The sequence below is a fragment of the Scyliorhinus canicula genome, chromosome 1, assembly GCF_902713615.1.
Source record: "Scyliorhinus canicula chromosome 1, sScyCan1.1, whole genome shotgun sequence".
NCBI classification, from domain to species: domain Eukaryota; kingdom Metazoa; phylum Chordata; class Chondrichthyes; order Carcharhiniformes; family Scyliorhinidae; genus Scyliorhinus; species Scyliorhinus canicula.
Window position 1 is genome coordinate 275,760,246 of NC_052146.1, and position 72,089 is coordinate 275,832,334.

The following is a 72,089-nucleotide window of genomic DNA, read 5'->3' on the forward strand; positions in this document are numbered from 1 at the left end:
CTGTCTCTTCCTGTTCGTAAACAAATTTGTCCCGTTCTTAAAACAAAGACAAGATAATGATATGAAACTCCATTCCCCTAACGGTCAGCAAGGTGACGCCATTTTAACGATTATTACTTATGTTTTACTTTCGATTAAATTCCTGACCAAGTTGTATTCATGTTATCTTGATCCTATAATGTATAAAAATCGCCTTATTCTTCTGTACTATCGCAGACTTGGGACGGACTCAGCAGTTTGTATTTGACTGCTTTCCGACTTCAATTCTCAGCCATTACTGCTAGCAGTCAGTTCTAATTCGTAAATAAAGTTCAGTTTTGCTTACCTAATGAATGCTGTTTGAATTTCTCTATCACAGTCAAGAAGCGGGGAAAATATTGAATATTTGTGAATATAGCCACCCAGGGAAACGAGGTGCTAATAGCCACAGATACCGCGGGGAAAGAGTGTTAATGGCAGTCCCCAGAGAGAACAAAAGGTGTGAAAGGCCAAACAGCAGAGAAACTAACATCAGAGGGTAAACTGTGACGGATGGAGATGCGGGGGGAGGGGACGGGGAAGCAAAGGGGAGAAGGGGCAAGGAACGTTGGATAAGATTGGAGGGGGGGGGGGTTAAATATATATTAAGAAACCCAACAAAGAAATAAATGGTAAGAGACAGTTAAAATTAAATGGGGTGAAAACAAATGGGTCCAGATGGGGTAGAGCTATTCATCTGATGTTGTTGAATTTGATGTTGAGACCGGAAGGCTGTAATGTGCCTAACCGGAAGATAAGATGTTGTTCCCACAGTTTGCGTTGAGATTCACTGGAACATTGTAGCAGGCCAAGGGCAGACATGTGGGCATGGGAGCAGGGTCTTTTGTTAAAATGGCAAGCAACGGGAAGATCAGGGTCCTGAATGCGCACAGACTGAAGGTGCTCGGCAAAGCGATCACCTAGTCTGCGTTTGGTCTCTCCGATACAGAGGAGACCACATTGGGAGCAGCAAATGCATAGACCAAATTGAAAGAGGTGCAAGTAAACGCTGCTTAACCTGGAATGAGTGTTTTGGGCCTGGGATGTTAAGCATGGAAGAAGTAAAGGGACAGGTGTCACACCTTCTGCGATTGCATGGGAAGGTGCCATGGGTGATGGGAGAGGTATTGGGTATGGTGGAGGAGTGGACTAGATTATCTCAGAGGGAACAGTCTCTGCAGAATGCTGAAAGAGGGAGTGAAGGGAAGATGTGTTTGGTGGTGGCATCACGCTGGAGTTGGCGAAAATGGCGGAGGATTTTACTTTGCATATGGAGGCTGGTGGGATGAAATGTGAGGACGAGGGGGATTCTATCCTTGTTCTGAGAGGAAGGGGAGGGTGTGAGGGTAGTGGTGTAGGAGATGGACCGCACACTGTTGAGAACCCTGTCAACAACTGTAGGTGGGAAATCACGGTTGAGGAAGAAGGAACACATTTTCAAAGCACCATTTTGGAAAGTGGCATCATCGGAACAAATGCGACGGAGGCGAAGAAGTTGAGAGAAAGGGATGGAGTCCTTACAGGGTGTAGGGTGCGAAGAGCTGCAGTCCAGATAGCTGTGGGGGTCAGTGGGCTGGAAGTGGAGATTAGCAAATAGTCTATTGCTGGAAATGGAGACAGAAAGATCAATGAAGGGGAGGGAAGTGTTTGAGATGGGCCAGGTGAAAGAGATGGAGGGGTGGAAACTAGAAGCGAAGTTGATGAATTTTTCCAGGTCCGGGCGAGAGCATGACGCGGCACCAAAATAGTCATCAATGTATCGGTAAAGGAGTTGTGGAAGGGGGGCCCGGATAGGCCTGGAACAAGGAATGTTCCACATACCCCATAAAAAGGCAAGTGTAGCTAGGACCCATGCGGGTACCCATTGCTACACCTTTGATTTGGAGAAAGTGAGATGAGTTAAAGGAGAAGTTGTTGAGAAATAGAACGAGTTCAGCCAGGCGGAGGAGAGTGGTGGTGGATGGGACTTGTCCGGGTCTCTTTTTGAGAAAGAAGCAAAGAGCTCTCAGGCCATCCTGGTGTGGGATGGAGGTGTAGAGGGATTGCACATCCATGGAGATGAGAATGCGGTTAGGGCCCGCAAATTGGAAGCTGTCAATATGACGCAGTGCATCAGAAAAATCCTGGATGTAGGTGGGGAGGGAATGGACCAGAGGAGTGAAGATGGAGTCAAGCTAAGAGGAAATAAGTTTGGTGGCGCAGGAGCATGCTGACACAATGGGCCTGCCGGGGCAGAGGGGCTGGTTTCTCTTTCTCTTTTCTCCTTCGTTTCAGATTCCAGCGTCCGCAGTAATTTGCTTTTATATATATTTCTGGTACCTACCTCTTCATTCACCTGAGGAAGGAGCAGTGCTCTGAAAGCTAGTGATTTGAAACAAACCAGTTGGGCTTTAACCTGGTGCTGCAAGACTTCTGACTGAGATTTTCCAGTGCTTCCTGTTTTTATTTCTGGGCACCAGTTGTTTTGATGGGGAGGAATGTTCACTATCCCACCCCAACTGGACCGGATAAAGGCTGCAATTTGTGGCATCCTGGATCAGGTAGGTATTTGAGATGTGCCTGGAGTGGTGTGGGCAGCTGCTGCTCACGTTTAAATGTAATTCTCACCGCTGATTCCGCACACCTCAGCAGGGGAAACAGTGGGGGTGATCTGTGGAGCGCACTCTCTGCGCAATTATCACTAGCAGGTCCTGCACAAGCTCTGGGTTCTCCTCTCCAGATTGAAAAGCTTGGGTTTATCAGGTCCTCCTTGAGAATAGCCAAGCAAACTGGAGAGAGGAACTAAAATCATTAGGATTAGAGTTGATTAGGATTAGAATTGAAGGAGAAGAGCAAGACTAAAAAAATCAACTTTCTCTTTGCGCAGTGCCCATTACAAGCTACAGGGCTGTAAAGGAGAAGCCACAGCTTTGACAAAGAAGGAGGAACAGTGACTAAGAATACGGAGGTTAAAAAGACAGTAATTGAAATTCCTTTCGCACAGAATAATGCGTAATTCAGTTTATGGTAGTTATGAGCTGCTTCAGGACGGTTCCGATTGATGAAGACGCACAAAATATGCATGATTTGTACAAGATAACAAGGTTAATGAAACAAGTCATTGAATTGAAAAAAGGAGTAAAAGTCTTGAGTACGAACAAGTTAGTTCACTGGCACAGATAGGGTGAGAAAAATGTACGAAACAATTCATCCGGGGATATGCAACAATTGGCTCACATTGAGTGAATTTTACAAGGTGCATCTCCTTCAATGGGATCTCAGTCAACGAGAGAAGATACTGAGGGATTGAGTATGGTGCTCAATATGATTTGCTGAAAACCAACATTGACTGAATCAAGAATAATCAAGAAATCTGGTAGGTTTCCTGTTGCCTTATCCCATGCAGACACGGGGAGACACGGGGAGAACATGCAAACTCCACACAGATAGCCACCCATGACTGGGGTCAAACCCGGGTCCCTGGCACTGTGAGGCAGTAGTGATAACCATTGTGTCACTGTGTCATCCTAAAGATGGTGGTGATCCACCTTCTTGAACCGCTGCAGGTCCACGTGGTGTAAATGAATGAATGAATGAATAAATGAATATCGCTTATTGTCACGAGTAGGCTTCAAATGAAGTTACTGTGAAAAGCCCCTAGTCGCCACATTCCGGCGCCTGTTCGGGGAGGCTGTTACGGGAATCGAACCGTGCTGCTGGCTTGCCTTGGTCTGCTTTCAAAGCCAGCGATTAGCCCTGTGAGCTAAACAGCCCATGCAGGCTGTGGCAATGGTGGTCCGTGCAAGGACACCGTCCCGATCCATTTCCCCGTCTCCCACGCACTCCCCCCCCCCCCCCCGCACCCTGCCCGTGCCGCACCCCCTCCTTCAATTTACTGTGAACCCGGCGTCGGCCACAATTTTGGCATCAAGACCGATTCTCCGTTCAATCGCCTTTCCTGATTTTTGGCCGACGGAGAATCCTGCCCATGTGTTTACAACCAGGACATGTCTCCTGAAAATACTCTGAATGCTGCAGTTTAAAAACTCAGCAGGTCAGGCAGTATCTGTGGAGAGACACAGATTTAGGGCGAGATCTACCGGCCGTGTTTCACTCGAGCGAGAAGGTAACACAGCTGGCAGATACCAGGAGAATCCTCTCACAGGTTTCCCAGCAGCCTTTACACCTCACGGGATATATCCAAGTCACAGGAGGCATCAGAATTCTGCCCAAAAGGGTCGTAGCCAAAAAGCACGCACCTCGGTAGGTTTAAAACCTACGTAGGCAGGCTAACCTGGGATCTATTGGCCTACCGGGATCTACCAGCCTACCGGGATCTACCGGCCTACCGGGATCTACCAGCCTACCGGGATGTACCAGCCTACCGGGATCTACCAGCCTACCGGGATATTCCGGCCTACCGGGATCTACCAGCCTACCGGGATCTACCGGCCTACCGGGATGTACCGGCCTACCGGGATGTACCAGCCTACCGGGATATACCGGCCTACCGGGATGTACCGGCCTACCAGGATGTACCAGCCTATCGGGATCTACCAGCCTACCGGGATATACCGGCCTACCGGGATATACCGGCCTACCGGGATGTACCAGCCTCCCCAACGGGTCTGCAGCCGGGCGCAGTTCAGTACTGGTCCACACAAACATGGACCAGATGGAATAACACGCGGAGCGCGGTGTCCCAGGTCATCAGAGGCCCTTCCTGGTAGCCAGGGATAGTAGAATGCGGCTCCCCTGGCCCTCTCACTAGAATCCAGGCAGCTTTACATTGCCCAGCTGGCACCTTGGCATTTCCACCCAGGCACTGCCAAGCCTGCAGAAATGCTGCCAGGATGGCAGTGCAAGGGTGCCTGGTGCCAGGGTGGCACTGCCCATGAAAGGAGGGTGGAGGGAGGATATGAAGGGTTAGGGGGATACATAGGAGATACGATCGTGCCTCTGGGACGTAGGGGGGATGATGGGTGGGGTCCTGGAGGGGGGGTATGTAAGAGGGCGGGGGGCCAGAGGAGGGAGGTTCCCAGGGACCCCATGGAGGGGTGTCCCGGGTGTTCTCCGCCACCCGGGAATCGGCGGGAGCGTGAATCACGCCCCACCAATCGGGGTGCCCCCCGCGCCGATCGGCGTGCCCCCCGCGGCGATTCTCTGGCCCGCGATCAGCCGAAGTCACGCCGCTGACAGGCCTCTCACGCTGACAGGAATTGGAGCACCTCTGGTGCCGGCGGGATTGGCGGCGCGAGCGGGCCCCCGGGGTCCTGGGGGGGGGGGGGGGGTGGCGGGGCGATCGGACCCCGGGGGGTGCCCCCACAGTGGCCTGGCCCGCGATCGGGGCCTCAACGATCGGCGGGCGGGCCTGTGCCGTGGTGGCACTCTTTTTCTTCCGCCGCCGCCACAGCCTCCACCATGATAATAATCATGGTTATCAACGGCCGCTGACGTACCGGCGCATGCGCAGACAGGTGAAGGACTTTCAGCCAGCCCTGAGCCGAGCGGCGTGGCACGAAAGGCTGTTGCCGCCGGTTTTGGTGCCAGTCGGCGTGGCAGAAACCACTCCGGCACGGGCTTAGCCCCTAAAGGTGCGGAGAATTCCGCACGTTTGGGGAGGCCCGACACCGGAGTGGTTGGCGTCAATTACGCTACGCCGGGACCCCCGCCCCGCCGGGTAGGGGAGAATCCCGGCCCAGGTCACCCTTTCAAAATGGCTTCTTGCGGTTAGTCAACAAGTGGTCAAAGGAAAACCATTCCATATCTCTCTCTGTAACATTGACTATTCAATAAGATCACCGTTAATCCCCTGCAATTACTTCCCTTACATTCTCACACTGTTTCAGAGCACTCGTAGCCATTCTGTCATCTAGCACCCTCTAAACTTCAGCTCATCCAAAACTTATCTACTCATTTCCTAACTTACCCAATGTTCACTGTCCTATACTGACTCCTCATCCTGGAAAACCTCCAATTTAAAAATCGTGGGTGGGATTCTTTATCAACCGACGATGGAATTAGGTAACGCGATTGGGCGGAGAATCAGTTCCGATGTTGAAATCGTGCTGGGCAGTGGTTTCACATAAATCGCAATCCTCCGTCGCCTCAACAGTGAAGTCAATACATTCCAGAACGCATGTACAGTAAACTCTGTTGGCATTCATTAGCAGTCCTAACCCGGTATTTTCTGGGGCCTAAGCGATTCTCCTCCTCCACTGGGGTGAATTCCCAACACCGCGGTTCACTTGTCCTTTTAAAATTAGCGAAGCTGGCACCTTGGCTGCTGAGGGAGGGAGAGGAGGTAGGACACGCAGAGGCCTGACCATGGGCTGCTGGTCCTGACACTGGCCAGGCTGGCTGGGGTAGGGAGGTGGTGTTGGTGACGGGGGAATGGACCATATGGCCAGGGTGACCCCCACGGGATTGGGGCGATGCCCAGACACGGACTGCCATTGCCACGGCCTGCAAGGTAGCCACCTTGCTGTGCACCCCACTGACCACCCACCTTTGGCCCCTGGTTCTGCAGAGTGCGACTGGCCATATGGGTGCCCCCACCCCACCACCCCTGCATTCGCCCTCGACCCCCCGCACCCCAGCCCCCACTCTCCACCCCACCATCCTTCATGCTACCCTCCACCATACTACCACCCCTCAACCAGCCACCATCTGCCGGAGGGGCATCAAGCGGCCCACCCAGGGCAATGCCCATTGTAGCACCTACAGAGGTGCAGGACGGGGACCGCGGAGTGCACCGCTGGCAAGAGATCCCTGGCAGCAGGGATGGGCACCAGGATCAGAGGCTCCCAAAGTTCTGGCCACCGATGGGGCCAGGGTGCCGTGATGAGGGTGAGGGGGACATGCGAGACCAGAACCCACAATGCCTACCGGGGGCACTGTGTAGGCTATTGGACCTAGTTGGGCACGTGGATACGCACCAAGCTAACATTTCCGTCTTTCATCCCCTGCAGACAATAGATATTGGAATACAGCAGCAATGGTGGCTGCCTCCTAATAATAACAATCTTTATCATTATTATCCTAGTCGCTATAGCCTGGGGGATGCACGGCAGCTGTACGAGCTGGAGCAGCTCAAGGAGGAGGAAGCTGCAGCAACGGAGTGTGCCCCTAGGAACAGGAGGCAGCTGCTGAAGATGGAGATCTGGCCGAGGTGGAGGAGGAGGAGCTGGTGCAAGGGAGGTGTCTCATGAGGCCTCGTGTATACAGGCAACACCTGTCATTCTAGCACCTGCCAGACCAGGAATGGCGTCAAAGACTCCGGCTGAGCAGGGGGGCAGTGCGACATATCTGCCACATCATTGGGGCAGCACGGTAGCATTGTGGATAGCGCAATTGTTTCACAGCTCCAGGGTCCCAGGTTCGATTCCGACTTGGGTCACTGTCTGTGCGGAGTCTGCACATCCTCCCCGTGTGTGCGTGGGTTTCCTCCGGGTGCTCCGGTTTCCTCCCACAGTCCAAAGATGTGCACGTTAGGTGGATTGGCCATGATAAATTGCCCTTAGTGACCAAAATTGCCCTTAGTGTTGGGTGGGGTTACTGGGTTATGGGGTTTGGGTGGAGGTGTTGACCGTGGGTAGGGTGCTCTTTCCAAGAGCCGGTGCAGACTCGATGGGCCGAATGGCCTCCTTCTGCACTGTAAATTCTATGATAATCATGGCACACCTGGCACCATGGGGGAATGGGGGAGGACACCGCTCCCTGTGGTCGTCAAGGTGACTGTCACCCTGAACCTTTTCGCCACGCAGTCCTTCCAGGCGCTGAGTGGGGACCTATCCGGGATCTCACAGACCTCGGTGCACAGGTGCATCCGCGTCGTTACGGAGGCCCTATATGCCCAGGCGGATCAATACATGCATTTCAATGTAGACCGAGCCCATCACGATTCCCGGCTTCTTTTTTTTAAAATATTTTTATTGAGATATTTGAAAGTTTTTATAATAATGATAACAATAACATAAACATGGTATAATAAACATTTTCCCCCCCATCCCAATCTTCACACACCCCAACCATAAAACAACAATCCGGCCCTCTCCCCAACCCCCTTGGAATACTGCATCTGCTGACATTTTTCATTTTCCCCGAGAAAGTCACCGAACGGCTGCCACCTCCGGGGTGAACTCTAACATTGACCCTCTTAAGGCAAACTTTTTATTCTGGAGACTGAGAAACCCAGCCATGTCACTAACCCAGGTCTCTACACTAGGGGGCTGCGAGTCCCTCCACATTAACAAGATCCATCTCCGAGGCCAAGACGTCAGCCTCTTTTGCCCCCTGATCTCCCGGCTCTTCCGACACTCCAAAGATCGCTACGTCCGGACTCGGCATCACCCATGGTTTTAGCACCGTGGACATTGCCTTAGTGAAACCCTGCCAAAACCCTCTAAGCTTCGGGCATGCTCAAAACATGTGGACATGATTTGCTGGGCTTCCCGCGCACCTCGTACACCCATCTTCTACCCTGAAAAACCTGCTCATCCTAGTCGCTGTCATGTGTTCCCGGTGGACTACCTTAAATTGCATCAGGCTGAGCCTGACACATGATGAGGTGGTATTAACCCTGCTTAGGGCATCCGCCCACAGACCCACATCTATCTCTCCTCCTAGCTCGTCCTCCCACTTGCCCTTAAGCTCCTCCACCGGAGTTTCCTCCGCCTCAGAAAACCCCTGGTAAATATTCGATACCTCCCCCTCTCCCACCCAGGTACTGGAGACTACTCTATCCTGTATTCCCCTTGGCGGCAGCAGTGGAAAGACCTGTTTTCTCAGGAAGTCTCGCACCTGCAAATACCTAAACCCATTCCCTGCTGGCAGTTCAAATTTATCCTCCAAGGCTTTCAAGCTGGGGAAGCTCCCGTCTATGAATAGATCCCCCATCCTTCTAATTCCTGCCCTTTGCCATCTCCGGAACCCGCCATCTAGCCTACCCGGTACAAACCGATGATTATTATAAATAGGGGTCCAAACTGATGCTCCCTCCTATATCTCTTATATCTCCTCCACTGCCCCCAGATTCTCAGAGCCGCCACCACCACCGGACTTGTGGAGTATCGGGCCGGTGAGAACGGCAGAGGTGCCGTTACTAATGCTCCCAAACTTGTGTCTTTGCATGACGCCACCTTCATCCGCTCCCATGCCGACCCCTCCCCCACTACCCACTTCCTAATCATGGCTATATTAGCCGCCCAGTAATAATTGCAGAAGTTCGGCAGCGCCAACCCACCCTCCCCCCGACTGCGCTCCAGTAACACTTCCTTCACTCGCGGGGTTTTACCCGCCCACACAAAGCCCAAAATAACCTTATTTACCCTCTTGAAAAAGGCTTTTGGGATGAAGATGGGGAGGCACTGAAACACAAACAGAAATCTGGGGAGGACCGTCATTTTCACGATCTGTACCCTCCCCACCAGTGATAGCGGGAGCATGTCCCATCTCTTAAAGTCCCCTTCCATTTGTTCTACCAACCGGGATAGGTTTAACTTGTGCAGTGCCTCCCATTCCCGGGCCACCTAGATTCCCAGATACTGAAAGCTCTTTCCTACCATTCTAACTGGCAGCTCTCTCAGTCTCTTCTTCTGTCCTCTTGCCTGGATCGCAAATATCTCGCTTTTCCCCATGTTCAATTTATACCCCCGAAAAAATGCCAAATTCCCCCAGGATTCGCATTACTTTCCCCATCCCCTCCAACGGGTGTGAAATATACAAGAGCAGGTCATCTGTGTAAAGCGAGACCCGGTGCTCAACCACCCCCCCCCCCCCCCCCCCCCGAACCAGCCCTTTTCAGTTCCGAAAGGCTCTTAACGCCATGGCCAATGGCTCTATGGCCAGAGCAAACAGTAATGAGGAGAGGGGGCATCCTTGCCTCGTCCCTCGGTGTAGTTTAAAATGCCCCAACCTCAGCTGGTTCGTACGCACACTCGCTACTGGTTCCTGATAGAACAACCGCACCCAGTCAATAAAGCCCTCACCAAACCCAAACCTTCCCAGTGCCTCCCACAGCTAATTCCACTCCATCTGATCAAAAGCCGCATCCATCGCTATCACCACCTCCACCTCCTCTCCTTCTGAGGGCATCATAATAACATTTAAAAGCCTTTGAACATTGGCCGTGAGTTGCCTGCCCTTTACCAATCCGTCTGGTCTTCCCCTATTACCCCCGGGACACAGTCCTCTATCCTTGTGGCCAGTATCTTAGCCAGCAGTTTGGCGTCCACATTCAGTAGAGAAATTAGCCTGTATTACCCGCATTGCTCCAGATCCTTCTCCCGTTTCAGGATCAATGAAATTGAGGCCTGCAACATTGTTGGGGGGAGGACTCCCTTCTCTCCTGCTTCATTAAATGTCCTCACCAGCAGTGGGCTCAATATCAATATCTCTGAAAACGTCTTGTAGAATTCCACCGGGTAGCCATTAGGCCCCGGGACTTTGCCCAGCTGCATGCCCTACAGCCCCTTGATTATTTCCTCAATCTCAATTGGGGCTCCCAGCCCTTCCACCAGATCCTCATCTACCCTCTGAAACCTCAATTGATCCAAAAACTGCCTCATCCCCTCCACCCCAGCCGGGGGTTCCAACTCGTATAATTTACTAGAGAAGTCCTTAAATACCTCGTTCACCCCCGCTGGGTCCAGGACCGTGATCTCACCTCTACTCTTTACTTTCCCTATCTCCCTGGCCACCTCCCTGTTCCTGAGCTGGTGCGCCAACATTCTGCTTGCCTTTTCCCCAGGCTCATAAATTGCCCCCGTTGCCTTCCTCAACTGTTCCACCGCATTCCCTGTGATCAACAGCCCAAGCTCCGCCTGTAACCTCCACCGCTCCTTCAGTAGCCCCGCGTCCGGGGCCTCCGAGTATCTCCTGTCCACCTGGAGTATCTCCTCCACTAATCTATCCCTCTCAGCCCGTTACCCCTTTTCTCTGTGGGCCCATATTGAGATTAATTCCCCTCTGACCACTGCCTTCAGAGCTTCCCAAACCGTCGCTGCAGAGACCTCCCCCGTATTATTTGTTTCCAGGTAGTTCTGGATGGACTTGTTCACACACCCACAGATCGCTTTGTCTGCTAGCAACCCCACATCCAGTCTCCACAGCGGGCGTTGCTCTCTCTCTCTCCACACTAACCCGTAGATCCACCCAATGTGGGGCATGATCCGACACTGCGATTGCCGAGTACTCAGTATCCACCACCCCCGGTATTAGAGCCCTGCTCAGAAGAAAAAAGTCGATCCGAGAGTATACCTTGTGGGACATGTGACAGCCCCAAAAACCACCCCCCTCTACCCAGCTCCCTGCAAGACAAAGTTACCATTAGCCATCAAAACAGGCCCTTATTACACATAACACTACTTATACTTATACAGCCCAGCACAACAAATCGCCACCACAGTACTCTCCAAGGCTTTAGTGTCTCCAGCCTCTTTTCTTTAATAAAAGTCCATATTTAGTCTGGAATTCGAAGACCCGTTCCTCATGTGTGACCCACAGACCGGCTGGGTCCAACATCCCAAACTTCACCCCCTTCTTAAAGAAGGGCGTTTTTGCCCAATTAAACCCAGCTCGCCTCTTGGCCAGATCCACGGCCAGGTCCTGATAAATGCGCAGCTCACAATTCTCCCACTTGCTGCTCCGTTCCTTCTTGGCCCACCGCAGAACGTGTTCCTTGTCCAGGAATCGGTGAAAGTGTACCACCATCACCCTCGGTGGCTCGTTTGCTCGGGGCTTCTTCGCGAGGGCTCTGTGCGCTCTATCCACTTCCAGGGGCCGAGGGAACGCCTCAGCCTCCATCAGTTTCTCCAACATGTCCGTCACGTAAGTCCTCGCATCCGATCCCTCACTGCCTTCAGGGAGGCCGACAATTCTAAGATTCTGCCTCCTGGACCTGTTCTCCAGGTCCTCCAGCTTCTCCTGCATTCTTTTCTGGCAGTCGTTCATCATCTCCACCTTGGTCTCCAGCACGGTTATGTACTCCTCGTGCTTGGACACCTTTTTCACCTCCTCCTGGATCGCTCTCCCGTGGGTCTCTTGATTCTGCACAACTCGATCAATCGAAGCCTTAATCGGGTCCAGCGTGTCCTTCTTCAGCTTGGCGAAGCAATCTTCAAAAAACTGCACCAGCTGCTCTGTCGACCACTGTGCCGTCTCCCTGCGGCCCTTGCTCTCCGCCGTGCTTTCCCGCGTTACCAGCTCTGCTCGCGTCTTCCTTATAGGACTTTGTCTTCTCACACGTCCACTTCTGGTCCAATTCTCCATACACTGGAGGGGGATTTCTCCTCACTGACTCACTCTTCACCGATTTGTCCCATAAAATCCAGAAAAGAACGGGGGGAGAAAGGTCCAAACGTCCGTCACAGGCGTGAGCTATCAAATGTGCGACCTACTCCTCCATGGCCGCCACCGGAAGTCTCGATTCCCGGCTGCTTCAAAGCAACCCCTTGGCTGGTTGTTTGGTTCCTAGGTGACAGGAGTTATCCACTGCGTTCATGGCTAATGACGCCTATTCGGAAGCCACAGCCCATCGCAGAGACCCGCTACAGCAACGTCCATGCAACAAACAGGGGCGTGATCGAGCAGTGCTCCGGCCTCCTGAAGATACGGCTCAGGTGCCTGGACCGTGCTGGAGGGGCCCTCCGGTATACCACTGGAAGGGTCGCTCACATCATGGCAGCCTGCTGCATCCTCCACAACATCACGCAGCAAAGGGGCGACGTGCTGGAGGAGGAGGATGAATGCGTGGCCTCGGCTGACGGAGAGCATACGAGACAGGGCACGGATGGGCAGGACATGGGGCCCAGGCTGGCACGGGAGGCCACACAACATGCACGGGATGCTCTGATCACCTCCAGGTACCTCGAATCGGGGGGGAGACTGGCCATTGGCACAGACACCGCATCCCACCCCCACACCCCTCCGCCCCACACCACCATCCCACCTACAAATCCCTCCATTATAAATAGCTGCCATACGGGGGTTGAGGGCCTGGGTTGGCAGGAACAGTGGGTCTGGTCCACAGGATGGAGGAAGATGACAACCTGCTGAAGGAGGATGAGAGCTGGTACCCCTCATTATTCCACAACATCTGAGCCCTGCCCACGGTAGCAATTCCCACCGACCACCTGGGTGCTCCCTGCATGCGAGCTGACCATTCCATCACACGGTGCCATCAAATCCCTGGGGTGGCACAGGTGGGGACAGTGCGGGGGGGGGGGGGGGGGGGGGGGGGGAGGGGGTTGTTCACTGGAGTGGTGAGTGTAGTGATCCTCGCCTGAGTGTGTACAGAAGGGGCTGATGGGAATTGGAAGTACCACCAGGGGGCAGCGCGGGGACATATAAGAGGGACGCCGAAGGCCCGCCCTCGCCCACTTGGACCGGAGGGTTAAGGAGGCAGGACGTGGAAGTTGAGCTCAGGGCTGCAAGTCTTTTGGGCCTAGTTGCAGAGCATTGAAAAGCAGTATATTCTCAAGTGCAATTCTGTAAGTCAAAAACCTACGAAGCAATTTATTGTGGAGCACAATAAACCATCCTTCAACTTATAAACGACTTTGAGCATTCTTTCAAGAAACATAACATGGTACAGGAGTGGCTTCTTTGAACAGAAGGAACCAGCGCTACCAGCAAAAGCAACAGCAACAGGCAGGCCGCCCGACTGTGGAAGACTTTGCAGCCTCTCGACTCCAGACGACTTCTGAAACAGTGAGCGCCCGCTAAACCGTTCACACCACCCCCCTCCCCCACCTCGGCCACTCTCTGGACAGCCATCCTTCACGCCCATCTGCCAGAGCACCAAGGCATGTTGTAACATTGTGAACGGGTGTTTAATGTGAACAAATATATACAGAGTCGTCCCCTAGCCCCCATCACTAAACTTTGCCCTGCACCGGTGCCAACTTAACTGGTGTCTAACTTTCTGGCCTTACGGGCTGTGACGCTACATTTAGGTGGGTCCCCAGATGGTACATCAGGAGTATATGCGGCCTGCCCTACGACCTGGGCCCCTGTTGGCGGTCGTCTTCTGTGGCGACTGGGCTTGGATGTGCCCGGCTGCAAGATGCCAGCCTGTTCTGCCCTCTCCCCACCAGATGCACCAGGAACAGGAGGGGGGAGTCCGAGGTGCTGCAGCGTTCCAGCATCTCCCCTGTGGGATTCACCGGCACGGGCCCCAGCACCATCTCCTCCTTCCTCAGGGTGTCCAGTGGCCCTCAGGCTACTCCCTGGGGGTGCCAGCAGAGCCATCCCCAGAGGCTATCCCGCAACCTGACGCTCAGTCCTGGAGGCCCGTCCTCATTTCGACATGGGTCTGCATACTCGTGGCCGTGGAGCACAGGGAGTGGACACCTCTGCCTGCGACTGTGCCACATCACACTGCCATTTTGCTGCTACCTTCTGGATCTGGGCCAGTGTCAGCCAGTCACTGCGCCATCTCCGTCTGGGACTGGGCCATCACCCTCTGCGTCTGAGCCACAGTGGCCAGCACCTAGGCAATCTCACCGACACTCCCAGCCATGGCTGGCTGTGACTGGGCCACGCTGAGGAGCGCCGCTGTAATCTCCAGGTGGCTCTGGCAAATGGCTGCCTGTGAGATGGCAACGGTGTCCAGGGCCTTGGCCACCAGCTGCCCAGAATGCCCCAGGCCTTGGACATGCTGATCCATAGCCAGGATCCTCGCCCCCACGGACGCCACCCGTGGGCAGGGCCGGCTCAAGGCACCGGCAACTCGGGCAGTCGCCCGGGGCGCCATGTGCTAGGGGGCGCCAGACTCGGGTCCCGCGCATGCGCAGTTGGGCCGGCGCCAACCAGCGCATGCGCGGTGGCCGCACTCCCCCAGTGTGGCCGCACTCCCCAGGGCGCCCCCCCGGTCCGCCCCCTCGGTCCGCTCCCCCCCCCCGCCTCGGGTCCGCCCGCCCCGCCCCCCCCTCGGGTCCGCCCGCCCCGCCCCCCCCTCGGGTCCGCCCCCCCGCCCCGCCCCCGCCCCCCCTCGGGTCCGCTCCCCCCGCCCTCCCCTCGGGTCCCCCCTCGGCCCCTCCCCCCTCGACCCCGCCCCCCCCTCGGCCCCGCCCCCCCTCTCGGCCCCGCCCCCCCTCTCGGCCCCCCCTCTCAGCCCCGGCCCCCCCTCGGCCCCGGCCCCCCCTCGGCCCCGCCCCCCCTCTCGGCCCCGCCCCCCCTCTCAGCCCCGCCCCCCTCCAAGGACGCCGAAGTTCAGCTTGCCCGGGGCGCCAGCAACCCTAGGGCCGGCGCTGCCCGTGGGATGTTGGCCTGGGTGGCATGCATGGTCGGCACTGTTGTGTTCCGTGATCTTGTCTTGCAATGATTCTACAGAACTGCTGGTGACTTAGACAGAACTAGGATTTATTAATGTACACGTGATAAGGTAACAATCAGATATTGACCAAGTTATCATAGAGTTACATTAGACTCTCCTAAACTACCCTGATGTGCAACTGTCCTCATGTACGCCTGGTAGACGGATGTCACCTTTCTGATATCTGACGCCACCTGCTGGTGGGTGGTCACACTGCTGAGTACATGTAATATTATCTACAGGCATACCACCACATCTGAGGCTGTGAGGCCTCAGATAGAGGCTCACATATAGGCTGTTTAGCACAGGGCTAAATCGCTGGCTTTGAAAGCAGACCAGTGCAGGCCAGCAACACGGTTCAAGTCCCGTACCAGCCTCCCGGAATGTGGCGACTAGGGGCTTTTCACAGTAACTTCATTTGAAGCCTACTTGTAACAATAAGCGATTTTCATTTTCAACACCACTTCATTAGGAGATATTAGGAGCTATCTTTACTTTATACATTTGTGATGTGCATAAACAGTATAAACAGATTGAACTAGTGTGTCCATAGACAAATGCCTGTTCAGTGTCTGTCCCTTGTGCATAGCTCATTGTGCCTGCCTCATGGAATAACCCTTCTGATCATTTGGTTTGTTGCCAGCCTTTTTGAAGACTAGTTGGCATGCCGGTCTCTTGCTTTGTATCCTTTGAACACTGTACCTTTTGAAGGCATGTCTGCTTAGTGGCCGCACGTGGGTCACCAGCTTCTTCTTCCGTTTCTTCCCACGGCACTGTTTGCTGCTTCGTTGGAAGTTCTCAGTCTCTTCTGTCTCTGGATTGTCAATCATGACCTCACCTTCTTCTCTTTTGTTTCCATCAGTAGGATGTGCTAGCACTCCCACTCTTCTCCTCTTCCTCTTTTTTGTTTTTATTCCATCTGACAAATTCTTTTCTTTTTACGTTTGGGTATGGCAACCCCTGTTTTAGCGGATGTCTGCACCCTGTGCATAGAAGTGTGTGGATCCTCAGTTGGGATCTGTGGCGCCGGCGTGCTTCCAAGGGATTATGTAGTCACGCCCAATTCTGTGCCCTGAGGTTGGAGAGCCTCGCTATGTGGTGCCGGGGTGGAAGTCACATCTGTAACATCAGGTGCTGTCCCTTCTTGTCTTGCTGAAATAATGATTAATGACTCCTCATAATCGGATGTGACAATACAAATACTCTCCGGCTCTGACGATCCAGGTGATGGATCATCCTGGTCTTGCTCGAGTATATATGTGTGATCCACTGAGCTGCCTAGCGATATAGTCATCAGCTCCTCTAACTCATCTTTCAGAATTAGAATTAGAACAGTACAGCACAGAACAGGCCCTTCGGCCCTCGATGTTGTGCCGAGCAATGATCACCCTACTCAAGCCCACGTATACCTATCCCAGTAACCCAACAACCCCCATTAACCTTATTTTTTAGGACACTAAGGGGAATTTAGCCTGGCCAATCCACCTAACCCGCACATCTTTGGACTGTGGGAGGAAACCGGAGCACCCGGAGGAAACCCACGCACACACGGGGAGGATGTGCAGACTCCGCACAGACAGTGACCCAGCCGGGAATCGAACCTGGGACCCTGGAGCTGTAAAGCATTTATGCTAACCACCATGCTACCGTGCTACTCCGGTGGAGTAACCTCGAGCAGCAGCGAGTCGATTGCCAGACCCATTTCAGAGGCCTGAGACGATTCACCGTGTGCCTCTGGAGCCAGTGTGTCCACCGTTGGTTTTATGTCCAGTGCTATCACCTCATCACATCCTCAAAACCATCTTACCAGCGTTTCCTCATCGCCCACCTCTGACTCACTCTCGGAGTCGCATTTGTGTCATCATCGAAGCTAATATCATCAAACTAATCATCAATATCTTCGTACTCATAATCAATATCCTCATATTCATCATCATAATCTTCTGTGAAGAATAACACTGTGGGCAGCACGGTGGCCAAGTGGTTAGCACAACCGCCTCATGGCGCTGAGGTCCCAGGTTCGATCCCGGCTCTGGGTCACTGTCTGTGTGGAGTTTGCACATTCTCCCCGTGTCTGCGTGGGTTTCGCCCCCACAACCCAAAAATGTGCAGAGTAGGTGGATTGGCCACGCTAAATTGCCCCTTAATTGGAAAAAAAAATTGGGTAATCTAAATTTATTTAAAAAAAGAATAATACTGCTTGTGGAAATATGTGCTCATGCAGGAATTGACCTAATTTCAAATCAGCAGCAAGTCTTGCTGCAGAGCTTCCATCTAACGCTCTATGTTTCAGAACCTCAGGGGAGTAAAGATATTGACAAAAGAGTTATTTAGCACAGTTTTCGTAACTGCTCTATGGGTAGGATGACCCTCATGGGATTGGTTCAGTCTAATGGTTTTTATTGTGACATATTTGTCTCTTCCAGTAGATGTGGCAGCCTGTGCACCCTGTAATTATAAATACCAAGAAGCCACCAGGCCCCGACTCCATCTGGTAGGTTTTTATGAGCATTTCATTCGTGAAGTACTCATTCGATTCAAACTTGAATCGAGAGTGAACACCATTGCCTGTCTGGGATCCGAAACGTTCAATGCAATGTCCTGTGGATACTTTACAATGGGCTCACCATGTTTCAGTCTCATGCCTCTGGGCATGTCCTCATTCTTGAAGACGAATACCCAGAACTCCACTTTCACTATCGCTCGTATCTCATCGGCTAATTTCGCCACTAAATCAGGTTACGAATAATTGTAACATTTCTCGGCTCGCTGACTGGGACATATAGCCACTCCACCAGGTTCAAGGTCTCACACGCATCCGCTCCTAGGATGGATTCATGTTTCGTGCCCACAATGAAGAAAGGTACGATGTGTCTTCTATTGTGTACCCAAGCTTCAAGGATAATGTATCAAACTGAGGAGGTTTGCCTTCGCTCCCATGTCATGTTTGCACTTTATCAGCGTGTCATTTAACATCACCGGAATGGTCCATCTGCTTTCGATGGTATCAGCTGGGTTGGAACTATCGTTCCAATTGGTCATCAAAATGTCTTCCTCTTTTGTTTTCGGACTCATCGTGTGCTTGGTTGAGATGAGATCCACAAAAAATAATTCATTAAGCGTCATCTCATTAACTGCATTCATCGATTCCATCTGGTCCACAGAAGGATGCAAAAAACACTTTTTCACAAAGTGGCCAACATGGAATAGACTTTTCCAAAGTCCGGACATTGCCGTGGGCCATGTCGATTGCCACATTTCTGACATAAGATGCCGGCTCACGTCGGCCACTTAAAATGGCCACCCGGGGCGGCATGTGGCGCAATGGTTAGCACTGGGACTGCGGCACTGAGGACCCGGGGTTCAAATCCCAGCCCTGGGTCACTGTCCGTGTGGAGTTTGCACAATCTCCCCGTGTCTGCGTGGATTTCACCGCCACAACCCAAAGATGTGCAGGTTAGGTGGATTGGCCACGCTAAATTGCCCCTTAATTGGAAAAAACAATAATTGGGTACTCTAAAATTTAAAAAAATAAATAAATAAAATGTTCACCTGCTTTGAGACCACATTTCTTTATGACGTGCGTCATAGCGCTAATGGCACTGGCATCTGGGGCTGGTTTAGCACAGTGGGCTAAACAGCTGGCTTGTAATGCAGACGATTTCAGCCTCAAGTCAGTGACAAAACTGTCAAAAGATTTGCCAGGTTTCTGGGTACGCATACGGAACATGTATCTCTCAAGTATTTCATTCTTTTTGGGGGAGCAATTTCGATCAAGGTACCCTATGACTTCATCATATTTCTTGCTCTCCTCCTCATTGTCAAAGGCAAAAGTATTATGGGCAGGATTCTCCATTGCCCGATGCCGAAATCGGAACCGGCGACGGGGCAGAAAATGGCTCCCGACGCCGACATCGGGGCAGGCGCTGGTTTGACGCCGAGTCGTGATGCTCTTCCCCCATCCAAATCGCCGTCATCGGGACACGCGGCCTGTGCAGTCGCAACCCGGTTGGAATGGCATTAGCGGGCCCACCCACGATGCTCTGCCGCCGATGGCCGAGTTCTCGACAGCGCAGGGCACGTATGGTGTCAGCAGTCGAGAGTCTGGCATGGCGGCTGTGGAGAGAGAGAGGGTGTGTGGACAGTGTCCGGTACTGCCAAACTCGGCCGCTATCCGTGCCGCTGGCCGGAGGGATTCTGCCAGGGCTGAGAGTAGTGGTGGGGGGGGGGGTTGCCAAGAAGTGGGCTGTGGAGTCGGGGTGGGTGGGTACACAGTCCAGCACGCACAGCCGGTGCCATCTTTTCCGACGCGACCTGTGCGTATGTGAGGGAGGTAGGCTTACGGGTGGCTGCAGCTTGTCAGCCCTGTGCATGGGCAGCACAGACCCGGCCATTCTCCAACTGTTTTCCGCGTATTCCGCGGGTGTTTCACATGGCGCTGGCTCTAGCCCCTCACCGGTAGCAGAAGCGGTGCCTGTTTTGCGCCGATCTTTCCATTGTGAAACACCATTGGTGTCAGCTCTTAAACACAGGAATGGAGAATCCAGCCCTATATATTTCAATTGCTCGTGGACTCGCCACCGTGAGCAGCAACTCAATTCGCCTTTTGTCAGGCTGTCCTGCAGACCAAGGGCGGATACATAGAGCTTAAACTGCTGTTTGAAGATACGCCAGTTTTGGTCTACATTACCCGATACTTGAAGCTGGTGGGGTGCCTTGAAACCTTCCATCTCAAACTGAAGTATTTTTTACTGTGTTGAGTCGTGAATGGTCACAGTTCACCAGGTCAGTTCTTCAGCCGATTGAACTTCGCCTCTTCCGACATTACCCTCATATCTTCAGCACTTCTGGTACCATGTTGTGTTCCATGATCTTGTCTTGCAATGAATCCACAGAACTGCTGGTGACTTAGCCAGAACTAGGATTTATTAAGGTAACAATCAAATACAGACCAAGTTATGGTAGAGTTACATCCTGGAACTACCCTTATGTGCGACTGTCCTCATGTACGCCTTACAACCTTCTACTGTTAGCCAGATGTCACCTGACTGATGTCTGACACCACCTGCTGGGGGGAGGTCACACTGCTGAGTACATGGCCACCTGCTGGTGAAAGGTCACACTGCAGAGTACATGCAATATTATCTACAGGCATATCACCATAGGCACCACCTCCTGCTGCAGCACATGGTTAGACTCCTCCATCTGTGCCTGCAAGTTCTGGATGCTTGCCGACAATCCCTCATGTAGTCCCTGGCTCTGCGGCTGCATCTCCACAATAGATGTGATTGTCCGTTCCAGAAGCCCGAAACCTGTCTGCATGGCAGCCAGTCCCTGGGGTCGGCCCACCCTCCAGGGGTTCCTATCTCCACCGTTGCATCTGTGTGGTGACCATCAGAGTGTGTCCCAGGAGCCTCTTCACTAAAGTGCCCAACCGAGGTAAGTGTCTCTGGGGTGGTGGAGACTGCTGTCATGGAAATCTGTGTCAACATCGGATTCGAGCGCCAGGGTGTCCTGGGTCTCGGGAATATGGGTCCCCTCCGTGTCGATGTCATCATCATCATCATTGCTCGGCACACGGCGGGGTCCTGGCTGTGACTGTGGATGGGGTCGGGGATCTCAAATGGACCCACCCCATCACCAGCAGCTCCTGCAAGACACAAAACAAGACCATTGATGAGAACGTGGACCGAAGGGACGGGGGAATGGTCGTGGTGGGAGTGGGATGGTGTGGGGACGAGGGTAGTGTTGGGGTGGTGTTGGGTTGGTGTGGTCTGGGGTTGAGGGTGGTGTTGCCGGGGGGGGGGGGAGGGGGCGTGATGACACACATGTCACAGGGACCACAAATAAGTGGGGTCTTCTTCGCTCGAGGCCAATCTCCAACCTGGTGACTTTCTTTTCCCTGGGCCAGCTGACCGCATCCAGGGCCCGCTGCTCTGTTACGGTGAGGGGCTGCAGGTCTGGCAGTACCTTCCGGGTAGGGAAGATGGAATAACGTGTGTGTGGGATGGTGCCAGGGGCCACTGATGCCTACTTACTCTGGCCACCCTGAGGAGGTTGAGCAGTTTTTTGGTACTTCAGGCCGGTCCGGACGGTGTTGCTGGTGGCGCTGGCAGCCTCTGCCACCTGCACCCAGGCATGGTGAAAGGCAGCAGCTGGCAGCGTCCTTCCCGGGCTGGGGTATAGGGTCGTCACTTCTTCTCCACAGCATCCAGGAGGGTCTTGAGCTAAAATAAATTTAGAGTACCCAGTTCTTTTTTTCCTATTAAGGGGCTATTTAGGGCAGTCAATTCACCTATCTTGCACATCTGTTTGGGTTGTGGGGTTGAGACCCACGCAAACATGGGGAGAATGTGCAAACTCCACACGGACAATGACCCGGGGCCAAGATCGAACCTGGGTCCTCGGAGCTGCAAAGCAGCATTGCTAACCATTGGGCGGCACGGTAGCACAGTGGGTAACACTGTTGCTTCACAGCGCCAGGGTCCCAGGTGTCTTGTTATGCTCTTGACGTAGCATAAGCTGCTTCCTTGATGTTCACTCTGACAAAGGAAGGTTCAGACGCAGAGATAACTTCAACACGTTTATTAAACTAATTATAATTCTCCTACTCCGATTCGCCTCTACTGTTAATCCTTCTATAGCTACTCAGACTGACGAACCAGTCTGCTACAATCCACGTGGTGGGTGTGATGTTGAATCAATCCTGTGTCTGTACTCACTGAATGTCTCCACTGGAACAAGGAAGATCATGTGTCCTTTATATATGGGATGGTGTAATGCCCCCCTGTGGTAGTGTCACCTCTGTGTGTATCGTGAATGCCCATTGGTCGTGTCCTATCTTACTGACCTATTGGTTGAGTGTCTCTGTGTCATGTCTCTGGTGCTCCCTCTAGTGTCTACCTAGTCTACGTGTACTTACATTAACCCCTTGTGTATCTACAGTGATGCATATCACCACACTAGGTTCGATTCCCAGCTTGGGTCACTGTCTGTGTGGAGTCTGCACGTTCTCCCCGTGTCTGCCTGGGTTTCCTCAGGGTGCTCTGGTGTCCTCCCACAAGTCCCGAAAGACGTGTTGTTAGGTGAATTGGACATTCTGAATTCTCCCTCAGAAAACCCGAACAGGCGCCTGAATGTGGGGCTTTTCACAGTAGCTTAATTGCAGAGTTAATGTATGCCTACTGGTGACAATAAAGATTATTATTTTTATAAATCTCAGCGCCGCTCTCCTCTGGGATGGTGTGTGTGGGGAGTGAAGTTTGTTTATGCGACTGCAGCTTGTCAGCCTCCTGAGTGTTAATCACGAATCCTCCGAATCCGGCACGGGTTCTCAATGGAATCGATTGTGTTCCACATGCCGCTTAACGGTCACCGAATTGGTCCAGGTGCGACGCCAGTTTTGCTGTCATGGAAGTCCACAAATCCTGCCCCAGCATCAACATTTAGCCTCAGGAATGGAAGATCCAGCCGCTCATTTACTGTGTTGAAATCCCTCAAATCCCTCGTCCAACACTCCATAACCTCCTCCAGCTCTACTATATTCTGCGAACTCTGCGTTCCTTCAATTCAAGCCGCTGGTGCATATTTAATTTCCTCCATTCCATCATTGCCAGCCCTTTTTAAAATAAATTTAGAGTACCCAATATTTTTTTCCAATTAAGGGGCAATTTAGTGTGGCCAATCCACCTACCCTGCACATCTTTGTGTTGTGGGGGTGAAACCCACACGGATACGGGGAGAATGTGCAAACTCCACACGGACAATGACTTGGAGCCGGGATCGAACCCGGGTCCTCTGCACCGTAGGCAGCAGTGCTAACCACTGTGCCATCATGTCGCCCCCACCATTGCCAGCCTTAGCTGCAGCCACCTAGGCCGCAAGAGGAGGAATTCCTCCCTTTGTAAACCCCTCCACTGCCTCCATATCTCTACCTCTTCCTTTAAGATGCTCGTTTCATCTACCTCTAACTCAGCTTTCAATCATCTGTCTTCGCACCTCCTCACATCAATGTTTTTCAGCTAATGCTCCTGTCCAGTGCTTTAGAACTTATTTTAATATTGGAAGTGTTGTATAAGGCCGAGCTGTAGCTGTCTCCTCATCCACCAGGCATGCCCTTTCACACGTCGATTCTGAAATATTGAAAATACATCAAAATCAACCCATCATAAACGTTACCATCACTCACTGCCAACCAGGTGGCGCTGTGGCTTACACAGACAAGCTTGTTACGACTTGACTTTCCATAAAATTCCTGTGCTTGTGCCCTCCTATTCCAAATCTGCTGAATTGTGATCAGCGGTATTCTGCAGAAAAGTAGAAGTTTTGCTCGACCTTTCTCTGCAATAAAGAATGTGGTGTGTTAACAAATATCTTTGTGAGTTGTTCAGAGAGTCAGGCTGACATTCAAATAGTTTGGGTTGCGTTGTGGGGAAGTAAGATTTTCAATAATGTGAGAGGAGGAGGAGATGGAAGTGAAGTGGGTTGCAATGAAGAACTAAGGGAAGCAAAAGAGGGAAGTACTGTAAATGTTGGGATTGGAGGTGGTGGAGTTCTGACCAAAAAGTAAAAGAGCAAGCGTGACAATTTGTGTGAAACCATTGAACCTTTTTCTATATTACTGCCATATCCTGGAACCTTATTTCCTGCTTTAACCATGTCAATGATCTCTTCCCATTTACGGGCAGACATTTGGTCTGGCGAGTTTCTGTCCCACGGGTGAGGCAGAGTCTTCCTTCGCCTGTCCACTGTCTGGGTCAGGGCCTAGAATACAGTTCCTGCTTGCACCCTGTCTCCGGCCTAGAATTTTTTTCTGCCTGCACCCAAGGTACACCTTCCCTTTAAGAGGGGCTGGATTCCTTTAAATGACATTAGTGAAGCTTGCCCTTCCCAAACAGGTATGAAGCCAGTGAGTCACATGGGTTCATCTGACTACACCATGTAAATTGTTGATCACATCAACTATGGAAATCACCTTCTGAGGGACGTGTGAAAGGGAGCTGCTTCAGTTCAATTACAAAATACATTTTATATATGTAGTGTCAATTTTCAGCCCAAACCCAATGTTTCATATAACAAATGGATAGGTTTATTCAGGATCTTTGACCTAAATACAAAACGCTAATGATAAGCTGCTGCTGATCCCCGCCCCCACCACACAGGAACAGTGCAAAGAAACGGCAGCAGAGGGTGCTGTGATTGACGGCCGCTGACTTCGCTTTTCAGCGTTTTGGCTAAGATCAAGCATCAGATCAAAGTCAAGGTGAGGTGCAAGGCCTTTTCTTCCCACTTCGGATCTAGATGACTCTCAAGTGGAGACCACGATTGGATTCGATTTGAATTGGTTTTTGGAGCAAGTCAGGCAGTGGATTAAGGGCTCGCCCTGTCCACTCTGCATTGGCTTCGTTGTTTTGAGGACGGAATAAAAAGTTTTTAAAACCTGATTACCACAGACTGCAACCTGTTCTAGCCTCTCTTTCTCAGTCAGGTCCGATTGTGGGGGTTTTGTCACTTCTCAGTCTGGAACAGGAAAGCAGGAAAGGTTATTGAGGTAAGTTTTATTTGAGTTATTGTACTTGTTACCGTTGTTTGTTGGTGGGTGTGAATTTGGATGAAAATGTGAATCAGGAGGAGAATAATAATAAAAAAAATTTAAAGTTTCATTTGAGTTCGAGTAATACGAAAAGAGGAACAGAATAATTTCCACACATCTGAATTCCCGTCACTACAAATAGAAAATACAAACCAGCCACTTATCCATCAGAGGATTTGTGAATCTATTGTGTTTGAGTTCTGTGACGAGTCGCTGACGTAGTGTGAGAGTCTTATACACTGCAAGGCCATGAAACCCCAGCTGCTATATAGACTTGTTGCACATGATCTAACAGCCACGCCCAAGTCGGTACTCAGTGCGGCCGGTAAATCTTGCAAGAGGCCTCTCGTGAGATTTTCCCGGCTCGTGACGCTTCGCGAGATCTCATGGGATCTTGTGAGGCTTGGCAATCTGCATTCTGCCCACAATGGCCGATATCCAGATTTGCATATTCAAATTAGTAGGTAGCCTCCCTTGAAAATGTCTACACCGGATCTAACCAGCGCTCGGGATCGAATCCCCTCACCTTGGGACCCTAGCCGGATGCCGTTTAGTACTGTCTCCACAAATGTGGATCAGGTGGAACGGCACTTGCGAGTGTCACCCAAGGGATCGGAGGCCCACGAGAGGACGGTCTCTGGGCAGGGTGGTACCCTTCCACTGCTGATGCCACCAGGGCACCTTGGCACTGCCAGATGGGCAAGGGCACTTCCAGGGTGCCAGGCTGGAAATGCCCAGGTGGCATCTTGCCCATGCCAGGGATTGGACCTGGGGGTGCCCTGCCCTTATAAGGTGGGGTGAGGGGGCCTCAAGGAACCCTTAATCAGTAAGTTGGGTCATTGGGGGGGTCTGGGGATTGCATTGAAGGATCAAGAGAGTATGGCGCCCGATCTCTTTCTGCACTGAGGAGAAGAACTCGCTAGTGCAGGAAATGAAGGTAAGTACAGCATCAGCAGGGGTTCCTCGCTGAGCCCTGAGAAAAGAGCAGGGTCGTTCTTGGCACTGCAAGCGCTGGGAAACACCCTGCTAAGCGTGCACAAAGTGACTCTTGTTTTACATTAAATCAGGCTCGTTGTCTGTTACTGAACCAGCAGGGGATTGGGGCAACAGCCAGGGCTACATAACTGACGGCTGCAATCGCTGGGAAAATGCCAATGTGCAAACCTGGGCACGTTTGGCAGGGTGGTTCGCGATGGTTTCAATGCTGAAATTGAGACCGCTACTGTATTCAACGGCACATAGCTGTTTTGTTGGGCCTCGGGGAGTTTCACCACATTGAGGCCACACTATGAAACTTTTCCGGCACTGTTGAGTTGAACCCGCCAGCAGGGTGGCTCCTCACAGTTCGGTATGCCATTTTGAAAGGCTTCCCTAATCTCTACCTCCACCCACCCCCCTCACTTTCGGAACCCCCACTTTCAGGAACCCCCCTTTAACCCCCCCCTTTAACCCCCTCTGAATGTCTCAGCTGGGCGTGATTCAGATTGTACCAGGTGCAGCACGTTGGGTGACTTGTGCTCGGCCCAACTCGAAGCCCGATTTGGGGCTCTCCCGGGATCCACCCGTCGCACCCAGCTCCACGCCTGGCGCAACGCGGTGGCTGAATTGTGGCCAATGTATTTATTGGCCATGTGTGATTGTGTTAAGTCCCCAGTGTGACTCGGAGAGTACACCACACGCCGTATGGACGGCCTCAGGACATCACCTAAGGCCCTCCCCCGGTGCTCTGTCCCCGATGGCGCTGGACACGTGTGCTCACAGCGGTCAGGGACCTCGCATGTCGGCTGTGAACTGAGTCCAACACCGCCACAGTCGGGGAGGAGCCGTTCCGCTGGCAGGGGGGGCTTGGGGGGGGGGGAGCTGGAGGGACTGGTGGGTGGTGGCCCAGGGGTGGCGAGGCTGGTTACAGGGGGGCAGTTTTTGGCAGGCCGGATCTGCGGGCCAGTCGCCGCCATGCGCATGCGCGGCCACAGGACCAGCCATTCTCCTGCCGGATCCGCAGGTAAAGACGGGGGCTATATGCTGCGAGGCTGCTAGCCCCCCACCGGACGTGCGGATCGGTGCGAGGGCAGCGCGGACTTTCTGGTCGGAAGACCAGACAGATCCTGCGGCTCATGCCCATGGGATTTGGGGAGTGGGCGGAAAAGTGGACTTGAAACCAATTATCAATCATGACCGTATTGTATGGTGGAGCAGGCTGGATGGGCAAAATGGTCCACTCCTGCCCTTATTTCTTGTGTTTCGTAATCCATCAACTTGGTAACTTGTGATATTTTGAAAGGAGCAGGCATGTTTAGCTCTTTGTTAGCTGACTTGAGAATTTGAGCAACTGTAGGACATTAAAATCCATAAACTCCCTGTGATTTACTTGAAATAAATATGAGGTTGCCTTTCATTTTTCTACTTGGTGTGATCATTCTAGTTTACACTTGCTCCTGAAGTCTCTAACAGAGGGGGCCAATTTTCCAAATGCACCGTCCTAGTCGGGAGTCTCACTTGCTGGAAATGTGTTTATTTGAAAGAACAGAAAAGTGGGAGTAGCTCCTGTGTTATGTCCAGCACACACTTCAGCCATTCAAACAAACATCTTTGCCCCTTAATTGCTGGTGCTGAATATTCTGCTCCCCACCAATGTCCCCCCTCTAAGTTGCATGGGTGCACAGGGCCATGCTGCAACCAAGATTGGGCCATGCTGGGAAGAAGCAGATTGCGTGGAGGTAATATTCCCTTTAAGAGTTTGCATGCATGGCCGCATGTCAATCTTAAAGGGACTGCAAAGTAATTCACACTGGCTACACATAGCAAACAGAACTTGGAGGGAACATTGCCTGCTATTCCTACAGAAGGACAACCAGTGATTCATTATGACTGAGAGGTCTCTAGGGGGCACCTTTCAAAAATAAACTAGGTCACCCGGAATCTTCCACACAATTACTGTCTCCAGTAAATGGGAATTATTTGTCCAGGCAGGTTGGAAGTGCAATGGAATTGTTACAGTGACTCACTGTCTCCACTTACGCTTCTAGTGGGGATTTCCGACTAGAATTGACAACAAATAAACTTGTCCAGTTCACACAAGAAGTCAATGCCAGGAAATCAGCACCTATTTTAATTGCTAGCATTGGTGGAAACATGGCTGAGTGATGATGTCACTAGTTCCCTAAGCGGTGCCTCCCCGTCTGTCTACCTCTTTCACCATTTGCCCTGTCAAGACTTGGGGCGTGATTCTCTGCCCTCGTTTCACTCCAGTGAGAGCTAAACGAGGCCGGTGAATAGCGGGAGAGGCCTCAAATGAGAACCGCACTGGGCGCCAAACCGTTTGCGATGCAACCACTCTGTGAACTACAACAGCTTATTGGTCGCAAAAGAGGCGCAAAGAATACCAACTGTCTGTGGGACTCCCTGGGCACAATCTGCACTGGCGCCAATCACACTGCTCAAGTCAAAGGACCCCTTTTGTAGGTGTCCCAGGCTAACACCTAAGATAGGGAGTGAACTTTCTGCTGAACAAACCATGAAAAAGGTGCAAATGAAATTAGGCATAGAACGTGATAAAGCAGTCGGGCTGGATTCTCCGGTCCCCTAGCCGAGTGTTTTCCAGCAGCGGGAGGCGGTGGAATGCTCTATTCCCACTGATATCAATGGGTGGCACGGTAACACAGTGCTTAGCACTGTTGCTTCACAGCACCAGGGTCCCAGGTTCGATTCCCGGTTTGGGTCACTGTCTGTGTGGAGTCTGCACCTTCACCCCGTGTCTGCGTGGGTTTCCTCCGGGCGCTCCGGTTTCCTCCCACAAGTCCTGAAGGACGTGGGGCGGGATGCTTTGACCCCCCGCCGTGTCGGAGAATCGCCGGGGTGCGGCATGAATCCCTTCCGTACCGGCTGCCGAATTCTCTGGTGCCGGGGCTTTGGCGCGGGGGGGGGGGGGGAGGGAAACGCGCCGCACTGGTCGGCACCGCGAGCAGTGGCCCCCCCGGCGATTCTCCGGCCCGCAATGGGCCGAGTGGCCGCCTGTTTTCAGCGGGTTCCGCCGGCGTAAATCATAACAGGTCCTTACCGGCGGGACCTGGCTCTACGGGCGGCCTCGGGGGGGGGGGGGGGGGGGGTGCACAGGGCGATTTGGCTCCCGGGAGGTGCCGCAACGGTGGCCTGGCCCGCGATCGGGGCCCACCAATCCACGGGTGAGCCTGTGCCGTGGGGGCACTCTTTCCCTCCGCACCGGCCGCTGTCAACCTCCGCCATGGTTGGTGCAGAGAAGAACCCCCCTGCGCATGCCCTGGGATGATGCCAGCAGATGCTGGCACTCCCGCGCATGCGCCAACTCGTGCCGGCCAGCGGAGGCCCTTCCGCGCCTCCTGGCGCGGCGCCAAACACTCCGGCACCGGCCTAGCTCCTGAAGGCGTGGAGGATTCTGCACCTTTGGAGCGGCCCGACGCCGGAGTGGTTCACGCCACTCCTCGCCGCCGGAGTGGCCGGTTAGGGGAGAATCCCGCCCCTGCTTAGGTAAATTGGACATTCTGAATTCTCCCTCTGTGTACCTGAACAGGTGCCGGAATGTGGCGACTAGCAGCTTTTCACAGTAACTTCATTGCAGTGTTAATGTAAGCCTCATTGTAACAATAAAGATTATTATTATTGATGCCTCGCGATGGCACCGGGAAACCTGCTGAAGGGATGTGCTGGGGTGGGACCACGGAATCCCTCTGTCTGCAAATGGCTGGAGAATTCCGGTCATTGGGCTGGATTCTCCCAAAATGGGACTATGTCCCCAAGCCGGCGTAAAAACGCTGGTGTTTTACTCAGCAGATTTCTGTGAAAAAGTAGAGCTGATTCACTGACCTGTTGGTGGCTAGCAGGGACCCGGAGTAGTTCACGCAGCTTTAGCTGCGGATACCGGCCCCCGCACTTCCGGTTTTGAGCCACTGCATGCACACGGCTGCGGCCTCTAGCGGCTGCGCAAGCGCAATGGCGGACTCAGACCGCGGAGGCAGACACATAAATTAGAGCCCCTTGATCGGCCATGGGCCCGAAAATCTGACGGCGCCGATTTGTTCCCCGGCCCCTACAAGGCCCCCTCCGTTGTCCGATCCCCCCACCCCCACCAGGGCGGCCGAGGACAGTCTGCAGCTGACATGTGTGCGTCCTGACCGTTGATAGATGGTTAGAACCACGCCATCGAGGGGCAGCACAGTGGTTAGCACTGCTGCCTCACGGCATTGAGGTCCCAGGTTCGATCCCGGCTCTGGGTCACTGTCCGTGTGGAGTTTGTACGTGCTCCCCGTGTTTGCGTGAGTTCCGCCCCCACAACCCAAAGATGTGCAGGCTAGGTGGATTGGCCACGCTAAATTGCCCCTTAATTGGAAAATATGAATTGGGTACTCTAAATTTATAAACAAAAAAAGCCAAAGAACCACGCCGCCAGGAGCTCGGCCGGTCGGGAACGGAGGAACGCTGGGTTGGCCTCTGGCACTGGGCCCCTAGCGATCACGCCGATTCTCGGGAGTCCCTGAGAATCGCCGGACCGGTGCCGGGCCTGATTTCGGCGTGAAGATGGATTTTCTGCGTTCGGCACGGGGCTGCAGAGAATCCAGCCCATTGTCTTTGAAAGTCAGTGGGCGGGATTCTCCGTTGGCTGATGCCGAAATCAGGAAATGCCATTGGGTGGAGAATAGCTTCCGACGGCAAACTTCCAGCAGCTGCCGGTTTGACGCCAAATCGTCACCTCAAACATGGCGTGAATGCGACGTGCACCGCGCAGAGTTTAAACGCCGCTTGCATCTCATTAGTGGGCCCACCCGCGAGTCTTCACCTCCAATGGGTCGAATTCCCAACAGCGTGGTTCACGTGTGCTTTTAAAAATCATGAACCTGCCGTGGTGGCTGCTGGGAGAGAGGAGGTAGGACACGGAGAGGAGCTACAGTACGGCACATCTGCCAGATGACCTGTATAGGGGAGGACGCCCACTCCCAGTGCCCGTCAAGGTGACGGTCGCCCTGACCTTTTACGCGATGGGATCCTTCCAGGCACCGTGGGGACCTGTGCGGGATGTCACAGACTTTACTGCACCGGTGCATCCACGCTGCCACGGAGGCCCTATGCCCAGGGAGATCAATACATCCATTTCGATGTGGACTGAGCCCACCAGGATGCACGAGCAGCGGAGTCCCCCGCCCCCGCCATCTGAGGGATTGGTTCCTGAGTGACGGGTTATTCACTATGGTCGTGGCTGATGACACCTATCCGGAGGCCACAGACCAACGCGGAGACCGGCTACAACGACGCCCATACAGCAACCAGCGAGCAGTGCGTCGGCCTCCTGAAGATACGGTTAAGGTGCCTGGACTGCTCTGGAGGGGCCCTCCAGTATGACACTGAGAGGGCCGCCCGCATTGTGGCGGCCTGCTGCATCCTCCCACAAACGGGGATTAACTGGAATGCCACGGGGGGGGGGGGGGGTCTCCCAGGAGATTCAAGGCCCTCAGGTCATTGCCGTCTGGGCAGAGTGGAGCCCTGTCACTGCTGGTACAACCTTGGCACTGCCATCCTGGCACTGGCCAGGTAACACTGTTAGGCTGGCAGGGACGCTGCCAGGGGCTAGGCTGGCATTTTTCCTGTGCTGGGGATCGGGCCTGGGGATGCCCTACCCATGTGAGGTGGGTGTGCTGGGTCCCAAGAACCCCCTTACAGGTGAGTTAGGGCTTTGGGGGTCCAGTGATCGTTTTGGGGGGGGGGGTGTCAATCTCTTCCTGCACAAAGGAGTCCTGGCAAGTGGAGCTCCTGAGTGCTGGAAAGGGGACTAATTGCGGCCCCAGCGGGGCACTCCCCGCTGAGGCCCCGGATTGCAACAAATTTCCGTTGGATAGCGTGGACTCTCTGCACTGCGAGCACTGGGAAACACCCGGCTCAGTGCACACAGACACAGGACTCTGTTGCAATTTGGTTAGATCACACCCCGTAATTCTCCAACATGGTAGCCAAATTATTAGGGTCCATTCATCTTAGTTGATCAGGATTGATTATAAACTTCAGAATCTAAGCAATTAGTAGAAGGTAATTGGAAGGTAGTAGGTAATCTGCGCAATTAGTAGAAGCAGTTGTTTAACAGTTATGAGGAGCAGAATACGACAGATAATGGGATGGATGGTGGTAAACAAAGTGGAAACACAGGATAGGGCTATTTTACACAGAGGACAATTACCTAAGTCTGTACTAGGGTGATGTACACACCAGACAGCTCCAATGAATTGAAGGATACAACCATTGTAGGGAAAGCCACCGGTAAATTCAAATGTTGATTAACTGTTCAAGGCGATGGGCAAGAGGCACTGGAAGAATGAGGTGAAATGGAGAAAAGCAAGAAAACACAATGTGAGTTCCCATCATGAATCTGGAAGTGACTCTGGCACTGGGAAATGATCAGGTATCAGTAAATGATCAGAACATCTGACCATGGGAGGGAGAGGTCATGTAGCAGAGAGAGACAGAAGGACAAGTAGAGGCCATAGATTAACTAGAACAAGGACTATAGAATGGTCTTAAAATGCCACCAGAAGTGGAAGTCCTAATGATCAGGATGTTTCTCTGGCTACAAAAAAAGTAGAAAATAAATTGATAAGAGAAGCAAAACAAGGAGTTGGATAGTTGAAGGAATTTGGTTTCTGTTCTGAAGTGCCTGGTCGGGGACAGCCAGCCTCATCATGCACAGGTAAAATTGCTCCAAGGTGGGACATACAAGGCTAAAGCAAGACTCGTATCTCAAGGTTTCAGAGAGAGACTTTGGTGATCAAGATGTTCGAGTGGATCTCCACAATAAGTGATTTACTTCGCTCACTTAGCTACAGAATGCCATTCGGATTAACGGATATAAATTTTACCTTTTGGTTACAGTGCCACTTTTAAGGGGCTGTCTGTTTAATGTATTTACTGGTTTCTTAAAAGAGTGTAAAATGAGTCAGCTGGGGCACAGGGTGGGTAGTTAGGAGGCAGGGATCTGTAATGCTGCATCCTGTGAATAGACTTACTCTCAGGAGGTACCCCTTCCTGCCCCTCGGGAATTACTAACAGCCAGCCGGGACCCTCCACTCCTTCCCTCGGATCCCACTGTTTCTAACCCCAGTCCTTGCTGTGTATTCACCAAACCCTCTGACCTTCCCCTCTCTGAGGCTGAACCTGCTGTACTCAGCATAGGCCTCAGCTTCACACTCTTACACCCCCACCTCAGTGAATTTCAGGTTCGACACAATGCTGTTTGTGGATGGGGGAGCAATCAAGCGGGCTGCTTTGTCCTGGATGGTGTTGAGCTTCTTGAGTGTTGTTGGATCTGCACTCATCCAGGCAAGTGGAGAGTATTCCATCACACTCCTGACTTGTGCCTTGGAGATGGTGGACAGGCTTTGGGGTGTCAGGAGGTGAGTTACTTGCTGCAGGATTTCTAGCCTTTGACCTGCCCTGGTAGCCACAGTATTAATATGGCTAGTCCAGTTCAGTTTCTGATCAATGATAAAGCCCAGGATATTCACTGAGGGGGATTCAGCCATGGTATTGAATGTCAAGGAGGCGATGGTTAAATGTATTCCTGGAGGAATGACTTGACCCCACGCTCCAGCCATTCGTCAGCCAACACATCCATCCTTGTGACACACTTTCTTCCTCCACCAATTGGAAAGCAAAGAGGCTTATTACCCAACTGGATGATGCCTGAATGTCAAACAGCCTTTATTTCCCCCATTTTCAATATCTTTATATCCAGTAAAGAGAAATAAATGTTCAAAGAAAATGACAAAAAAAAAAATCCTTTTTAATGTGCTGGTGATTTTTCTCCAGGGTTGCACACAGCAGCGGCCTGAAGATTGATCTTCAAGTCCTGGAGACTCCAGGCACAATACTGGAGGGTTGGCCACCGCACCAGAGGATAAGGAGAGATCAGCATTCTGCTGAGGAGCCAAAAAACTGAACGTTGGGCCCAGCATTTAAAAAGAGTGCAAGTCGAATATCAAACTAATATTCAGGCAACGGAATCTATGCCACAATGTGCTTCTGCTGATGATGATACAGTTAGAGGGGCCCACCACCCACTTCTACAAGACCATGTTGAATGTATGTATAGACATGCTGACAACCTTGGAGCATTAACAATCTATCACCCAATTTGACTGAAATAGTGAGATCAATCTAGGTCAGAGTGTTCTGATTTGTAGAGAATCACTAAGCCTTTACTATCTCTGACTATAGTTTATTTTTACATAGTAGAATGATCACCTGGTTAGGTGCTTTCCTCTAGTTTGTGCTACTTTGCACTTTTACCCAACCTTAGTTTAAACATTCCGGGCGGGATGCTCCCGTCCCCCAGCCGCATGTTTCCCGGTGGCGTGCCATTTGCTAACGGCAGGATTGTATCCTCCCGCCACTTGTCAATGGGATTTCCCATTGAAACCACCCCACGCCGCCGGGAAATCCGCGGCCGAGGGTGTGCTTCCAGCAGGAAAAGTGAATCCCGACGATCGGAGAATTTGTACCTTCATTCTTCATTGAATATGCTCTTCCCCTTGATAAAACCAAGAGAAATGCGAGCTATAATCCAATCCATTTTGTTCTGCTTAAATGTGGATGAACATTGTCACAGAGACATGCCACTGGGTTAATGAGGGGGTGGGGGGGTGGAAGGGGAGAGCGAGTTAAGGCAAACTACAATTTAAACAATGCATTGGCAATAACACGAGTCCTTCTGCTCTTTCCTCCATTTTTTCTCTAGTAAATAGGGACAAGTTGCTCTATTATATCAGTGCAAACCAAGTATATACTTTTTAATTTTTTTTATTGGGTTTGCACATTTTATATTTCCTGACTCAAGTTACATATTACAAAATTGCGCAGAATAGGAAAATAAAATAGACAAACAGAAATCAGCACATATATTTACAGGCAATTGTCTTCCCTCCCATTGTGGCCATGGCCCCCTTTAATCGGCATCCATCTGTTACAATCCCCAGTGGGCCAGAGACGTATTTACAAGTGTCTGTTTACAGTTTAGTTTGGGCTTCAGCTTGTCCTCGGACTAGTCCCCTGAGGCTTTGTCGGTCTCATTTGTTGCCGTGTGTAATGTGTCGTAGCCAGCCTTCTGCCCCTCCCCCTAGGCCTGCCCACCCCCCCCTTACCAACCCCATGCCCCTGCAGGTTTCCCCTCCACCTGTCCCCCTCCTGTTTCCCCTCCTATCTTCCCCCCATCTACAATTGCCCCCCCCTGCTGCCAGGCACTCTCTCCCCATCAGGAGTTGTGCTGCGACCCTCCCCTCGGTCGTACCTCCCTGTGCTGCTCACCGGACTAGTGTGGTGGCCCCCTCCAGAATCGCTCCACATCTTTCCCCGACCGATGCGTTTCTCTTTCCCCCTCTCCCCTTCCTCATTGCCCTCTGTGTCCTACTGCTCCTTTCTGAGACTCATCGCCCGCTTCAAGACAAGGCAGATCGGTCCCGCGGATATAGTCCCTTTTTTTAATTGGTGAGGCTAGAGTTCGAGGTCACTGCTGGTGTCTTGCCTTTTCGGTCCACGCTTGAGTGCATGAATTTGTCTACTTCTGCTGGTGCGGTGAAGTCGTACTTCCAACCTTGGAAAGTCACCCAGAGTTTGGCGGGGTACAACATCCCGAACCACACATTGTTCTTGTTAAAGGTCACCTTGGCTGTGTTAAATTCTTCCTGGCGCTTGGCCAGGTCTGCCCCAAAGTCCTGGTACACATGGATCGAGTATCCCTCCCATTTGCAGGACCATGTGTCTTGCCCACTTCAGGATCTTTTCCCAGTCTTGCTCCTGGTGCAGTTTTGCGATGATGGTTCGTGGCTGCTTCCTGGCCTTGGGCTTATGCTGGAGTAACCTTTGGGCTCTGTCTACTTCTAGGGGCTTGTGGAAGCTTTCCCCTCCAGCAAGTTTGCCCAGCGTCTGTGCCACGTATTCCGTAGGGTTCTTGCCCTCCGTACCCTGAGGTAGGTCCACAATGCAGAGGTTTGGTGCAGCAACCGATTCTCTTGGTCCTCGACCTTCCCCTTTAGCATCCCTTGTGTCGCCACGAACCTTGCCATCTCTCATCTCCAGTGAAGTGAGCCGATCACTTTGGTTGGTCGTGACCTTCTCCAGCTCTCTGATCATTGCTTCCTGTGTCTCCAGATACCGCTCCATCTTTTCCAGCGTGCTTGAAAGAGGATTAGCACCTCCGCTACCACCACTTTCACCGTCACATCGTTTTGAGTTTAATGGCGCCTTTGAGCACTTTGAGCTCCTGTGCTAGAATGTCCCTCCATTCACTTCTCATGGGGTAGCCCGGTATTATCGGGGCGTAGCCCGGTATATGTTCTGGCAATCTATCCTGTTCAGTGTGGTTGGATCCTTGTCACTCTGCGTGTACACCATCGCCTCAATCCTCTCTCCAGATTCGGCCGACATTTTAGCTCCTCGGGTAGTTGCCTGGTAGTTGCCTCGTTCGTTGTGGTGGTGTTGTGGGAGGGTGGGGGAATTTTCTCCCGGGTTTAGCGGTCGATGTTTGGACTAAAAGTGCCTAATTTTAACAGCACGGTGGCGCAATGGTTAGCACTGCCGCATCATGGCTCCGAGGACCCAGGTTCGATACCAGCCCTGGATCATTGTCCGTGTGGAGTTTGTACATTCTCCTCAATGTCTGCTTGGGTCTCACCCCCACAACCCAAAGATATGCAGGGTAGGTGGATTGGCCATGCTAAATTGCCCCTTAATTGGAAAAGAAAATGTAAGTGCCTAATTTAAAGTTTCCAGGAGGAGAGCTACCTTTCGTGCGGCTGCTCAGCACATCCCAGTCACCCTAAATATGTATCTTTAATTCTTCTGTCCCGCCTCACAATTGTACTTCTTTTACGGTGACAGAGTGTGGGGTAAAATTAACTTTCCACATTGATTCGCCACCTTTATTTCCAAATGAAACTTTTGCACGGAACATTACTGACACACGGAAAATGGTCATGACTTAATAAATGTTTTATATTGTGAGGCATGTCAATTGTAAGGCATATCAGAAGTCCATTAAAATTCAACGTCTGTTGCAAATAGCAGAGGTAAATGTGTCCAAACACTGCGGGATATAGACACACCCTTGAATCGCAGCTCTTTAAACTAGTGCAGTCCTGTCTGCACCTCAGTGGACGACATTTTGTTCAGGGTTTTGATCAATGCAGTTGTTTACTTGAATGTGCAGTAAAGTTGTTGCTGCTGAGGGAGAGGGGCCAGGGAAAGAGTTTAAATTGTTCCTCGTGTCATTTAGTCAAGCCTCTGAGGGAATGCAGCTTTCTCACTTCTATCAATACTCCTTCGAGTTTACACAAAACAACTTTTGCTTAATCTATAAATTAATTGTATTGATATGTAAAACAAATGGACTCTTTGTAGCTGTTGGCCACTGTCACATATGAAATAGCTCTCTCACTGACCCGCACAGTGCAGCAGTGAGCAATAAAACCAGAGACATGAAAAAGAAGCAAAACACTGCAGAGGTTGCAATTAAAAACAGGAAACACTGGAAATATTGAGCAGCATCTGTGGAAACAGAATCAGAGTTAGTGTTTAATGACATTTTGTGAGAACTGGATAAAGTTGGAGAAGTAACCCTTTTTTTAAATATCAGTATATTTATTAGGATCTTAAATCTTTTATAAACAACTCAACAAATTTCAAAAATAAATACGGGTGCGATTCAACCAAAATGTAGGGCAAAGAGAGTAAAGGCCTCGAGCGAGTGCGTTTAGCCGCGTGTTTCCCGGTACTCTCAGTGCTGAGAAACACATGGCGATTCAATGCAACTCACTTTGAATAAGGGGCCTGAACAGGGACCGAGGCTGCACATAGCCCCTATTTTTGCAACGTGGAGCTCCGCTCGCCGGAACTCCCCATTGTAGCGCCATTTAAAAATAGCACCCCGATCTCCGAGGCCCACAAAAAAAATTCCCGATATCCCTCTGCCCCCTACACCCACCGCAGGCAACCCCAGACTGATCGCGTACGTGCGCAAGAAATGCCACCTTGGCACTGCCAGGTTGCCCAGGTGGCACCAGCAGTGCCAGGGCACCACCCCGCCCCAAGGGCTTCCAGCTGGGGGCCTCTGAGCCCCATGGAGACCCCCACAAGTGCCGTTCCCTCTGTAGACATCACTGGAAGGCGCAGGACAGGGGCCACAGAGCGAACCTGTCGGCAGGTATAGGTGGTGGGATTAGAAGCTCCACGGTGCCCGGCACCAATGGGGCCAGGGTGGAGTGTGGAAGGCAAGATGTCAGGGTGAACGGCCGGGGCCAGGTTTGGGACGGGGAACATGTGGAGGCTGGAGCTGCAGTGCAGGCCAGGGTCACCATGTCGCCTGTTGGACCTGGATGGTCACCGGAGTACTCGCCATGCTAACATGCTTGCCCTTTTCCCTCTGCAGAGAATGGACTTCGGTGTTCAGCCAGGATTGGTAGCCTTCTGCCGGGCCGCAGCAGCCCGTGTGGGTGCACTGAGGCTGCAGGCACAGGAACTGCTCGGGGCGGGGGGGGGGGAACCCTGCACAACAGGGGCCTGTCCCAGAGGAGCAGGGGTCAGCCGGTGCGGCTGGGGAGCTGGCTGTCCAATGAGCCGGGAGAGAGGAGTGAAGGGAGTGAAGGAGGTGATGCATCAGACCATGCATATATGTCGCTGCCTTTCCTTCGAGGACCTGCCAGACCGAGTATGTCGCCGAAGACTTCGCCTAACCAGAGAGACTATGCGGCATCTGTGCCAAACGATGGAACACCTGAAACTGCGGGGGGTATGGAGGAGGATACCTACTGCTCATGACCATCAAGGTGACAGCTACCCTGAACGTTTTCACCGTGAGATGATCTCAGTGGGATCTCGCAGACATCCTGTGCGCCATCACAAATGCCCAAGATTACCAGGCGGCAGACTATATTAACCAATATAGTCACATTGTGCTGGCCTGCTGTGTCCTACACCACATCACACTGCAAAGGGGGACATGCTGGAGGAGGGGGAAGAGGAACACCAGGCCTCACCCGATGAGGAAGATGTGGATAGCCAGAATGGACAGGACTTAGGTCCCGGGCAGCCACAGGAGGCTGCTCAATGTGTGTGCCACGACCGCCATGCACGGGAGAACCTCCTACCCTCCAGGAGGCCTGGCCACCAGCCGCCCAGCCTCCCTGTCACACCATCCCCCCCCTAACTCTCCTGCCCCCCCTTCCTGCACCCCATTCCCCCCCTTCCCCACCACCAGCATCTCCATCACCCTCCGAGCCTCCCACCAGTGTCACTACAGGGTGTGCGCAGTGAGTTGGCACTATCAGCGGGTCTGGTCCATGGGATGGAGGATGATGACTACCCGCTGTGTGATGCACTCCGGTGCTCTCCATCGTTTGGCAAAGTCTGACTCCTGCATTTTGTACTAGATTCTACTGTCCGCCCGTGTGACCCCTGCATGTATGCTGGCTATTACATCTCATGGGCCCATATTCCTCTGGGGAAGCGGAAATGGGTTTGGGATGGGGAGGTTGGTTAAGGGATGGTGGCAGTGATGGGTCACTCACCAGGTAGGCCCTATCACCTGCCGTTCCCACATCTCTGATCTCGTCCCCTTCAACCTCCACGGGCGACCCCGGGTGCAAAGTTGGACTGTTCTGGGGGCTCTGCCCCGTACCTTCCTCCAACACCCACACCACCCCACCGGCCACCCACACCACCGATCCACCCCACCCGGCATACCCTCTCCATCCAACCCATCCCTCACACCCTTCAGATAGAGCACCGAGGAAGTTCGGAACAAGTGTTTATTGAGCCATGTACAAGTATTGTGCCTCAGCCCCTAACGCTTGCTGGATGCTGCACCCATGCCAAATTAACTGGTGTCTAACTTCCTAATCTTACATGATCTAATGCTCCTTCTAGGTGGGTCCCCAGGCAGTACATCAGATGTGCAGGCGGCGTGCTGTGTATCACTCCCTGTGACCTGGGTCCCGTGGCTGCTGTCCTTTGGAGCGACCAGGCCTAGATTGGCCCGGCCGACTTTCTGGTGTGACAGGTGACGTATTGCCAGCCTGTTCTGCCCGCTGCCTATTGGATGCGCTAGTGACACGTGGGGGATTCAGAGTGCCGCAGTGATCCAGCACCTCGCTGTCCTTTCCAGAAGCCCGAGACACGTCTGGACAGCAGCTAGTCCCTGGGGTCGGGCCACCCTCCGACTGTCCAGCTCCTCGGGATGACAGTCTTTGGGATAGTGTAGGGTGCCATTGCCAACAGTGACGAGAGGTCAATGTCATCCCTGGACTGGTGCTCCCAGGTGTTGCAGGGTTGACGCTGGGGGGGAGGAACACCAGACAGTCTGCCCTCGTCTAATAGTGATCCTGCAAGACAGAACACAAGACACATGGTGAGATCAGGGGTAGGCTTGGATGGGGGACGGGGGGTGGGTGACTCACGTGCCATACGGACATAGCAATTTATCGGGGGCTCACTTGGTTGCCCCATGCCGACCTCCGCCTGGGCGACTGCCCGCTCTCCCACCTCCCATCCAGGTCCATCACACTCTGCTATGCGACGGTCAGGGCCCGCAGGTCCCGCAGGCCCCCTCCGGTCTTTTCCCTCTCCCGGCGGCTGTGGGCCGCCTTCTCTGGGGGGACAGATAATGCACAATGTGAGACACTCAGATGTGGGCTGCACAGGGGGGCCACAGATTGTGGCCTGTGTGTGCAGGGCACCCGGCCATGGTGGACGATACAAGTGTTGGCATGTGGTGCAGGGTGGGGTATGAGGGGCTGTCGGCAGCTGGACTTCGATTGCCCTCAGGGGAGGTGCATACGGGATGTGGGGCGGGAGTGGTGCCAGGGGTTGGCCATCGTCACGTAGCACTGTCTACCTGTCCAGCTGTATCACAGTGGGTAGCACTGTTGCTTCACTGCGCCAGGGACCTGGGTTCGATTCCTGGCTTAGGTCACTGTCTGTGCGGAGTCTGCATGTTGTCCCCGTGTCTGCGTGGATTTCCTCCGGGTGCTCCGCTTTCCTCCCACAATTCCTGAAAGACGTGCTGTTAGGTGAATTGGACATTCTGAATTCTCCGTCAGTGTACCCGAACAGGCGCCGGAGCGTAGCGACTAGGGGCTTTTCACAGTAACTTCATTGCAGCTTTAACGTAAGCCCACTTGTGACACTAATAAAGATTATTATTATTATTATGGAGGGGTGGGAGCGGTGAAGCCGTGGTGGGGGAGGGGGGGCAGTAATGCCATTGGGGGGGTGGGGGATGGTGCTAGGGGAACGGAGGTTGTGACACACTCAGGAGGTTGTGCAGCTTCTTGAAGCATTGCTGACTGACCCATGGCACTCACCGCCTACGCCATCTCCGCCCAGGCCCAGTTAACATCGGCGGGTGGCAGCCTCCTTCCCACCCGAGGTAACAGGGTATCCCGCCTCCTCCATGGTGTCCAGCATCGAATTGAGCTCTGCGTCCGGAAAGCATGGTGCTGCTCTTTGGGGAGCCATCTTCTTGACTGGAATGAGTGTGTGGGAAGTGGAGTACTTAATGCAGCTTGTCAAGCTTTCGAGTGCCAATCCCATACCCAGCGAATCCCATGCCAGTTCCAGTTAGAACTAGTTTGCCATGGGAAGCATGCAGGCCCATTAGCATGTCCTGAAAGGCTCCGGGACTAGCGCCCTCAACAGGACCGGGAACCATTTGGTCCCTTCATGCAAGTCATCGGTATAGAGTCTAAATAGTTGCAGCCCCAGTACCTGATCCCAGTGATCCTCCACTCTGCACATCTTACCATCCTGAAAATGACACTTTATGCCCACTCTATTTTTCCTGTTAGCTAACCAATCCCCTTTCCATGCTAATATGTTACTCTCTATACCATGAGCTCTGATTTTACGGCGCACCCTTTGATAACTTGTCAATTCTGGAAATCCATATAGCGCACATCCACAGATTCCCCTTTATCCACATTGATTGTTACATTCTCAACAATGCCACTAAATTAGTCAAACATGACTTCCCTTTCACAACACCATGTTGACTCTACCTGATTGGACTGAGATTTTCTAAATTGTTGTTCCTCTTCCCGCACAAGACAGTGGTGCACACGACAGACTTTCATCTGTACCCGTAATGGGAGTTTTCCTGAAACAAGTGCCTCACCTGTCGCCAGGGGCTCATAGCTTGAGGGGCACCACTCCATTAAGCATGGCTAACCTGTTGGCCTCTGATTGTCTGGCAGCTCTGGAGGAGGTGGATATCCACAGTGCAGCAACTAAGTTATCCCAGGGAAGCTAAGAACAGTGAACTGGGGTGGGGGATGTGGGGGTGGAGAAGGTTCCAAATGCCAATTCATAACTTTATTCCAACAGGACTCCCAGAGATGAGAGAGCCACCAGATTTTGTAGCAGATGATGGGCCCCTGCTACCCATACGAAATTCCACCGGGTATTTGAGATGGTTGACCACCATCTTCTCCTCCAACACCTCTCCACTAATGTCCAGCTCAGGTGACCTACCCTGCTTGGCTTCAGTCTTAACTGTCCAATTATAGCCAGAGCATCTCCAAGCCATGGTTCTTTTTTCCACCCTTTTACTTCTAGAATTTCTGCAAGTATTTATCTCTGGCCTTCTCCTATTCCTCACCTACATGGGCGGAATTCTCCGCAGGGGGCCGAATTCGTGAAGGCTGTCGTGAACTCGGCCTCGGAGCCCGCTCCCCGCACCTAATTCACCCCCACCCGGGGGGCTAGGAGCAGGCCTCCGTCTTTCCCGGCCACGACCTCGTCACGCCAAGAATGTGAAGTCATGCGCGGGTTGCCGGTTCCAATCCGCGCATGCGCGGATGACTTCATTGCGCAGACGGCACGAACCCGCGCATGCGCGGTGCCGTCTTTCTCCACCGCCTCCCGGCAAGACGTAGCGGCTTGAACTTGCCGGGCGGCGGAGGGGAAAGAGTGCGTCCGTTTTGGACACTGGCCCGACGATCGGTGGGCACCGATCGTGGGCCTGTCCCCTCCCGAGCACAGTTGCGGTGCTCCCGTCCAAATCGGGCCCCTAGATGCCCTAAACGGGCATCTGGCGCCCGTTTCACGACGGCAGCGACCAGGTGTGTTTGCTGCCGTGTTGAAACGGCCGTGAAGGCCCGGCCGCTTGGCCCATCGGCCTCGGGAGAATCACCGCTCGCCGTTTTTGATTTGTGGCGTGGGTCGGGCGTGGGGGGGGGGGGGGGGGGGGGAGAATAGCGCCCACTGTGACATCATTTACACACAGGGTCAGCTGCCACATGACGTCAAGCTCTACTTCCACCAACTCCACTGTACTGACTGATTGTCCAGCAATAAGTCTTGATTGAGCTGAATGAAACATTGTGAAGGGGATCAGCGAGTTATAAACTCTGTATATTTGCCCCCAATTCCCTACCCTCCCAGGCCACTTTCTCAGGCTGAACCTACAAACTTAATGTTCTATCTGATCTTGAGATAAATCTTCAACCCCACTCCATTATTAAGCCTGCCCTCATCCATCTCCATAATGCCATCTGTGTTCACTTCTGCCACAGGTCATCTACAGCTGAATTGCTCATCCACTGTCCTCTTTGGCTCCTCCAATACTTGACTATTAATGGCACAGTGATTAGCACAGCTGCCTCACAGCACCAGGGACCTGGGTTCGATTCAGGCCTTGGGTGACTATCTGTGTGGAATTTGTATGCGTGGGTTTCCTCCGGGTGCTCCAGTTTAACAATAATAATCTTTATTATTCTCATAAGCAGGCTTACATTAACACTGCAATGAAGTTACTGTGAAAAGCCCCTAGACAGAATGTCCAATTCATCTAACAAACACGTCCTTCAGGACTTGTGGGAGGAAACCGGAGCACCCGGAGGAAACCCACGCAGATAGGGGAAGAAGGTGCAGACTCCGGACAGACAGTGACCCAAGGAGGAATCCTCGTGCCCCCCATACCGTTTCCTCCCAGATTCCAAAGGTGTGCAGGTTAGGTGGATTGGCCATGATCAATGCACGGGGTTATGGGAATAACACGAGGTAGAGCGCTCTTTCGGAGGGTCAGTGCAGGCTGAATGACCTCCTAATGCACTGTAGGAATTCTATGGATTCTATGGAAAAGCGGATGCTGGAAATTGAAATGAAACAGAAAATGCTTGAAATCTTGAGCAGGTCTGGCAGGATCCATGGAGAGAGAGAAACAGAGTTAATTTCAGATCTGTGGGGTGGAATTCTCCGCAAGGCCCGACACCGTCGTGAAACCTGGAGAGGTTCACGACGGCGTCAGAAGCCCCTCCCGGCCCCCTATTCTCCCCTACCCGGGGGGATAGGTGGGCCGTGCCGGGAAACTCGGGGGCCGGGCCTTGTCCCTGGCTTCAAGGCCCGGCGCGCCAAGAATGACGCCGCGGCGGCGCCTAATAACGTCAGCCGCGCATGCACGGGTTGGACAGCTCAAACCCGCGCATGCGCAGTTACCGTCTTTCCCCTCAGCCACCCCGTAAGACGTGGCGGCTTGATCTTGCGGGGTGGCGGAGGGAAAAGAGTGCATCCCCTTGAGACGCCGGCCCGACGATCGGTGGGCACCAATCGCGGGTCTGTCCCTCCCGAGCACGGTCATGGCGCTCGATCCCCGATCCGCCCCCCCCTAGGCCCCACGCTTACCTGGCGTGCCATGTTCACGACGGCAGCAACCAGGTGTGGTTGCCGCCGTCGTGAACAGGTCGGGAACGGCCCATCCGGGTCGGAGAATCACGGGCCGCCGTGAAAAACGGCGGCCCGTGTTTCTCTGAGCGGCGCGTCGGAAAACCGGAAACGCCATTTTGGGGGGGGGAGAATAGCGGGAGGTGTGGGAACGGACCTCCCGCTATTCTCCCACCCATCGTGGTTGCGGAGAATCGCAGCCGGGAGCTTTCATCCTTTTGGCTCTATTAGTTTTATCACATCCCTGCCACTGTTAGCACTCCACTAAGTTTTAGGGCAGCACAGTGGATAGCATTGTGGCTTCACAGCGCCAGGGTCCCAGGTTCAATTCCCTGCTGGGTCACTGTCTGTGCGGAGTCTGCACGTTCTCCCCGTGTGTGCGTGGGTTTCCTCCGGGTGCTCTGGTTTCCTCCCACAGTCCAAAGACGTGCAGGTTAGGTGGTTTGGCCATGCTAAATTGCCCTTAGTATCCAAAATGTTTAGGAGGGGTTATTGGGTAATGGGGATTGGGTGGAAGTGAGGGCTTAAGTGGGTGGGTACAGACTCGATGGGCCAAATGGCCTCCTTATGCATTGTATATTCTATGTAATATGTAAGTTATTGTTTTTGCCACACACCCAGCAGTAATCGCCAGACCAATTATATTGAATAAGATATGCATTATCACAATGCTATTCCAGCCGACAATTTAAATTGCAAAACCAAAACAATGATTATTAAAGAATTGTCAGCTTTAACAATCACAGTTTAAGAAGAAAAACATGCAAATCTTCAGCTAGGACTGAGACTGCCTATTCAATGTTTTATTCAGCTTTGAAGATTATTCTGCATTCACGTAGCCAGATCAGGTCAAGTGGCTTTATTTCACCATTCCTTTGCACAGAATTCTTTTTATGACTAAGTTGTGCCTTTATCTTTTGCAGAACCCCAGATGTGTCCAGAAAGATAATGGTTCCTCTTTATTTTCCATACTGCCTCATTGGGCCACACTCACCTATGATCAGGTCTGGGGTAGAAAGACTCCAGGGGAAGCCTTCCTGTCCAGAGGCCAATTGAGGCCTTTAAGAGGTCACTGAATGCCAATTGAGGGCCTCATCCCACTGCCACTGATATTCAACCAGCGGCAGCGGGTAGGGTACTCCGTCTGGGGAGTCTACCCAGCAAACCCTATCAGATTTGCCAGCTGCCTCACTGGAGTCCCTCATTCACAACTAGGGTACTCCGTCTGGGGAGTCTACCCAGCAAACCCTATCAGATTTGCCAGCTGCCTCACTGGAGTCCCTCATTCACAACTAGGGTACTCCGTCTGGGGAGTCTACCCAGCAAACACTATCAGATTTGCCAGCTGCCTGCCTGACGTCCCTCATTCACAACTAGGGTACTCCGTCTGGGGAGTCTACCCAGCAAACCCTATCAGATTTGCCAGCTGCCTCACTGGAGTCCCTCATTCACAACTAGGGTACTCCGTCTGGGGAGTCTACCCAGCAAACACTATCAGATTTGCCAGCTGCCTGCCTGGCGTCCCTCATTCACAGCTACTTTTTTAAAGTATAAATTTAGAGTACCCAATTCATTTTTCCCAATTAAGGGGCAATTTAGCGTGGCCAATCCACCTACCCTGCACATCTCTGGGTTGTGGGGGCGAAACCCACGCAAACACGGGGAGAATGTGCAAACTCCACACGGACAGTAACCCAGAGCCGGGATCGAACCTGGGACCTCGGCGCCATGAGGCAGCAGGGCTAACCCACTGCGCCACCGTGCTGCCCTCATTCACAGCTACTTGATCTGCGCCCAATTAAGAGACTCAGCATTGGGAAAGGGGGGGTGGCACCAGAATGCTACCCCTCTGCCCTTTTTCTGACTCCTCCCTCCCCACTTCTCACTAGTGACCACCCCCCCTTATCTGAAACTCTCAACCTGGCCTCACAATAAGCCTCCTTGTAGTACCGGCAGCGGCCATTGCACTCTGTACTGGAAACTGGGCGATGTTTCCCCCCTTTGGAGACATGGGAAATTGGTTGTTGTCCCATTAAGTGCCTAATTATTTCAGAATAGCATTGGGCCTCCCAGATAAAAGTGACATGGTCTCCCACTTGCTCTCCACACAGTGGGCAAGACACTTGTCAGCCACACTAAATCCTGGCCTCTGATTCTAGAATCTTAAGCCATTTTTACACTAAGCACTTCAATTGTTCAGAGAACTGGAGAGTGTAATTCTGCCATTGATATAATAGACCGAGCTTTAGCAATGTTGACAAGCCATTGCGCAAACAGCTTTCACACATGATCTGAGCTACCAAGTGCGAAGTATAAAAAGTATCTTTAGAAGCTGGAAAGTGACAGGTGTGGGCCTTGACGTTGGTTTTTATTCCAGAATCAGGTGCCCGTGGAGCAGGGAGGTTTGGGCACATTGGTCATGTGAAATTGGTGCTAGACCCTCATTATAACTGGCCGATCATGTCACCAGCATGACCCACACTGATATTGGCTGCATGCCCGTTTAGAGAAGGCAGACGTTGGGCACATCAAACACATCTAAAGACAGCCAGCAGCTTTTAAAGGGAAAGTTCACTATTGCTGTAAGGCTTGTTAAAATAGAAATAACTGCCAGACTCACAGACTGTGTCCCGGTTCCACTTTGGAAGCTTTGGCGGAGGTGTTGGTACAGAGGTTTAGCGGGGGAGATGAATGCTTTCTGAGCAACACTTCCATCACAAATAGGAAGAAGTGATGAAGGAGATGAATATGAGGAGTTTTGCTCCCAGGAAGTGGCTGAAATGATGATAGTAGTTGAATAACCTGAGAAAGAATGTCGAGATAATAATAATAATGATTCCATACTTGGCTTCACAAGCTGGAGCAGCAGCCTCTCATCTTCCAGTTGGGCACGATGCAACACCCAGAACCCGCGTTGAGTTTAGCAACATTAAATTGTGACCTTTCTCTTCCATTTTAAACCCCTTTTAAATACTTTACACAATGTATTGCCTCAGTGCAACCGCACCCAACCCCCCCCCCCCCCCCCCCCCGCCCCAATCTCCCCCTCCTAAGCCATCTGTTTTTTGTTTATAAGTTGTTACATTTGGTTTACAACCTCTGGCAGCTATATTTTGAGACCTTCCGACGCCCAAATCGGGGGCGGTGCCTGTTTGACGCCGGTTTTTGAGTCTCCGCCCCCTCGAAACTGGCATTATCGCGTCACGCGCCACACGCCGTTGGAAGAGTGTCGGCACATCATCGGATGGCCCTCCCCCGATGCAACACCCCAGATGGGCCGAGTTACCAACTGCGCGGGTGAGGTATGGTCTGAGCGGTCGCAACCCGGCGTGGCGGCCACAGTCTGTGTCCAGCGCTGCTACAGTCAGCCAGGAGCCGTGCCGCTGGCCAGTGGGGCCGTGCCGCTGGCCAGTGGGGCCATATTTGGCAGGTCGGGTCTGTGCACAACTGGCGCCCTGTTGTATGGCGTGATCACTGCAGGTCATTGCCATGCGCCTGCGCGGTCATGGACCTGGCTGTTCTTGCCGCAGGAGCTGGGAGTTTTACCCGGCGCTGCTGCTAGCCCCTCACCAGTCCCGGAATCAGTCAGGGTTCAGCACCGATTTTGGCATCGTAAAACACCAGAGTTCCCACTCCGGCATCGACACTTAGCCGCAAAATTGGAGAATGCAGCCCAAGTTTAACAACTGTTTTAAAGGTATGTCGAAGTTTTGTTTAACCTTTTTTTGCTCTTTCTTTCATACAGGCATTGCTGTTATTATTAGTTGGTATCAAGTAATTTTTATTTTATTTTTTCTAATTAAAGGTGATTATAACTGAACGTAGGTTTTGTAATTTGTTTTAAATCTGTGAAACTATTAAAATCTGCACGATATTATATAATTTTATGTGTGGCATGCTTAAAAGTGTTTGTATGTCTTAATTAAGATTATGGATCCCCGGAACCTAACCTGTACATCCCTGGACACTAAGGTGTAATTTAGCATGGCCAATCCACCCTGCACATTATTGGACTATGAGAGGAAACGGGAGCACCCGGAAGAAATCAACAGCGAGAATGTACAACCTCCACACAGTCACGCAAGGTCCGAATTGAACACGGGTCCCTGGTGTTGTGAGGCAGCAATGTTAACCAGTTTGCCACCATGTTACCCATGTTATTATGTTTCTCCCTTGTTTACTTCAATTGTCTTATTCATTTATAATTATCCCATAATTAAATGTGTTTTGAATTTTCAGTAAGATATTTATAGAAGCTTCTAAAGTTTAATGGAAAAATTTCTTTTTTTTTTTAATAAACAATTTTATTGAGGTAGTTTTTGGCTTTATAAACAGTTACAGACATCATCAGAAAGGAAGCAAAAAAGGCAAAAATGTGCAAACATCCACGTACTTTCAATACTTCCATCGTACCGTATTGCACAAGCCCGCTCCCCTCCCACCCGTACTACCCGCTATATTTTCCCTCCTACTCTACTCTACCCCCCCACCCCCCTGCTGACGCTCACTCTCCCGCAAAGAAGTCAATAAATGGTTGCCACCTCCGGATGAACCCCTGCACCGATCCCCTCAAGGCGAACTTAATTTTTTCCATCCCCAGGAAACTTGACATGTCCGCAAGCCACCACTCCGTCTTCGGGGGCTTTGAGTCCCTCCACGCCAATAATATTCGTCGCCGGGCTATCAGGGAAGCAAAGGCCAGCACATCGGCCGCTTTCTCCCCCTGGACGCCCGGGTCTTCCGAAACCCCAAAAATTGCCACCCCTGGACTCATCACCACCCTTGTTTTTAGCACCTGGGACATGACCCCTGCAAATCCCTCCCAGTACCCCCTCAGCTCAGGGCATGCCCAAAACATGTGCACATGGTTCGCTGGTCCACCCGCGCACCTAGCGCATTTGTCCTCTATCCCGAAAAATTTGCTCATCCGAGCCACCGTCATATGGGCCCGGTGAACGACCTTAAATTGGATCAGCCCGAGCCCAGCACATGTCGCGGTCGAGTTTACCCTACTCAGGGCCTCTGCCCACAGCCCATCCTCCATTTCCCCACCTAGCTCCTTCTCCCATTTAAGTTTCAGTTCCTCTGTCTGGGACCCTTCCTCCCTCATGAGCACCTTATAAATACCCGAGACTCTACCCTCCCCTTCGTCCCTCCCAGAGACTATTCTGTCGAGGATCCCCATTGGCGGGAGGCGCGGGAAAGATGGGACCTGTCTACGAACAAAGTCCTGCAGCTGTAGGTATCGAAAATCATTTCCCCTTACCAACCCAAGTTTCTCCTCCAAGCTCCTCAAACTCGCGAAGCTCCCTTCCAGGAACATATCACCCACCCTTCCCGCCCCTGCTCGCCGCCATACTCGGAACCCCCCATCCATATTGCCGAGGGCAAACCGATGGTTGTCGCAGATTGGCGCCCAGACAGACGCCCCCATCTCCCCCACATGCCTCCTCCACTGGCCCCATATCCGCAGGGTCGCCACCACTACCGGGCTGGTGGTGTACTTGGCCGGCGGTAGAGGAGCCGTGACCAGGGCTTCCAAACTGGAGCCCCTGCACGAAGCCGCCTCCACCCACTCCCAAATAGACCCCCATACCCACCATCCACTTCCTTATCATAGCGATGTTGGCCGCCCAGTAATAATTGACCAGACTCGGCAAAGCCAGCCCTCCCTCGCTGCGGTTCCTCTCCAACATCGCCTTCTTCACCCGCGGAGACTTTCCCGCCCAGACAAAGCTCATGATCAGCCCGTTAACTCTTTTGAAGAAGGACTGTGGGATAAAGATCGGGAGGCACTGAAAAATAAACAAAAATCGAGGGAGGATTGTCATCTTTACAGTCTGCACCCTCCCTGCCAGCGACAGCGGGAGTGCATCCCATCTCCGAAACTCTCCCTTCATTTGTTCCACCACCCTGGCCAAATTTAACTTGTGCAGCCTGCCCCAGTCTCGTGCCACCTGGATTCCCAAATACCGGAAATTTTCCTCAACTAACCTAAACGGTAGCCCTCTCAATCTGTTCTCCTGGCCCCTTGCCTGTACCACAAACATTTCACTTTTGACCGTATTTAATTTTTATCCTGAGAACTGGCCGAACTCCCTCAGCATTCCCAGTATAGTTCCCATCCCGGCCACTGGGTCCGACACGTACAGGAGCAGGTCGTCTGCATAAAGAGAAACCCTGTGTTCAACCCCGCCCCTCACCATCCCCTTCCAATCCTCTGCGGCTCTCAGCGCAATCGCCAGTGGCTCTATGGCCAGCGCAAACAGCAGCGGGGAGAGCGGGCAGCCCTGCCTGGTCCCTCGGTACAACCTAGAGTACTCCGACACTTCTCTGTTGGTCCTGACGCTGGCCCTAGGGGCCTGATATAATAATTTGATCCAATCCACCAATCCCTCCCCGAACCCAAACCGTCCGAGCACCTCCCATAGATATTCCCACTCCACCCGGTCAAAGGCCTTCTCGGCGTCCATAGCCACCACTACCTCCACCTCTCTACCCGCCGGGGGCATCATTATCACATTGAGCAATCTCCTCAGATTGGCTGCCAGCTGCCTACCTTTCACGAACCCCGTTTGGTCCTCCCCAATCACCTCCGGTACACAGTCCTCCATTCTACCCGCCAGTACCTTTGCCAGGAGCTTGGCATCTACATTAATCAGGGAGATTGGCCTGTAGGACCCGCACACCTCCGGGTCTTTACCCCGCTTCAATATCAGAGATATGGTGGCTTGTGACATTGTCGGCGGCAGGGTCCCTCTGTCCCTTGCCTCATTGAAAACCCTCGCCAAGACCGGGCCCACCAGCTCCGAGAACTTCCTATAAAACTCTACTGGGTATCCATCCGGCCCCGGGGACTTCCCCGACTGCATGGCCTTTAGGCCCCCCAATACCTCCTCTACTCTAATCGGGGCCCCCAGCTCTTCCACTCGCCCCCCCCCCCCCCCCCCCCCCAACTGTTGGGAATGTTAACCCATCCAGAAACCTTTTCATCCCCTCCGGTTCTTCTGGCGGCTCCGAAGTATACAGCTTACGATAGAAGTCCCGGAATACCCTATTCAATTCTGCCGGATCCTCCAGTTTGCGCCCCCCCTCGTCCCTCACTCTACCTATTTCCCTGGCCGCCTCCCTCCTCCTAAGTTGCTGCGCTAACAGTCTGCTAGCCTTTTCCCCATACTCGTACACCACTCCCCTCGCCTTCCTAAGCTGTTCCACGGCCCTGCTCGTGGATAGTGCCCCCAGTTCCGCCTGTAGCCTCTGCCTCTCCCTGAGTAAAACCTCCCCCGGGGACTCCGCGTGCTCTTCATCTATCCGAGCCATTTCCCTGACCAATCTGTCCATCTCTGCCCGGTCTGCCTTGGCTCTATGGGCCCCACTTGAAATCAGCTCCCCCCGCACTACTGCCTTTAGCGCCTCCCACACGGTCGCCGCTGAGACCTCCCCAGTGTCATTCACCTGCAGGTAATTTTTTATACATTTCCGAAGCCTCTCGCAGATCCCCTCCTCCGACAGCAGTCCCACATCTAGCCTCCATTGCGGGCGTTGATAACTCGCTCCCCCGAACTGCAGGTCCACCCAACGCTGGGCATGGTCTGAAATGGTAATTGCTGAGTATTCCGTGTTCTTTACCTCCCCCCTACAGTCCCTGCTTAGCACAAAGAAATCTATCCTGGAATATACTTTGTGGACGTGCGAGTAAAACGAGTAGCCCCTTCCTGTTGGCTGTCCCTCTCTCCAGGGGTCCACTGCCCCCATTTGTCTTCCGCGAGCTGCACAAAAAGCCCAAACAGGAAAAAAAAAAGGGAAAAACCACAGAAAAAAGAGAAAAAGCACATAAATGCCCATGAACAAAGGAAAGAGTCTCAAATGTTCCGCTTGGCCCCTTTGGCCCAGCAAACCGTTGAGCAGCAGTCCAGGCACATTCGGCGTTCCTCCCCACAGAAATCCTCGGGCCCTAACTCGCGTCCTTGGGGCCTCCTTTCGGGACCAGCCCCAGGTCCCTCACAAAATCCATCGCTTCTTCGGGCTCGGAAAAGTAGTGGTGTTGACCCTGGTGCGTGACCCATAGCCGAGCTGGGAACAGCAGACCAAACTTCACGTGCTTCTTGAATAGCACCTCCTTGACATTCTTAAAGGCTGCTCGCCGCCGAGCCACCTCCTGGCTTAGGTCCTGATAGATGCGGAGAACACTGTTATTCCACGTGCTGCTCCTGGCGCTCTTTGCCCACTGCAGCACCCGCTCCTTGTCCACGAACCTGTGGAACCTAATCACCATCGGGCGGGGGGGTCCGCCCGGCCGCCCCTGCCTTGCCTGCACCCTGTGTGCCCCCTCCAGCTCCAGCGGTCGCGGAAAGGCTTCGGCCCCCATCAGCTGCTTCAGCAGGTCTGCTACAAACGCTGTAGCATCAGCTCCCTCAGCCCCCTCCGGGAGGCCGACCATCCTCAGATTGTTTCTGCGGACTCTATTCTCCAGCTCCTCCACTCTGTCCAGCAGTCTTCTCTGCCGCTCTTTCAGGCCATCCACTTCTAGCGCTGCAACCGTTTGCGCATCCGCCTGCTCCTCCACCGCCTCTCCCAGCTCCTTAACTTTAACATCCTGGGCGTCCAGCCTCTGGTTCAGCTGATCCACCGCTTTCTGGATTGGGTCCAAGCTGTCCCGCTTCAGCGCTTCAAAACTGGACTTCATTACCTGGAGCATGTTATCCAGCGCCAGCTGGATTGCTGAGTCCGGGGTCCGTGTGTCCGCCATCTTAGGTCCCAGGTAATTTTCTTCCGGTCCTTGTCTCTGTCTCTTTTTCTCCTTCTTCTTCTGCTTTCTGGAATCCCGGTGTTCCATGTGCCGCAGCCCGCTCCTCAGCGCCTCCGCTGCCGCTTTCCTTCGCCCAGCTCCTTCAATTTTACCTCCTGGGCATCTGAAGTGGGTCCAAGCTGTCCCTCCTCAGCAACTCCAAACTTTTTTTTTTTCCCTTTGTCCTGGAGGAAGGAAGGTCCGTGGGTCCGCCATCTTACCCTGCAGGTCAGCTTCCTCCTTTCCTCCGTCTCTCTCTCCTTCCTCCTCACCTGCTGGCCTCCCACACTTTCATCTTCTGCAGCCCGCTCTCCTCTTCTGTTCCCGGCAGCCTTTCTGCCGCCTCCGTGGTCCCGCTATCGCGGGGAAACAGCTGTTCAGGCCCGCCGGAGTGAGAGCCCACCGAATGTGCGGCTCACCCGGACATCGCCGCCACCGGAAGTCCGGAAAACATTTCTTAACAAAAATAATTTTATACATACCAAATTTTGAAACCAGTTAACATTTAACTTTATTTAAAAAAAATTCCAATTAAAAATGGCAATTTAGCATGGCCAATCCACCTACCCTGCACATCTTTGAGTTGTGGGGGTGAGACGCACGCAGACACAGGGAGAATGTGCAAACTCCACACGGACAGTGAACCGGGGCCGGATTGAACCTGGATCCTCAGCACCATAAGGCAGCAGTGCTAACCACTGTGCCGCCCAGGTAACATTTAACTTAACATTTAACTTCATTAACTGAACAATGATATTTTGTGTAATAACCTCAGCTTTTACAATTTTCTTGCAATATAATATATTTTCTCACTTGAACACAACAGTCAATAAAATATATTTTCCACATAAACAAAAGGGTTCTGTCTATTTGTAAAGGGAAGGGGAGGGAAAGAAAGGGGGAAGGGGAAGGAGGGGGAAGGAGAGAGATGGAGGGAGTCAGATGAGGATGGAGTGCGGGTTCGGACATATCCATTGTCAATTTTACATGCTCAAAGTGCGAAAGTAGCAGTTGATGAAGCACAGTATCCTGGCACACATCACCTCTGACATCATTTTGGGATGTTCTTTGGGATGTAGTCTGACTCATCTCCCAAAATATTTGCGTTTACTCTAAGCTTCAAAGGTTTTTAAGAAGCCAAGCTATTAGTGTGATGGCCCAGCTGGGGTCAAGCATGACTACAGATTTTGAATCTGCACTAGATTCTGCAATACCTGTCAGAGAGATCATTCACATTAGCCTACAGTAGGCTTTAATAATGCAGTAATCACCGAGGCTTGTAAGGATGAACATCACATCAGCGAGACTCTTAAACAACACCGTTTCGAATACATTGCGAAATCCAAATGTACTTAGCTCTGAATCAGCTGGGAGGACAAGCTGCTTAGTGTCCTTGAAGGAGTCAATAGATTCATCAAGACCATGATTATCTGACACCAATTCCTCTGGGCTGCTTATATGCTGAGGATGCCACAGTCCCGACTGCCAAAGCAAATATCTTCACCCAGCTCAAGGTCGGATCCCGAACAAAAGGAGGACAAAGGAAGCTCTTCAAAGACACTTTGAAGGCTCACCTTAAGAAGTGGAACACAGACGTCAATGCCTGGAAGACCCTTGCTCAGAAAAAACCTACTTGGGGGAACCTCCTGACTGAAGGGACACAATTCTTCGAGAACACCCAGTGGCAAGTTTGGACTGCGACAGCAGAGGCAAGACTAATGGAAGCTTCAGTTCTCTCCATTATTTCCACTAGTTTCTAAAGTGAAGCAGAATCCCAACCAAGTGGGAAACTTTGACCTGATTTTTAAAAATTAATTTATGGGATCGCTGGCTCGACCAGCATTTATTGCCCATCCATATTTGCCCTTCAGGTTCCCTGCAATCTTCTCCCCATCTTGTTTGACAGCACACATGCTGCCATTTGGTTCTTGCACCATAGAGCAAGGACCATAACAAACCCTCACTTCCCTTTCCCTAACTGCATGCTAATGTTTGTACCCAGAATAGGGAAAATAATGTTTATCTGAAAACACTAGAATCACCCCTGGTTTCCAGTGAAATCCAAGGTTTGAATGCAGAAATGCAGAGAAGTAAGTGTTCCTCAGCCTCTTAAAATGTGAGTGTCAGCGGTCAACCACAAATGATGTCCCCCCCCAGCCTGAGCAACCATGCCCTCATCCGTTTGCACAGAGGTAACTTGAAACTATTCCGGAATTGAGCTACTGAATTTCCGCCATTGAAGCGGTTAACGGGCACCAGTCATTCTGGGTCAGGAACCTGCCCCTGGCGGGAAACTGATTAAAGTTCAGATTGTCACAGAGATGAGGACTTACTTGATATGGAAATGGAGGTAAAGTCAGTGGGGGCAAGAACGGAGTTGAATAACCGCAACCGGAAGTGGGGTTCAGACATGTTGACTTCCAAGGGAGTAAGGTGAAGCTGGATGGCCTCTACTTTTAAAAAAATAAATTTAGAGTACCCAATTCATTTTTTCCAATTAAGGGGCAATTTAGCGTGGCCAATCCACCTAGCCTGCACATCTTTGGGTTGTGTGGGCAAAACCCACGCAAACACGGGGAGAATATGCAAACTCCACACGGACAGTGACCCAGAGCCGGGATCGAACCCCAGGGATGGCCTCTACTTTAATCTTTTTTTTAAAATTTAGATTATCCAATTTTTTTTCCAATTAAGGGGGCATTTTAGTGTGGCCAATCCACCTACTCTGCACATTTTTGGGTTGCGGGGGCGAAACCCACGCAGACACGGGGAGAATGTGCAAACTCCACACGGACAGTGACCCAGAGCCGGGATCGAACCTGGGAGCTCAGCGCCGTGAGGCAGCTGTGCTAACCACTAGGCCACCGTGCTGATGGCCTCTACTTTAATTTTTTTTTTAAATTTAGATTACCCAATTATTTTTTTCCAATTAAGGGGCAATTTAGCGTGGCCAATCCACCTACTCTGCACATCTTTGGGTTGTGGGGGCGAAACCCACGCAGACACGGGGAGAATGTGCAAACTCCACACGGACAGTGACCCAGAGCCGGGATCGAACCTGGGACCTCAGCGCCGTGAGGCGGTTGTGCTAACCACTAGGCCACCGTGCTGCCCGCCTCTACTTTAATGCGAGGAATAGGTAAGACTGATGAGCTGAGGGTGTGAATTGGCATGTGGAATTGTGAAACTGTTGACATCACAGAGACGTGGTTAAAGGAGGGACAGGTCTGGCAACTCAACATTCAGGGATGTAGGATCTTCAGACGAGACGGGTGGGGGGGGTGTAAAAGAGGAGATGGTGTTGCATTATTAATCAAATAATCATTTACTGCAGTAGGGACAGTATCTTGGAAGGGCCTTCAAATGGGGCTTTGTGGGTAGAGGTTAGGAACTAATAAGGGCAGTCAGATTGCTGGGAGTGTATTATAGGCCCCCAAGCAGGCAATAGAGGCAGTTAGGGGGACATATGAGCCAGATTTGATGGGCCGAATGGCCAAAACCGGCTCCTATATCTTATGAACTTGTGAATAGAGGAGCAGATGTGTAGACAATTCATTGAAATGTGTAAAAATAATAATAATAGGGTAATTATATTAGGGGATTTCAATTTCCCCAACATCAATTGGGACAGTCATAGTGTAAATGCTTTAGAGGGGATGGATTTCTTGAATTGTATTCAGGAGATCTTTTAATGTCAATATTTTGAAGGATCTAATTCTGGAGAACAAAGCCGGACAGGTGTTTGTGGTGGCAAAGGCGGTACATTTTAGTAATACTGACAACACAGTACGATTAAAATTTGTTATGGAAAAGGAAAAAGATTGTCTGCAAAAAATGGTTTTGGATTGAGGGAAGGCAGATTTTATGAGAATAAAGCAGGATCTGGCCAATGTAGACTGGGATCAGCTTCGTGTGGGGAAAATCTGCAGCAGTTCAAAAAGGAAATGAGGAGAGTACAGGCCCACAATGTTTCATTCAGGGTGAAATGTAGGAGCAACAAACCCAGAGAACCCTGGATGTCTTGGAACCAGGACTGGATAAGAAAGAAAAGGCATGCCGGCTGACGTTAGCAACCCACTCTGGCCGACCTTCGCGACACACCATTGTTGCTTACTTTTAATGCGGCAGATGGGCCTGCTTGGTCCTCACGATCTCTCTTGCTTCGTCAGTAATGTTGCATTTCTGCTAAGCATTTCAGCTGACGATTTAGGTTCTTTCTGCGTGCTTTGAAAAGTAAAAAGAAGTCTGCCATCGAACTTTCCATACTGAGTCTTCAAATGCCTTTGAAGATTTGAGGGTTTTATGTGGCAGTACTTCCCTGCATATAACAGACATGGACTTTGCATCCTGATTTGCATTGCCACAATTAGCGCCAAACCTCAAGAAATCATCCTTCGACTGCTTTTTTCTCTATTTCAGTCTCTCCTTAATTGTTTGTTTACCAGAGGCCCTGGAGCTCGGGATACAGCTCACACCAGCGCTGCTTTGTCCTGTGGACTCTCCTGAAGAAGTTCTTTCCAGCAGGTTTAGTTGTGAGATCCTGGTCTATTTGTTACTTTCTTGCTGGCAGCTACAAAATGGGGGAATCTCACCTTTATGATTTTGCACCCAAAGCATTGATGTGCCGAACGCATGACCTTCTCTCTGCAGCTACCTCTTGCAGAAAGACTCATCGTTCATATTTAAAGGCTAGACGTGGCCGGCATTCTTTTTTTTAACTTTGAAACTTTATTTCTAAGAAGTAATTTTTCCAAACTTGTTTATTTATTTATTTATTCCTTTTTAAAAATAAATTTAGAGTACCCAATTCATTTCTTCCAATTAAGGGGCAATTTAGCGTGGCCAATCCACCTACCCTGCACATCTTTTAGGTTGTGGGGGCGAAATCCACGCAAACACGGAGAGAATGTGCAAATTCCCCACGGACAGTGACCCAGAGCCGGGATCGAACCTGGGACCTCGGCGCCGTGAGACAGCAATGCTAACCCACTGCGCCACAGTGCTGCCCCATTTTTCCAAATTTATGACTGTTTACTGCTAAAAATTAAAACAACTTCAGTTGAACTTGTGCATCCTTACATTTACAAACAAACTTTGTTTTATATATGTTAACATTTCTTTAGAAATTTAACCAATTACAGAAAAAAGTACAATCTTGTTTTTATTTTACAAACTCCGACTTTAGGGGAGATGAAGTAACTTGTCAAACACACAGGGCGGGATTCTCTGATCCAGGGGCTAAATGTTGACGCCGTCTTAAAACCCGGAGTGTTTTACGACAGCGTGAACGGGCCGCTGTGAGCAGCGATTCTGGCCCGCAAAAGGGGCTAGGACGGGCGCCGCGAGAAACGGAGGGGTGGGAGCGGCCCCAGACCGGTGTCAGATAGGTGCAACACGTCAATGACGCTGGCCTGCATCACTTAAGGTGCGCAGCGGCGCTCAGTCCCGAGACCCGCAAGGTGGCCGTAGCCTGCCGTGCCGCCCCGAGGTTCAGGGACCATGACCTGGACACGCTGCTGGACATGGTGGAGGGCACCGGTTGCAGGGGGTAGCCTGCGCCGAAGAAACATCCACCCTCGCATCGCCCCCCCCCTTCCCTCAACACTCTTCCCCCGAGTTCGTGATTTTAGGCGTCCTTCTCACCGGCCTGGGATTACGCGCATCACTGCCCGCCCCCACCCCCCTTGCTGACCCGTGCCAAAATGACGCCGGGCCCAGTACCCGACGCTGAGGCGTCAATGGACCCAGGCTGAGACGGAGTGTCCGTGGTGCATGGTGTATCAGTGGCCCCCAGGCCGGAGTTCTGGGGCACAGGGTTCACTCGGCTGACAGGGTAGGGGGTATCCAGAGCAAATCCCCGCCTTGCCTTCTTTTGGGCCTTGCAGCCTGGTGGATGCCCTCCCTCCTCCACACTGGCAGCCGATTGGCGAGTAGGCGCCAGCGTGGTGTCTCCCTGCGGAGTCAGGGTGGTAATGTTAACGGAGGGAGAGGGGGCAGCGGTGCCAGCCTCAGCCGCCTTGGTGTCAGTGGTGGTTTTGGAGGCGGGGCAGTTCTTCCTCACATGCCCACCTTCTTGAAGGCGTGGCACTGCACTCCATCTGCAGACCAGAAGATGCGGAAGGGGAGACCTCGAATCCCCCCTCTAATACATCCTCCTGGGCCAAGCGGCTGAAAGCCTGCCGCCTGGAAGGAGTAGATGCACCTGAGGAGGGGGGGGGAGGGATGGGGAGGCCTTCAGGCCGAGAGGGAGGGAGCCACCTCGGAATGAACCTACCCCAGTAGTTGGAGGTGGGATGAGGTCTCGGTAGGGAGGTAAGGTGGGACATTGGACAATATGACCCGCTCGGCAATGGCCTCAAGAGGGTCCACATAGGGCCCACCCACCGCGAGCCCCTGTTGAAGGGCGAGGTGAACCACCCTCTTGGCCCTCAGGAAGAACACGACTTTCCCGTACATTCGAGAGGCGGCCACAATGCCCGAGGGGCCGAGGACCCCGGCCATTCCGCGAACGCACGCCTCTATGGTGACAGTGGGGTGAGTGTGGCACTTTACACCCAGCTTTCGGGTCATCAACCGGAAATGTTTCGGGGCTGCGTGAGCAGTGGAGGCAGAAGTGGTCACCACCCCCCGCATAGGTGGCTCTGGACGGCCTTGGCACTGGCTTGGGGGAGAGGTCATCAGGGAAAGTGCCATACCCACCCCAATGTGGGCTTTGTCATGTTGTAATGGAAGGAGAATACACAGTGGGGGAGGGGGTGTTAGGGGAAGAGCGAGGTGGAACAATGTACTCTCTGCCTTGGAAGGTATACGGAGGAGCGACGCAAGGAAGGGAAGAGAGAGCAAGGGACACAGTGGTAGGCGGTTAGCAACACAGGAGGGTGGGGCACCATAGATTGTAGGATGCCTGAGGTGGAAGACTCCTGTGAAGCTGGAGGGTGGGAGGATTGGGACGTGAAGGCAGATCTTCAGCCCAGGAGGGGGCCTAGCAAAAACGCAGTCCATGCTCCCACCCTAGGCCGTCTACACTGATGGAAGTGATGCTGGTTTGCGAGGTCTTCGGCCCAAGTAGGGCTCAGCAAAACCACAGTCCATGCACCCAGCCTGGGACAACCACCCAATGAAATCCACCTCCTCCCTGCTGGTGTTTGGGTACTTCGGCCTGGGAAGGGGCTCAGCAAACACACTGTGCACTTGATCCCCCTGTGCACTTGATCCTGCTGTCCTGGAACAAGCACTCCAGATCGAAGAAGGAAGGTGCTGTCCTTACTGAAGGCAGTTGGTGACAGTTGGGAGTACCAGGCCGGGCAGGGCCAGGCCCTCAGCCCGGGAGGGGCCCAGCAAACAAGCAATCCAAAGGGCTTTACTCCCACCTTGTTGTTGAAGTCGCCTTCTTGTGGTTATCCTTCTCTCCTTCCTTCCCTCACCTCTCCTTCCTCCAGGCAGCTCAGCAGCAACCAGCGCTGGAAGCAGACAGCAAACTGAGCAACAGAGACAGAGAGAACAGCAGCAGCCACTCTCCACCACAGCAGGAACCTCACAACTCCAAAATCTGCACTGGGAGTGCCGACTTCAGATGGCCATGCAAAATTGCCCCTTAGTGTCCAAAAGGTTAGGTGGGATTACTGGGTTACAGGGATGGGATGGAGGCGTGGGCTAAAGTAGGGTGCTCTTTCCAAGGGCTGCTGCAAACCTGATGGGCCGAATGGCTATTTCTGCACTGTAAATCCTATGATGCTTGTCGACAGATTGTATGCCTTGAAATTGACACCCACCCGCCCCGCCATTGGTACTTTGGGTGTCCCCCCTCCTCCTTCCCTGTCTAAGATTATTATTATGGCGGCACGGTAGCACAGTGGTTAGCACTGTTGCTTCACAGCTCCAGGGTCTCTGGTTTGATTCCCGGCTTGGTTCACTGTCTGTTGAGTTTGCATGTTCTCCCTACGTCTGAGTGAGATCCCTCCGGGTGCTCCAGTTTCCTCCCACAAGTCCCGAAAGACGTGCTGTTAGGTAATTTGGACATTCTGAATTCTCCCTCTGTGTACCCGAACAGGCGCCAGAATGTTTGTGACTAGGGGATTTTCACAGTGGCTTCATTGCAATGTAAGCCTACTTGTGATCATTACTATAATTATTACCAGCCTCTCTGACCCAGAGTCTCTACTGAAACAAAGACTTGCCTCCCTATCGCATCTTTCAGGAACTTAGGCCCAAGTTTTTAACAACCATTACGTTGTAATCTAACTGCTTCCTGAAAATTGGCTAACACAACAGAGATCAGGGTGCGAGTCTGGTGGGAGTATATAGCCCTGGGTGTTATGGAAATTACATTAACATTATATGGAAATTGAGTGGTTTCTATTAAGGGGGGCCAACTTACAACATTAGCTTTGCACCTGGGCAAGAAGTTGAAGATCTGCCCTCCACATGCTACATTTCCCTCACTGTCGTGCTGAGGGAAATTGTTTTAAAGTATTTTTATATGAGTAAAGAAAAACAACGATGGGGCCGGCATTGCTTATTGCTCAGGTAAAAAAATACTTTCATTTACTTGAGTGAAAACTGAGAGAATCCGAGCATAAATATGCTGTGGCCTTGAGCTGAATGTGTATACAGAAATTAAATTGCCTTGATCTGCACCTGCCCTTCCCCCAACCAAACACTGCGTCTCTGAAATGGTTGCTATGGACCACACCCTCCAATCCCTGTTTGTGCTGCAGTAATTGAAAAACAGGTATGTCCAGTTTTGCAGTTTCAGTGTTGTTCTCACTACCTCACTACTTTGATTTGGTAACGCATGTGCTCATGTAACTTTCTGCCACAACTTAATTTGTATCTCGAATCCTAATATCTTCCCTTCAGCAGAAGTCATTGACTTTTAATGGGGTCAAGTTATTTGGGCAGGAGGCCCGATTTCTCTTGGACTGAGCATGGCTCAGCTGATACAACAAATGGCTATATAGGGCAAGAGAAGGTCAATCCTCTCAACATTGATCACTTCTCATTAGGAATCAGTGGTTAGGAGTGGGGAACCCTGATTTAACATTCTCTTCTCCAGTCCTGGGATATAATGAATTCAAACATCCTAATCTTTTCACAGTAACTTCATTGCAGTATTAATCTAAGCCTACTTGTGGCAATAAAGATTATTATTATCTCTGTCGGTTATATCAGTATAAACCAGCACTTGAACCCAGCTGGGACAAACGAATACTGAAAACATTTTGATAAAAGCAAATTAATGCGGATGCTGGAATCCGAAATGAAAACAGAAAATGCAGCGAATCTCAGGTCATAATTCGCACAAGCTCTCTGTCCTGCCTCTGTGGCATGAGAGATCAGGATTCGAGTCCATTTGGCCGTGTTATCTGGGGATAAACGGGCGCGGGTTAAGTCTCTGAAAACTGCCGTGAAATGGATCCACAAGCGTCCAGCAAACGCTGTGGGGAGTTCAGTTTTCTTCTGCCTGCATCTGTTCAGGCCTTCTACTGGGTCTCCTCTATTGTAACCGATCGCATCTAGGATCGCTGTGTGCATCTCTCCTAGGGTGCCTCCTCCTACATTCTGTGGGTGGGGAAGGGCTGCTACAACGGAAGGGTATAGGCTCAAAACTGTGAGCTTCACTTGCGCTCGCTCGTCCAGGCCGTACATGGTTGCCTGCTGCTTAACCTTTGCAAAGAATTGGTGGGGGTCTCAAGTGGGGAGGAACGGTGTGATTTTCTCGCACGCGTCCCGTAATTGTAAGTCACGGTTAAGGGGGTCGTATAAAGGAACTTGGTGTCTCCTTCTGGTGCGGCTCTGCGGTGGGTAGTTACTGGATTCATGGGGGTGTGATCTATCTGCTCTGTGGGGGGTTGGGGTGTCTCTTCTGGGGCTTCTCTTGTGCACATGTTCCATGTACATACCTATGCGCTGTTTCATTTAACTCTTGCCAATTGGGGCCATTTTCCTCATTTAATTGGGATCCAAATGTGCTTTGAAAGCCACTCTGGACTGAAAGCAGAGATTGCAGTTCTGATACCACCATGAGGTTCAAAGCCAAGTGCTGATCAATAACTCAATACACCAGTTAGTAAGTTTCAAACCAAAACACATTTATTATACACACAGTCAATCACTACTCATGCATAAAACTCTACTTACTAGACTATCACTACAACTAAAGGCCTATACTTAGCTTTCAAATGGCCCACCAGGTCAGAGGAACAATGGCCTTTGTCCGGTTCTGAATCTGCTGGCTTCAAGCTGGTATGGGATAGTAGCTAGGAGCGTCTCTCTCGTAGCGTGCGTTGACTGGAGACTTACATGGTTGGTGCAGCTGCTAGGCAGGTCTCTCCTCAGGTGGCTACAAGACGAATGGGAAATTCAGCATGGCCAATACATCTAATCAGCATATTTTAGGGCTGTGGGAGGAAACCGGAGCACCAGGAAGACACAAGAACGTGCAAACTCCACACAAACAGACATCTAAGATCGGAATCGAACTCAGGTCCCTGGCGCTATGAGGCAGTAGCGCTAACCACTGTACCACCCGAAGGACATTAGGGAACCAGATAGGTTTTCCCGAAAATCTATACGTTTTTAGTTAATTCAAATTCCACCATCTGCTGTGGTCCAGGCCCCACATTACCCCAGGTATCTGGATTAGTAGTCCAGTGGGCAGCACGGTAGCACAGTCGTTAGCACAGTTGCTTCAAAGCTCCAGGACCCCAGGTTCGATTCCCAGCTTGGGTCACTGTCTGCGCGGAGTCTGCACGTCCTCCCTGTGTCTACGTGGGTTTCCTCCGGGTGCTCCGGTTTCCTCCCACTGTCCAAAGATTGCAGGTTAGGTGGATTGGCCATGATAAATTGTCCTTAGTATCCAAAAAGTTTGGGTGGGGTTACTGGGATAGGGTGGAGATGTGGGCTTGAGTAGGGTGCTCTTTCCAAGGGTCGGTGCAGACTTCATGGGCCGAATGGCCTTCTGCACTGTAAATTATATCATTCTATGAATACCACTATGCTACCAGCTCCCCTACCTTGATCTTCCCTTTTTGATGCCAGATAAAAAGAGGTATCTATTCGGAAATCCATTCTTGGGATGGGATTCTCCGATTCCCCCCCCCCCCCCCCCCTCGTATTCTCCGGTGCTGGTTTTCGGGCGGGGACGGAGATCACGCCACGCCCATCGGGGGCTGTTGGCAGCGCCCCCCCCCCGGCAATTCTCTGGGCCCCGATGGGCCTAGTGGCGTTGGTTTCTGGCCAGTCCCACCGGTGTTGATTCGATATGGTCCAACACTGCGGGCCCTGGTTGGTCAGCTGGTGCGGCCCTCAGGGGGGAAGCGCGGGGTGTTCCGGCATGGGCGGGCGTCCCACGGGGCCCTGGCCCAAGATCGGGGCCCACTGATCTGTGGGCGGGCCTGTGCCCTGGGGGCACTCCTTCCTTCTGCGCCGGCCCCTGTAGGGTTCTCCCATGGCTGGCGCGGAGGAGACAACCCCCTGCGCATGCGCGGAACCACGCCGGAGGTTCTGTGCCGGCTTTGGCGCCGGCTGGCATGGTGCCAACCCTTCCGCCGCCGGCCTAGTCCCCGGAAGTGCAGAAGATTCCGCAACTTCCGGTCGGCCCGACGCCGGAGTGGTTCACACCGTTGTTTACGTTGCCGTCGGGCCATCGTGGGGATTCGAGATAAACCACCCCCTGATATTTTGAACATCCCACAGTAGGTGGTTCAATTCCGTAGGCAAGTAGAGGAAAGTTCAATACTGTCTATGAGCAAAAAATAAAGTCAAAAATTTAGCTCTGGAAATCCAAAGGAACGGTTGCTGCAGATTTCACACTCAAACCTTCCGACTCGAGTAAATGAGGAAGTCTACAGAAAGAGAAATTAATTGTATATGTTTATTTAACAACACTGATAAGACTGGCCGCAGATTGCATTATCTTATCAGCTTAACACAACCAAGATTTAAGGTTATTAGTTTGCATTGCCAGATAACTTCTTGAAGCGGGCAATATCTACCAGCATTTTATGGAAAGGTGCGTGCCAGAGAAGAGAAAATGCATTAACGCAGCAAAAATGCAGAAGTGTTCTTGGAGAGAAAGAGGCGAAGCCAAAATTTGAGGGTGTTGCTCAAAATTATGTGAGTGCTGGGCAGAGTCGATAGGGAGAAACGGTTCCCGTTCGTAAAAGGAGCAAGAATGTGAGGGCACAAATTTTAATGTGATTCACTAAAGAAGCAAATGGGATTTGTGAAAAACCTTTTTCATACAGCGAGTGGTTCGGGTCTGGTGTGCACTGCCTGGGAAGTGTGGTGTCCACTGCCTGGGAGGTGTGGTGTCCACTGCCTGGGAGGTGTGGTGTCCACTGCCTGGGAGGTGTGGTGTCCACTGCCTGGGAAGTGTGGTGTCCACTGCCTGGCAAATGTGGTGTGCACTGCCTGGGAGGTGTGGTGTGCACTGCCTGGGAGGCGTGGTGTGCACTGCCTGGGAGGTGTGGTGTGCACTGCCTGGCAAATGTGGTGTGCACTGCCTGGCAAATGTGGTGTGCACTGCCGGGGAGGCGTGGTGTTCACTGCCTGGCAAATGTGGTGTGCACTGCCTGGGAGGTGTGGTGTCCACTGCCTGGGAGGTGTGGTGTGCACTGCCTGGGAGGCGTGGTGTGCACTGCCTGGGAGGTGTGGTGTGCACTGCCTGGGAGGTATGGTGTTCACTGCCTGGGAAGTGTGGTGTGCACTGCCTGGGAGGTATGGTGTCCACTGCCTGGGAAGTGTGGTGTGCACTGCCTGGGAGGTATGGTGTCCACTGCCTGGGAAGTGTGGTGTCCACTGCCTGGCAAATGCGGTGTGCACTGCCGGGGAAGTGTGGTGTCCACTGCCTGGCAAATGTGGTGTGCACTGCCTGGGAGGTGTGGTGTGCACTGCCCAGTGTGGTGTGCACTGCCTGGCAAATGTGGTGTGCATTGCCTGGGAGGTGTGGTGTGCACTGCCTGGGAGGTGTGGTGTCCACTGCCTGGGAAGTGTGGTGTCCACTGCCTGGGAAGTGTGGTGTCCACTGCCTGGGAAGTGTGGTGTCCACTACCTGGGAGGCGTGGTGTCCACTGCCTGGGAGGTGTGGTGTGCACTGCCTGGGAAGTGTGGTGTGCACTGCCCAGTGTGGTGTGCACTGCCTGGGAAGTGTGGTGTCCACTGCCTGGCAAATGTGGTGTGCACTGCCTGGGGGGTATGGTGTCCACTGCCTGGGAGATGTGGTGTGCACTGCCTGGGAGGTGTGGTGTGCACTGCCTGGGAAGTGTGGTGTCCACTGCCTGGGAAGTGTGGTGGAGGTAGGTTGAATTGCGGCATTCAAGTGTGAATTAAATAACTATTTGACGAGCAGCAATGTGCAGAGGTATGGGGTAAAGGCAGGGAAATGGCACTGGGTCACGATGCTCATTTGGAGACCTGTTGCAGACACGATGGGCCAAATGGCCTCTTTCAGGACCATAACAATTCTGTGATTCCTCTTCTTTGGTGATTGTTCAATTAAAGGAATTCCTCTCGGGCCATTTAAACAAGTGCTGTGTGTGCCTGTTTTGGGAACTGATGCTGTCGAGCGATGGATGACATTCATTCCCACTGATCAGAAACCTGGAATTACCTACCTCACAGTATTGTGGAGGTAAAGTCTCCTTCTTCCGATTCCTCTTCCTGGGTAGTCCCTTTGAATCGAGGAATACTTGCTTCCAATCTGGTTCGATGGGTTCTGAGATGGCTGATAAGTCCAATGAACGGTCTACAGACTTTACCAGATGAGGAGCGAAGGTGTTTGGAAAGTCAGACCAATGAGTTGTTTGGAGGTTTGCATGTTCCCTCCAATGATGACCTCTGCACATTCCAGACAAAGTCCCCCGAACTATTTGTTGACTTCCTGAATGAGCCTTCTCCATTTTGGTCGGACAAGGGGGGATTTTTAATAATCTTTAATAATCTTTATTGCCAGAAGTAGGCTTACATTAACACTGCAATAAAGTTACTGTGAAAAGCCCCTAGTTGCCACATTCCGGCGCCTGTTCGGGTACACAGAGGGAGAATTCAGAAGGTCCAAATTACCTGACAGCACGTCTTTCGGGACTTGTGGGAGGAAACTGGAGCACCCGGAGGAAACCCACGCAGACACAGAGAGAACGTGCAGACTTTGCACAGACAGTGACCCAATCCGGGAATCGAACCAGAGACCCTGGTGCTGTGAAGCAACAGTGCTAACCACTGTGCTACCGTGCCACCCAGTGAGTCGGCAGGGGTGTTTGATCTCTTCAGGAGTGTCCTGTGACTTCCCTAAAGCATTTCTACTGTCCTCCTGGGACTCTCCTATTGTAACCAATTGAGTTCCAGGTAGCGTGTTTCGTTTCTGATGTTGGGCATACGCATGAAAGTGGAGCTGGTTTTGAGTGATTAGAGCTTTGATGCTGAGCATGTTGATTTGCGAGAGGATGCTATTGTTGGACCACCCTTTTGTCACCAGATTTGCAGGTTGGGTGGATTGGCCATGACAAATTGTCCAAAATTCTATGATTAACCTAGGACAAAAGTTCGGCGCAACATCGTGGGCCGAAGGGCCTGTTCTGTGCTGTATTTCTCTATCTCTATCTTGCAAAGGTACCACTGGTAGTGCTTCTCCAGGTGCTGGCTGTAGGTTGTCCAAGACTCCAAAGTCTTTAAGGAGCATAGGGGCCATTGCTCCCTGGTAAACCATGAACTTAATTGGGGGACTAACAACAGAAGGACTAGTTCAAGGAGACCCACCACAACCTCCCCGCAACTAGGAAGACGCAATAAATGTGACCATGCCAACATCACTTGTACTCTAGCAGATATCGTCACCCACCTCCTTCTGGGATGTGTTTTAAGGAAGGTCTGGGAAGAGATGCAGGGGTTTCGATGCACTTTATCCTGAGCAGTTCTGAGACACAGGACTCTCTGCTCTGTTGGTTGTTCCCAGGTGGACGCACCGAGACATACACCGAGCCACTAGAGGGTCATCAACTTGGTGACAGATGCCCTTTGGGTATCAGCCAGAAACCTGTTGGTCTTCAAATGCAAAGAGTTGTTCACGACCGAGTGTTGCAGATTGGGCATCGCGGTAGCACAGTGGTTAGCACGATTACTTCACAGCTCCAGCGTCCCAGGTTCGATTCCCGGCTTGGGTCACGGTCTGTGCGGAGTCTGCACGCTCTCCCCTTGTCTGCATGGGTTTCCTCCGGGTGCTCCGGTTTCCTCCCATAGTCCAAAGACGTGCAGGTTAGGTCAATTGGACATGCTAAATTGCCCATAGTGTCCAAAAAAAGTTTGGTGGGGTTACGGGGATAGGGTGGAGGTGTGGCCATAGGTAGGGTGCTCTTTCTAAGGGCCGGGGCCACCGGCCCTTAGAAAGAGCACCCAACCGACTAGCCTTCTTCTGCACTGTAAATTCTATGATTCTATGATATGCACATTCCAAGGTCCTGCTCTACGTGCTGTTCGAGAGACACACTAAACCTTGGGGCAGGGGTGGGAACTGTCTAGAACCGCCCCCCCAACCTGGGCCGTATCTTTGTCATGGAATGTATATTGTCAATGTAATGTATATTGACAGTGTCATTGCTGTTGTATTCAGGCCCATCAGAATGCCATATACTTTATAGAAAGTACCTGAACTCTTTTGGTAATGTCAAATTATGGAATGCAATTTCACTATTTTTTCATGTATAAAGTATGTCTTTGGACAAACAAACTCACACACCAAGGCTTTAAACTGGAAAGAAAGATTAAAAAACACGACATGCAGGCTCTGAGGCTAGTTTGCAGTTGACCAGATTAGGAGGAATGCAGAGATCTCAGAGCATTGCAGGCCGTGGAAAATAATGGAGAATTTTTAAATCAACATGTTGCTGTGAGTCCCCTTTATTAAGGGCATTGTTAGTGTGGCCAGCATTTGTTGCCCAATCCTAATTGCCCTTGAACTGTGTGGCTTGTGAGGCAATTGCAGAAAGCAGTTCAGAATCAACCAGATAACTGAGCATCTGGAGTCACTTGAAAAAGACGGCGGCAGATTTCCTTCCCTAAAGGAGACTGGTGAACCAGATGGGTTTTTACAACATTAGTTTCATAGTCACCAGTACTGAGACTAGCTTCGTCCAGGGAATAGCCAGCAGCTGCAGCTGTGACCCAGCTGTCATTGTGGGTCCAGGTCAGGTGCCTGACATTACCACTTTACCACTGTCACCCTATCTCTTACATGTGTCAATGCAGGGTGACATGGTGGCACAGTGGTTAGCACTGCTGCCTAACAGTTCCTGTGTCCCTGATTCAATTCCGGCCTCAGGTGACTGACTGCGTGGAGTTTGCACTTTGTCCCTGTTGCCTGTGTGAGTTTCCTCCAGGTGCTCCGGTTGCCTCCCACAGTCCACAAAGATGTGCAGGTTAGAACATAGAACATAGAACAGTACAGCACAGAACAGGCCCTTCGGCCCTCGATGTTGTGCGGAGCCATGATCACCCTACTCAAACCCACGTATCCACTCTATACCCGTAACCCAACAACCCCCCCTTAAATTTACTTTTTAGGTCACTACGGGCAATTTAGCATGGCCAATCCACCTAACCCGCACATATTTGGACTGTGGGAAGAAACCGGAGCACCTGGAGGAAACCCACGCACACACGGGGAGGACGTGCAGACTCCACACAGACAGTGACCCAGCCGGGAATCGAACCTGGGACCCTGGAGCTGTGAAGCATTTATGCTAACCACCATGCTACCGTGCATGGTAGGATGGATTGGCTATGCTAAATTTCCCCTTAGTGTCCAAAAGGTTAGGTGGGGTTACTGGGTTATGGGGATCGGGTGGAGGCGTGGGCTTAAGTGGGATGCTCTTTCCAAGGGCCAGTGCAGACCCGATGGGCGGAATGGCCTCCTTCTACACTGTAAATCCTATAATTCTAGGTCAGTGAGCACAGGGTTGTGGAAATTGGTGTCAGTTAGGATACAGGCTGTGGATTTTTGGATGAGCTCAAGTTAACAGAGGGTGCACGATGGGCAGAGAGCACTGAAATAGTCAGCTCTCGGGGTAACTCTAGTTCAAAGATACAGTGGTACATTATGTTCCGATAATAACTTCTCAAGTCATATCACAATGAACAACAAATTACAGTTCTGACTATTACATTTGAAAAAACGTCATTCAGCCCATTGAATACATGTTGGCTCTCAGTCTACAGAACAGTTCAGTCGGTCACAGTAGGCAGTGCACCCATGGCTTTTGAGAAACTGCCTACGGTTCTGTTGGCAGCAGAAGCCTGCTAGTAGCAGAAGGAATCAGAAAACCTCGCACAATATTGATCTTATCTGTAAATAAATTAGATATCAGGTATTGTCTGCAAATCATGATAACAAAGTCCTATATTTTACTTGCAATGCTCAGATATATATAACGAGGAATTTAATTAATGTATGTCCTGCTTCAGTAAAGCATTTCCATTCGAATAATTTCAGTTTTGTGGCACTTGTGTGGTACGCATTATCTGTTCTGATGGCTACTGTAAACTGGACATTTTTCACTCACAAACATGTTCCCTATGGATAAATAGTTAAACAGCTGAAATAGAAACTTGATGAAAATTTCTAGCAAAGTTTTCATTTTGGAAATTTCAAGATTTACCATAAGTAAACAAAATGTGTTATATTCTATTCCCACCCCCATCCCAAACATAGAAATAGTTTCAAATATTTAATTGAAAAGTGGGTTGTAAGGCGGCACGGTGGTGCAGTGGTTAGCACTGCTGCCTCATGGCACTGCGGACCCAGTTCGATCCCGGCCCCGGGTCACGGTCCATGTGGAGTTTGCACATTCTCCCCGTGTCTGTGTGGGCCTGAATGCAACCTAAAACAATTGCTTTGGGAATTGTTTATCTTATTCCCGCCCTTCTATCCCATCATCCTTCATACTTAACAGATCACTTTCTACCATCTTCTGGGTATCAAGATCAGCAAGAACTTGTGCTTCTACAGTGCCTTTAATGTGCTGAAACATTCAAAGGCACCTTCCAGGATTGTTATAAAGGAGAATATGTCTCCAAATGACATGGATAGGATGATGAAATGTCCAGAAGCACGGCAGATGATGTTAAGTGAGGAGAAGAATACACATTCAGTGAGTGAGAAGAATACACATTAGGAGGACTAATATGGAAAGTCAGTATACCAGAAATGGTACACCCATTTAAAAAGTGTAGATGAGTTATGATCTGCTCAGGGACCAATAACTATTGTTTAAGGTCACCAAGGTTTAAAATCCCAGGTACTTATTAAGAGAATAAAGCCACAGCTTTTAAACAAACAAAATTAACTTTAAATAAAAAAGCAAAACCACCGATCTTATGCTCTAACATTCAGAATTAAATGAAGTAAATGTGATTTAATAGGCAGATTGTGGTCGAACATACTTCACTGCACAATAAATGACAGATGCAATAAAGACAGATCCCATGGTTTTCTCAACAACCCACCCAGACATCAGTGTCCACTATGAGTTGTACAATCTTGTTAAAATTCTATCTCCCTCACAAGACATTTCCAGTCTTCACTTTTGAAGATCTAGCCTCCCAAATTCCCTCCAAAAGTCATTCTCACTTGGACTGTCTCAATGACTGCTCACCTTCTGATGGTTTAATCTACTCCTGAG

The 72,089-nt window shown here is 51.7% G+C and overlaps 1 long non-coding RNA gene across 1 annotated transcript; it reads left to right on the top strand.

The window, feature by feature from the left end:
- The first annotated feature begins 24,289 nt into the window (after positions 1–24,289).
- LOC119974630 lies at positions 24,290–48,942 on the top strand. Its single transcript, XR_005462539.1, has 2 exons — positions 24,290–24,863; positions 48,555–48,942. It is a non-coding gene; the product is annotated as an uncharacterized LOC119974630 (long non-coding RNA).
- Positions 48,943–72,089: the final 23,147 nt, after the last annotated feature.